The sequence below is a fragment of the Sapajus apella genome, unplaced genomic scaffold, assembly GCF_009761245.1.
Source record: "Sapajus apella isolate SASKATOON/1434 unplaced genomic scaffold, GSC_monkey_1.0 scaffold151, whole genome shotgun sequence".
NCBI classification, from domain to species: Eukaryota; Metazoa; Chordata; class Mammalia; order Primates; family Cebidae; genus Sapajus; species Sapajus apella.
In genome coordinates, this window is record NW_022437091.1 from 223,105 (window position 1) to 286,242 (window position 63,138).

General features: G+C 37.4%; 1 long non-coding RNA gene and 4 gene segments (V, D, J or C); all 5 read left to right on the top strand.

Moving 5' to 3' along the window:
- The first annotated feature begins 6,012 nt into the window (after window positions 1-6,012).
- Window positions 6,013-8,826, top strand: LOC116541472. The segment is given in 2 exon segments: window positions 6,013-7,918; window positions 8,073-8,826. Coding segments are annotated over 2 exon segments (384 nt in total).
- A 2,382-nt stretch (window positions 8,827-11,208) lies between these two features.
- Window positions 11,209-11,833, top strand: LOC116541474. The segment is given in 2 exon segments: window positions 11,209-11,285; window positions 11,511-11,833. Coding segments are annotated over 2 exon segments (363 nt in total).
- A 12,117-nt stretch (window positions 11,834-23,950) lies between these two features.
- LOC116541466 lies at window positions 23,951-25,817 on the top strand. The segment is given in 2 exon segments: window positions 23,951-24,667; window positions 24,794-25,817. Coding segments are annotated over 2 exon segments (396 nt in total).
- A 2,320-nt stretch (window positions 25,818-28,137) lies between these two features.
- On the top strand, window positions 28,138-38,544 carry LOC116541481. 3 transcript variants are annotated; one of them, XR_004264825.1, is made up of 4 exons: window positions 28,138-28,227; window positions 30,379-30,425; window positions 32,877-32,975; window positions 35,435-38,544. It is a non-coding gene; the product is annotated as an uncharacterized LOC116541481 (long non-coding RNA). The 3 variants fall into 3 exon arrangements; XR_004264826.1 differs by having other exon boundaries at window positions 28,188-28,269; XR_004264827.1 differs by lacking the exon at window positions 28,138-28,227 and adding an exon at window positions 28,602-28,691.
- Window positions 38,545-43,895: 5,351 nt separating this feature from the next.
- LOC116541473 lies at window positions 43,896-45,191 on the top strand. The segment is given in 2 exon segments: window positions 43,896-44,085; window positions 44,252-45,191. Coding segments are annotated over 2 exon segments (375 nt in total).
- Window positions 45,192-63,138: the final 17,947 nt, after the last annotated feature.

Genomic DNA, 63,138 nt, shown 5'->3' on the forward strand with positions numbered 1-63,138 from the left:
ATATCTTAAATTCTGCAAATCCACATTATAAATCTTCAAAACTGGTGAAATAGTAACTTTTGCCAATTCTGCCAAATGATGTTGTTACTTTATTTTTTTTTAACTCTTATTCCAGTTTCATATGGTTTAACAGTTGGAATATTAGAAATGAATTTTTATCTGTTTGACATTGCTATAATTATGTACAAGATTTATCAATGTCTGGCCCCTGAAGATATTCTAATTAAGTATGGTAATGAGAATAAAAAGGTGAAGGGCATGTGATAGATGTATGACTTCCCATGGCTAGGAAGAAAAAAATACACAAACACTTTTTAATTTTCTTAATTGAAGCCTTCAAGGTTAATAATGACTTGAAGAAAGGTAAAGAGAAGGAGGAGGAGGAGCAGGGTTGGGCTTTTTTGTTGTGTACCCCCTGATGCTGTCATGAGTAAGAGGAATAGGAATTTGAAGATACAGATAATAATAGCGGATTATTTCCAATGATTTACCTAAGCAAAGGGGATGCCATTAGGGATCAACATTATTTTTTCAAGTTATATTGATATGGCCATTTGTGGTATATACATTTGGAGGATTTCTGGAAGTGAAGTAAGATATATAAAATTATTTATAAGAAATATATACTTATTTAATGTCTTGTTCTTCAGGTTATATTCTGTACTGTCTCTGAGAGGCTGATGATCTTTGTGAGACTTAAAAACACAACGCAGTCCTGTGTTCCAGAATGACTGCAGTAGGTACTTTATACACTACATATGAGAGTGAGAAATGGTAATGTCTTTCAATTCCAGACTGTAACATGGTACCGAGGAAATGTAACTGCTGGCACCGAGAACCCCAAGCACCTAGAAATGCATTTTCCATTCTCACACCAACAACCCTGTCTGAGATGTCAGAGTAGTTTTATTTATATGATTTTATAAATGTAAATAACTTTATATAATACATATATATATAAAGTAGAAACCAGAAATATTTAATTTCTAACATAATTATATTTGCCATATAAGCAGATTGTAACATTTTAAAACAATATTATATTATTTCTATCTCTTGATATTAATAAATACACATAAATGTAAAGTTTCAAATTTTAAAAAATAAATAAAACATTACAAATAAAATTGCCATCTCTCTTATTTTTCTCCTCAATTTTAATACCTTCATCCCTCTCTCAAACCCATTATGAACTTTTTCTCAAGTCCATGTTTTTTTTATTTCTAACACATAGATATTTTTAAACAATGTGTGGTGCCATGTTTTGTGTTTTTAAAATTATATGAATGCAATCCAATTGTATGTGTAATGGTGAAACTTGATTTCTTTTCTAAGATATTTTTGAGATATAGAAAAATTTATACATGTAGATATATTTCATTGCTTTTAGCTGATATACAGTACTCCATTTCATGAATATATTATATGTCCCTTTTCATGCATATTGGATTGTGCAATGCCATCAGCTGTGATAGACTTAGGCTCAGTTAGACAATCAAGTTTACAAAGCTCAATAGGCCACATAGGTATTGGTTTCCTTCACACCCTAAGTGTTTTCAAGAGGAGTCCTTTCAGCTGTCTATACAGTTCACAGATTATTCTTTTTGCAATGCCTCCCTCCCCTCCTCCCACATCAAGAGCTAAGGTGTGAGGGAATAAGACCGAGCAGGTCATCCAGACTTAGAAATCCCATGTCCCAAATGGAAACCAGTATCTCCTGTAACAATTATAAAAGTCACTGCTCCAAAACTATGACATCTTAAAAAGTATTCACAGTCCATTTACAGTCCAGATGCAGTTTATCAATCAGGATAATTTTTACCATAACAGTCTTACTTGGTAATATAGCTGACATTTTACTTTTATTGGATTTCCAGAGAGACAGAGATTAAAAAGTTAATCTTTTTTTTTATGTTTTTTATGTAGAAAGAGAAAGGATTTTGTTAATCCTTTATTCAATGAATGTTTCTAATTTTTATTATAAAATTCTACACGGAATACGATTATGTTTCCTTATATATAGATATAGAATGTTTTATGTTATACACCTGGAAGTGATTCACATCTTAAAAAATTTACTTGCAATTGTCAAATTGCTCTTGAAATATTCTTACCAATTTTTGCTCTCAGTAGCAGGGTAGAGGAACTCCTGTTTCTTCACACCCTTGCAAACACTTGCATTTCTTATATAACATCCTGCCTTCTCTATCTGCATTTCCTGCATTTCCCAAATAAATTACTTATAATCATTTTTTCAAGATTTGGTTCTGGAAGAACCCAGTGTAAGAGATTTGGTACAGAAGTAGTCATAGAGAGCAAATACATAGAAAGAGATTTTGGAATTAAGTTATTCATGGCCAGAAGGGAACAAGGATCCCATTATTAGAAGTAGGTGTGGTAGTGATAAGTACAGAAAGATCATAGCATCAAAATTATTAATTACTTGTGGTGAATTGGCAGGGGGTTCATGTGTAAGTTGTTGCAGTAGCTTATGCAATATGCTTAGCATTTGAGAACTACTGTGATAATGGTAATTTTATGTGCTGTGGAGCTGGTTATTTATTGTCAGGTGCCATCAGGGAAGAACAAAATGGAACCAGCCAAGACCACCGTGTCTTTCACCATCTCTAATCAATGGTGATCTCTGAAGATAATGGCTGCTGCTTCCCATCTGCCTTTCAAATCTTGTGCAGATGCACTTTTGTATTCAGAATCACACACACACAAAAGGGCACTGTATTTTCCAGTGTAGCCACATCAACAATAGAATAATCCAGCATAGGAAACCAAGAGCCAAGTTCACTGGTGTGCTGCTTAGTTCACCGGAGTGCTGTGTTATACATTGTCAACTGGGCTCCTTTCTTTTGCCCTTTAATATACTCCCTTGTTTTGCTAGGGAAGAAACCCAAACAACAATTCACACAATTCTTTTCATTTATTTAGTTTTAATTCTACAAATGAGAGGCATTTGGGAATAATATTGGGCAAGTAGAAAAGAAAGAGAAACGATTCTTCTTCTGTACGGGCTGTGTGCAGGCAGCTCAGATTACCAGCTGTGAGGACTTTGACTTCTGGGTTTCTTCCTAAGAATCACTCATTTTGGTGTCAGAGGCAGTTGGATGATGCATCATACCTTAAAATTTCCTGTGATCAGTCTTTCTGATCTTTGCTTCATTAGCCCTTTCAGTGGTTGTATGTCTAATTTCCTGTATTAAATCTTACTTTTAAAAAGAGTTTTAAAAATAACTTTTATTTTAAAAAGTTAATATGTACATTATAGAAAGCTGAAAAACACAAGAAGCAAAGAATAAAGTCATTCACAATTACAAGCAGCTTATAGTTTGATGTGTTCTTTTGGGTCCTGTGTATGTATACAGACAACACCCAGTTTTATGTGTGATTGAGATCATACAGTATGTATGATGCTTTTTTATACATCATGAGTATTTACCAATTCAAAATCCCAAAGAAAGACAAGATAGGCCAGGCACTTTAGAACACCAAGGAAGACAAAATAGACAGGGTGGCTCACAGTTGTAATCCAGCGCTTTGGGAGGCCAAGGTGGGCAGATCACCTGTGATCAGGAGTTCGAGATCAGCCTGGCCAACATGGTGAAACCCTGTCTCTACTAAAATTACAAAAAAATTAGCTGGGTGTGATGGCAGGCGCCTGTAATTCCAGTTACTCGGGAGGCTGCGGTAGGAGAATTGCTTGAACCTGGGAGACAGAGGTTGCAGGGAGCTGAGATGGCACCATTGCACTCCAGCCTGGGCGACAAGAGCGAGACTCCATCTCAATAAATAAATAAATAAATAAAATAAAATAAAAAGAAAGGGAAGATATTTCAAAAAAATTGTCAGCATTGTCAACAATATATACATAGTAGGGAAGAATGAAATGCACACATAAAACAGTGGTTATAATATGAAAATGTCTCCTAATGTAACGAGTCTTGAAGGGAACCTTCTTCTCATTCTCACTGCTTTCTGCTCCATGGCCTCTAACCCACTGAATGAACATGAAGGTGTGTTGCTCCTGGGGTCACTTTTAGAGCTGGTCTAACAACTTTCGTTTCAAAGGGTCATTTTCAGAAGGTGTTTCTATGATTTTTTTTAAACAACAAATGGGCATATATAAGATGCGTGATTTTCTAACTGTATTATACATCAGTAACCTCTTTAAATCTAGAAGGGCTAGGTGGAGCAAAATTTTCTTTTAAAAGGTTGAGGGAAAAGTCAAAAGTAGCTTTTTCATATTATTTACATGGGCCTTCTATAAAGATTGGCAAATCCTCCCAAAGGGTGGTAGGCATTTCCAATCCACCAAATGTGGCATGCGATTTCTCTCTTTGGATATCAAAGTTGGTAGAACAAACAGCAACCACCCAATGGCCTGATAACCACTTCACCTGTCCTTGCAGGGGCTCTGCTCACCATTCAGGTTCATTAAGGCCTTTGTCCATCATTTCTGGTGTTTTTGGGAGGAGGTAAGGTCTTGTCTAACTGGGACAAAGTGGTCAGCCTGGGACCTGCATCTGTGCAACTCCATGGCATAATGAAGTTCCTGAGCTTGTTTCTCTAGACCCACCTTCTTGGGTTCACCAAACTACTGCAGCCCTAAGCGCCTTCTGGCAGCTGCCATTTTTCTCCCCCTGCAACATCCATTTCCTCCCAAAGGCACAGTGTCCTTCGCAGCTCAGTGAGGGCTATGCAGAGGTTAGCAGGATTTCTAGATATTCTAAACTGCTTCATAGCCCAGTGAGGTCTGGGCTCAGAGATGCTGCTGCCCATCAGCTCACTGAGGTGGGGAGGGAAAGAGGTTCCCAATGCCCCAGCTTACCTGCCCCGCAGTGTGCTGCTTCTCACCACATTGTCTGCCTGAACTCTAAATGTCTTTCTACTGAAAATTTTTGGATTTGTTTTATGAGGACAGCAAAGATCACCTGGTGGCCATCAAGCAGACCATCCAGAGGCAAAAATCCTTATCTGAGAAATTCAGAAGTAATTATTAATCAACATCCCCATTATCAAATGCAGGCATGTGGTACCAGGCTTCTTTCTCCAAAATGTATAAGTAACCAGAATTTCTATATATGTTTGGAATGCATGTATGTTGAAACTTACTGTGCAGCCCTTGCTGACATCAAGGCACCAAAATGTCTACAGATGTAACCATTTATCACTACCCTGGTGGCTAATATGGTCCAAATTACCCTTAAACTCTTGTTCATAAATGGCCCTAAGGAAAAATCCACCGTGGCTTGCTCAGTCCCCTCTTGCCGAAGCACCCCGCTGCACTCCTCTACAGCATTGTTTCTAATAAAACTTTCTTTTCAAACCCATACTGTTATGGATAAATTCTTCTTATTACTTTAACCCAATCACTTCCTGTTGTTGTGGCTCTGACACCTCGCCCAGCATTTCTGTTTGCCAGACTGACTCTTGACTGACAACACATCTGTATAAATTCAAGTACCTGAAGCAGAGCTTCTGAGGCTTGAAGTCAGACCATTCAAATAAATCTATTATTAGTCGGGAATTAGCTTACGCATTTTCTTTTTCACTGATTACACAGTTTTACTGTATTTCACTCAAATCTGCTACAGTTCCTCTATTACATTCATCTCCTTATGAAATCATGGTGATATGGCTTGGGCCTGTGTCCCCACCCAAATTTCATGTTCAACTGTAATCCCCAGTGTTGGCGGTGGGGCCTGGTGGGAGGTGGTTGGGTCACTGAGGTGGATCTTTCATGAATGGTTTAGCATCATTCTCTCGCTACTGTTCTTGAAATAGTGAGTTCTTGCGAGATCTGGTAGTTTAAAAGTATGTGGCACTTTCCCACCCTCTCTTTATTGCTCCTGTTTCTGCCATGTAAGATGCCATGCTTCAGCTTTGCCTTTCACAATGATTGGAAGCTTCCTGAGGCTCCCAGAAGCAGAAGTCCCTATGCTTCCTATACAGCCTGCAGCACAGTGAGCCAATTAAACCTCCTTTCTTTATAAATTACCCAGTTTCAGGTATCTCTTCATAGCAATGCAAGAATGAACTAATACACATGGTGCGGAAAATAGATTTCCTCAAAAGAATGGAGGGTTGTTACAATACGAAGGAAAAGGCTTGCTTGGAAAAAGTAAAGAAAGTTAGGGACAGTGAAACTGCTCACTGCATATTTCTTCTTAGACTTCAGGTAGAGTCGATTAGATGAATGGGCCAAAAGAACCAGGAAAAGGAAGAAGACACAGCTTGATCCCTGAGATTTGACACAGGATAAGAGGGAAAAGGAGGAAAGCCTTTGTATAGACCCAAATAATGTCCAGATCAGAATTTTCTTCCCAAGTTTAGAGTTTGTTAATATTTACACCTTGCTGCAGCACCATGTAGCTGGTGTCTCTGAATTCATGGGGAGTGAATGCTTCAGGGAGCACAATGGAAGGCTTCCACAGTCAAAGATAAATGTTAGTGGGGCTGACAGAAAAACAGCATCCTTCTCACCAAGTTTGCCCTGAGAACATCGAGAGATTTTTATTATAAGTTGAATGAACAAGAATAGTGAGAGTAAACAGCATTTGTTTTAGCTGCTGTGACTTCAGTACTACCACGAAAGGAGAATCTGTGAGGATTGGAGGTTTTTCTCATGTGGATCCCAGAAGCGCTTCACCGATATCTTGTCTGTCTGCTTAGGTCAGTGTTCCCAAAGATTATTTTGTAAATTTGAATAACAATGGCTACATCTCCAAATCCATATTTTTAAGATGATCACCAACTAACTCTGACATGCAGAGGAGTGATATTCTTGCTATGGTTTTATCCATCAGCAGACATGTCTGTGCCAATCCTAGAAGCTGAGATTGAGCTTATTCTCTGGTCTTTTGAGGCAAATCCAAACGATTTAAGTATCTTATCCTGTGGTAAATATAACTATAGGTCAATAGTATTGGTGGATGAACTTATCTAGAGGGTTTATAATGAAGGGTAAATTTCCATTAAAAGTTTAATATCACAATATTTTGCCTGATGCACATAGGCCAGTCACATTATCTGGGAATCATTTCTTCTCTTACAGGAGAAGAAAGTGATGCCAGATAATTTTATAAGGATTCAATGACTTTAATTACTGTATTTTTTCATTACTAAGAGTTATATATTCTTTACTTTTTAATAATATACATAATAAAATTTCCCTTTTTCTTTGAAACAAATTATTAATTGCATTTCTGTTATTGATGTCTTAAATGTGAAGCAATATGATATTTCAAGTAGTAGCAATTCCTCAACCAAAGGCCATTCATTTATTTATGCATTTGTGTGTTTAAGAAGTGTTTTCTAACCACCTGCCGAGTGTCTGATATTGTACTAGGTATGGGAATACAGCAGTGAAAAAAGCTTAAGTCTCTGCCATCTCAAATAATCTACTAATGATTAAACATGTGTTACTGACATTCCTTTAGTTTTATTCTAAAAACTTGCTTATATGATATTTTAGTGGATCATGGGATGGGCCAAGATAGATAAATTAGAAAAAGTAAAATGAATTATTCTCAGAAATGTCATGGCATGAAAAGAGCTTTCAAGTCAGACAGTTTGCTGTAAAAAAAATAGGGTTATAAAAAAGACCAACTATTCTTTAGATATGCAAGGAACCATTAGACAGCTAACAGGTGTCTTAGAAAAAAAAAAGCCAGAAGTGAAAATACAGGATTGACTTTTGGGAGAACAGATCAACAGTCCTCTGAATTTAGTATCTTGCCCACAAGGGGGTGCATTTTCCTAACACGTTGACATTTCCTGCTCACACTCATCCCTTCGGTGTGAGCTTAACCTTTCCTCACACTAAGAAGTCAACACCCAAGGACACCAGGGGGTCTAAAAATGAACTCTTCTCCAGGACCAGCGCTTGCACTGTTCTTAATGTTTGGTAAGTAAAATGGTGCTTACAACTTAGAATCTTTTGTTCCATTGTGTTGATTTAATCTTTAATCACAGTTTTCTCTGAGGGGTAGAGCTCAGATCACATCTAAGGTAACTTGGTATAAGTTACCTTATATCAAGTTTTTTTTTTTTTTTTTCAGGGGGAATCAATGGAGATTCAGTGGTCCAGACAGAAGGTGAAGTGCTCCTCTCTGAAGGGGATTCCCTGACTGTGAACTGCTCCTATGAATCCACAGGGTACCCTTCCCTTTTCTGGTATGTCCAATATCCTGGAAAAGGTCCAGAGCTCCTCCTGAAAGCCACGAAGGGCAATGACAAGGGAAGAAGCAACAAAGATTTTGAAGCCATGTACCGTACAGAAACCACTTCTTTCCACTTGGAGAAAGGCTCAGTTCGAGAATCAGACTCAGCTGTGTACTTCTGTGCTCTGAGTGACACAGTGACAGGGACTGCAGGGGGAGCTGAGCACAAACTCTAAGCAGCACAAGGGGCCTGGCTGCTGAGTGTCAGCTGCTGTGATCCACTCTGATTAGGGACCTGGAACTACTCTACTGTTGTTGTTCATCACTCACCCCAGGCACTCTGAGTGTGAAAGCCATCCAAATAAACTCTAAAACACGATAGAAGAACATGCCTTACACCAGATGCTTTAACAATAAGAGTGAAAACAGAATGTCTCCATAGTTCCTCAACCTTGCTTGACATTTGTGATTTTAAAAGTATAAAACCTCGAGATAAATGAAATGGTTTAGCTGTTCATTCCTGCATAAAATCTAGACAATCCTGGCCTTGTCTCAGGTCATCCAAGGAAATAGTATGTTTACAGACACAGTTGTGACAGATGAGGTTGCAAATGCTTAATGTATACCTGATGAGCTGGGGCAAGATGGGAGGATTTCTTAGGAATGCTTCTGCCCAAGAAATAATGGGTTCTTAAAGGAAACAAGAATTGTAGGGCAGGTGTGGTGGCACATGCCTGTAATCCCAGCACTTTGGGAGGCCAAGGACAGTGAACCATGAGGTCAAGAGATAGAGACCATTCTGGCCAATACGGTGAAATCCTGTCTCTACCAAAAATACAAAAATTAGTTGGGCATGGTGGTGGGCATCTGTAATCCCTGCTACATGAAAGGCTGAGGCAGGAGAATCACTTGCAGCCGGGAGGCGGAGGTTGCAGTGAGCCAAGATCATGCCACTGCATTCCAGCTTGGGTGACAGAGTAAGACTCCATCTCAAAAAAAAAAAAAAAAAAAAAAAAAAAAAAGAAAAAAGGAATTATAATATGAAGAAGTCAAATTTTCTGTATTTGCAGATGATATGATTTTATATTTGGAAAATCCTAAAGACTCCACACAAAAAACCTTAGGACTATAACTTCAGTAAAGTTGCAGGATAAAAAATCAACATACAGAAACCAGTAACATTTCCATATGTCAACAATAAACAATCTGAAAAAGAAATAAAAAAGTAATTCCATTTATAATAGCCATGAATAAAATTAAGTGCCTAGGGGTTAGTTTAACCAAAGAAGTGGAAGATCTCTATAATGAAAAGTATAAAATGCTGATGAAAGAAATTGAAGAGAACACACACAAAAAAAGAAAAGAAAAGAAAAACAACTCCATGTTCATGGATTGTAAGAAACAATATTGATAAAATATCCATACTACCCAAAGCAATATACAGATTCAGTACAATCTCTATCAAAATACCAATGCCATTCTTCACAGGAATAGAAAAAAATTCCTAAAATATATATGGAACCACAAAAGACCCAAAATAGCCAAAGCTATTCAAAAAGAATAGCTATTCAAAGCTAACAAAAAGAACAAAACTTGAAGAATTACATTACCTGACTTTAAATTATACTACAGAGCTATAGCAACCAAAACAGCATGGGACTGGCATAAAATTAGATAAATAGACCAATGGAACAGAATAGAGAACCTAGAAACAAATTCACACATCTAACGATGAGCCCATTTTTTGACAAAGGTGCCAAGGCTGGGGAAAAGACAGTCCCTTCTATAAATGGTGCTGAGAAAACTGGATATCCATGTGCAGAAGGATGAAACTAGACCCCTATCTCTCACCATATACAAAAATAAAATCAAAATGGATTGAAGACCTAAATTTAAGATCACAAACTCTAAAACTACTACAAGAAAACACTAGGGAAAATCTCTAGGACATTGGTCTGGGCAAAAATTTCTTGAGCAATAGCCCACAAGCACAGGCAACCAAAGTAAAAAGGACAAATGGGATTACATCAAGTTAAAACACTTCCGCACAGCAAAAAATACAATCAACAAAGTGAAAAGACAGTGCACAGAGTGGTGAAACATATTTGCAAACTACCGATTTGACAAGGGATTAATAACCAGAGTATATGAGGAGCTCAAACAACGCTATAGGAAGAAATGGAATAATCTGATTAAAAAATAGGCAAAAGATTTGCATAGACATTTCTCAAAAGAAGATGTACAAATGGTAAACAGGCATATGAAAATGTTCAACACTTACCAATCACTTGCATCTATGCTCAAATACTCTGTCTTTCCTCTCGTTAGAATGAAATCCCATGAGTGCAGGTACTTTACTTATTCTCAGCACTTACCATCATACTTGAAAAGTCAGGCATTTAAAAAAAATTGTTGAATTAAAATGAATAATAAAAATACCTCTGTCATTACCAGAACAAAACTACCGTTTATTCATTCAGTCAATAAAAATTCACTGTATGCCTATTTATTGACAGGCCATATTCTAGAAACTGACAATATAGCAGTGAATAGAACAGATAAAACTCCCTTATATTTTGGTTGAAGGTTAAGTTCATGTTAGCCATTACAATAAGCCTTTACATGAATCATCTCTTTTCAATTTTTCAAAAATTGTTAGGTAAGTGTTACCATACTTAGTTTCAGATGAGAAAGCTAAGGCTTAACTCTCCTATGTAATATCACATAGAGCCAGCATGCAGAATTTCAAACATATGTCCTAATTGCTAATCCATTGTGCTCACATAGACATGAAGGAGTTTATCATCTATATCATGTTGCAAACTGTAAGGAGGAAAAAAGCTGAATCAAAGTTTCTGAGCAATTGTAGCTCTGATCCCAAGATGGCAGTATTTGCATTTGCCCCGCCTGCAGTTCTGAATGTGTGGTATGTGTAAGATAGCGAAGCCTGGTCTCTAATTGGCTAGGCGTACTCTCTGAGGAACCCTTTGTTTAGTGTTAAAAACAGACAAGATTTTGAATACACAAATCAACTTCTGGGAGCAGATCTCTGCAGAATAAAAATGAAGTATCTGAGGACCTGCTTGGTGATTTTGTGGCTTTATTTTTATAGTAAGTTGGTGGACAGTTTTACCAACGTTAACATAGTAAGTCAAGGGAATATTTTCTTAGGATTTAGGGTAAAGGTATAGTCCATTGGGATAGGAGGAAGGGAGAAAACAGGATCATTTTCTATTTCACTTGGGATTCACTGTGGAGAGTAAGGAAGGGATGCAAATTGGACAGTATTAATACTGGATGACGGATATCTTGAATCTCACTTTGCTTTCTGAATAGGAGGGAATGGCAAAAACCAAGTGGAGCAGAGTCCTCAGTCCCTGGTCATCCTGGAGGGAAAGAACTGCACTCTTCAATGCAATTATACAGTGACTCCCTTCAACAACTTAAGGTGGTATAAGCAAGATGCTGGGAAAGGTCCTGTTACCCTGATAATCATGACTTTCAGTGAGAACACAAAGTCAAATGGAAGGTACACAGCAACTCTGGATGCAAACACCAAGCAAAGCTCTCTGCACATCACAGCCTCCCAGATCAGCGATTCAGCCTCCTACATCTGTGTGGTGAGCACACTGTGCTCCCCAGGCACTTGAAGCCAGTACCCAAACCTGTACCTGGAGGTTATAGGAGTTGGAGTAGAACATTATTTTTGATGCAGAATATAATTTCACAAGAGAGCGAATAGTTATCTCTCAGACATGATTTGAGTTGAGCTTGAGCCTAGAGTTCTGCATAGGCTCAAGTAGGATACATTATCCTCAAGTGAGGATAAAGACATTCTCACTCAACACACAAAGCTAACTGCTACATCTGGTTGTTCTCAAGGGCAAAACAGTCATGCTGTGTTACTCCTGCTGTGTTACTGTTACTGACAGTGTTGGTTTGAAGGGAGAGACTAGCTTGGTTTGCGGTCTGCAGACCTACCAGCAGAATGTTGACTAAATGAAACAGCAAGTTGATGTGGCTAATGGCAGTATATCGAGAAGTTTCCTTCTCCTGAAAGACATTTAGTTGTCATTTCATGGCTATTCAAGTTCTCAGAAAGCATCCTGTGAGAAGAAATCTGCTCTGCCATTTAGCTATGCTCCAGATCAAGGCATCTGTTCAGGTGCTGCACCAACTATCACCTTCCACCACTGCTCTTTTAGAGGACACTGGAAGGCCAGGGGACCCTGGCAGGCACACTCACTCTCAGGCAGCAGAACAACTGTCCCAGGCTTTTCAACTATCATTGTTTCAGAAAAGAGATTTAGGGACAGAATGCCTACCTGCCATTGTGAATTCCGGTTTGTACAACTTAGCTGTGAAGTTCTTTTTGGGACATTTAGAGAAATCTATATATAATTTGAGAATTAGATGAGAAAAGTATTTATTTAAAAGGCAGATATCAACTGTAAAAAATGGAAGGATATATACTAAGATATAAAAAATGTTAATCCCTTGGTGGTGGGAATATAATGTTTTTATTTTTTAATCTTTCCTTGTCTTCTGTGCTTTTAATTTTCTACAGTTCCTGGGTTTTTCTTCTATCAAAATAAATGTTATTAAAAATAACAAATGTCTTAAAATTTAAAGGAATGCATCTGATGTGTCATTATCAACTCACAGGAATTGATATTTAGAGATGATCACACATTCCAGAATATTGTTGAATAAGATTAATTTGATATCTTTATAAGCCCTACAAGTAAGTTCATTTCCAAGCTTAGTGAATTGATAATTTGTGAATAAATGAAGCCAGGACCTGGACTGTTCTTTGTAACTAGTCTGGAGATTGCTCAGGTGTCAAGACTTCAAAATACCTTGAATTCCAGAGCAAAAAGTAAACCTAGAAATATTCAGTAATCAGATATTTTTTTCCTGTTCTGTACCTCCTTTAAGTCTTTAGAGTGAAGAAATTAAAGTTTAGATTGCTACTACAGCAGACTGGCGTAAGTAATTATAAATTAATTAAAGAAAAGGATAAAATGCATGAAAATGGAATCAATAGGTAAAATTCCAAGTATGTGGACAAATAAGTTTTAAAGGTATTCTCAGGAGGAGATCACTGTGGCACAGAAAAGATAAATTATCATGGGGAGTAGCAAATTTAGTTAGGTCTTGAAGGACAGACACACATTGAATTTGTTCATTAAACAAATAATAGGACCAGATGTGGTGGCTCACACTTGTAATCCCAGTACTTTGGGAGGCCAAGGTGGGTAAATCACTTGAGGTTAGGCATTCGAGACCACTCTGGCCAATGTGAGGATACCCTGTCTCTACTAAAAATACAAAAATTAGCCAGGCATGGTAGCGTGTGCCTAAAATCCCAGCTACTAGGGAGGCTGAGGCAGGAGAATAGCTTGAAACTGGGAGGTGGAGGTTGCAGTGAGCCGAGACTGCACAACTGCATTCTAGCCTGGGTGACAGAATGAGAGTCCATTTCAAACAAAACAAAACAAAAATAACAAGTGACAGGTGTTTTCGTAGGTAGAAGGAGTAGGATAATAAACAAAATGGATAAATGCAGACACAAAAAACCTTCCCTCACGAGGCTTGAGTCTGTATTTGTGTATAGTGTTCACTTTCTTTTACAGGAATATCTTGGGAAGTTTGTATTCCAATAAAGGCATTTTCCTTGCTTGCTTTAGTTTAGTTTGCAAAGGTTTCATATGGTGATTAAAAGGCATAGGTATTGAAACGCTGTATCTATCACTTTCTAAATTACATTACCCTGGACAAAATTAATTAACCTCAGAGCACCTACATATCATCAATGATAATTATACATACATCACATGGTCATAAGAATTGAATTAAGTTAAATGAATTTAATTAAATGATTAAATTGCATTGGTAGAAAATAATTTTTCAGCTGATGGTAGTTATTCTTGGGTATAAATGATACAACAAAGGTAATTTAAAATAAGACAGTAAGAAAATTTGAGTATAGATTAAGGTTTACTTTTCCGCTCTCCTTCTGTTATGTTATTTTACTATGGTTATGGCCAAGATTCACATTGGCCTTATTCCATCCAATTATTTGAATTGACAGAATTGGCTTTCTTGTCTGTGTCTTTTTTTGTCTCATAGGTGTTCTGCACAGAAAATAAAGCCTTCTTGCTCTGGTATAACTTAGTGTAAATTCTATGATGAATCCACATGAGCTTTATGGAGCAGGACTCAGATATAACACCATTTTACTGACCTACAGTGCCAATAACTAGATCTATACCCGGGAGCTCATTTAACAGAGCTCTGCATTGGAAAGGAGAGAAATAACCTTTCTAGGTTTTCCTTGGGGGAGAAATCCTTTTTAGTTATTCAGTTTATAACTTGTACATACATGGTAGATGCTCAGGAAGTATTATAGAAGAAGAAAGGAAAGAGAAACCTCTAGGGGACAAATGCTAGATGCAGCTGACTGACAATTGGCACCTGGTCCTGCCAGGGTCCTTTTCCAAGTTACCTCTTCAGAGGTCAGGAAGAGCTGTGTAACCTGTGCGTGGGGGAGTAAATCTTGTTCGTGGCTGGATGGGGAGAGTCTCAGCTTCCTGCAACAAAGAACTATGAATATTCACTCAGAGAAACAAGAGATTTGGCTTGGTAGTGTTTGAGGGCTCCAAGACCCTAACCAGAGACCTCACTGAGTCTGAGGGATAAAAGTGGAGAAAGCCTTGGGAGTTTCATTTTTGATTTTCTCCTGGCAGCTGTGCCGTGAGTTTTGGGGCTCTGGAAATATCATTAAAAAGAGTAGATTGCAGTATCTTCTTTAAAAGTCTGGAAGTTATAGAAGGGTGGTTAGGGCCTCAATGCTCACCTGTGGGGGCTGTGAAAGAGAGTATATCTTCCAAATGAATGAATGTTCCTGAATGAATGTCCTCTATCTGTGCTCCTGTTTAAACAGGGTGAACAGCCTACATATGCCAGAGCAGAGACCTTTAATCCTGACTATCCAGGAGGAAACACACGCCATTCCTAATTGTGCTTATCAGAAGAGAACACTCTTCAACTTCCGCTGGTTCTGGCAGGATCCTGGGAAAGGACTCGTGTCTTTGGCTTTAATTCAATCAAGCCAGAAGGAGCAGGGAGACAAACATTTTAAAGAACTGCTTGGAAAAGAGAAGTTTTACAGTGTTTGGAATATCCCGGCCTCCCATCCTGGAGATTCAGCCACCTCTTCTGTGCTTTGCAGCACAGTGTCTCCCCAGCACCTGCAGCCGGTACCACAGCCTGCAGCTGGGACCCTTGACACAGGCCTAGCCTTGCAGGTGGGAGTGAAGGTTTTTTTTTTTAAATGTGTAGAAGGAATTTACTTTATAACTTCTGTCTCCAAACAGAAGTGAAGGATAATGCATCTTTCTTATGTAATAAATCTGAATTTATATTAAATTAAATTTCCTTTTGTTATTATTGAAATTTCATTCCTGAATGCAGATTGTTTGCCCACAGATTCTTTCCATTGCTTTACTCTTTAAGAGGGCAGGCCCCTTTGTGGTGCAGGCTCTGAGTCTATGAAGCAAGTTTTCTGCAGGCTGTACCCTCATCAACAACACTTTACCCGTTTGATCATATATTCATGATGTTTTTGGTATCTGTGTACCATACATACCATTATTTACTTAATATTAAGTTGATGTTTATGTTAAATAGACTTTAAAAATAACTATGTAAAAATTGTCTTCATTTTACCAGATGCCATCTGTGAAATCATGTATATGATATAAATCATATATTTAAAGTGCTGGTTATATTTTTCTGAATACAAATTAAAATAGCACCATGTGTGTAACAACTGGAAATGTTGATAAAGGGACTCAAAAGCAGGTAGGAGAAAGAATCCGAAATGTGAAGCTAGGCCAATTGAAATTATTTAGTCTAAGAAGCAGAAGGGAAAAGATTGAAGAGAGCTTAAGAGACCTGCAAAACATTGTAAAAAGTACAGCCATAGGTACAACAGGATTCCCAGAGTAAGAGGAAAGGAAAAAGCAGGTAGACTATTTGTGAAAATAATGACTCCAAAATTCTCAAATTTGTTGGAAGGCATGAATCTATACAACCAAGAAGCTCAATGAGGATCAGGTAGAAAAAAGGCAAAAAATAAAAAAATAATAAAAATAAATCACATTGAGATACATTATAATCTAACAAACTGTTTAAAGAAAAAGACAATTTGAGAATCTTGAAAGCTGCAAGAGATAAGTGACTAATCACATGGAAGGAATCTTTCAAAAGATTGGCAGTCAATTGTTCATCAGAAACCATAGAAGCCAGAAGGAAGTGGATGGCATATTTAAAGTGTTTAAATTAAAAAAAAAAATTGTCAATCAACAATTTTATATCAGGCAAAACTACTGTTCTAAAACAAAGAAGAAATTAAGACAGTCCCAGATAAATAAAAACCCAGAATATACATCACTTGTAGACCTACTCTACAAGAAAACCTAAATGGAATCTTTCAGACAGAAAAGAAATAGCACTAGACAGTAACTTGGAGTCATGCAAAAATAGTGAACAATGGTAAAGGTAGTTAGATAGATAAAAATAAAGCCAATTTTTTTGTAGTTTTTGTTTGTAACTCCCATTTTTCCTAAATTAACAAACTAATATATAAACAATAATTATAATTATATTGTATATAATTATACTCAATAATCTCATTGTGTATAATGAGAACACAATGAGTAAAAAGGTGTTTTTCCCTGTGTATAAAAATTTCCTTTGTTGTTGTTTTTTTTTTTAATAGTACAACTTACATATTTCAAATAGACACAAAATTAGTAGCATTTACAGTAGTATCTTAAGATACATTGACTTTGAATAAGACCTTGCTTTCAATACTTTGAGGTTCACAAGACATATCTAGAAAATTTCATGCTATGGAAAATGAAGACTGTTTAATCTAATGGGGAAGGGGACTATGATTTCTCTTTGACTAATTGCCATAACATTGCCCTTAAGGCATGTGAAGGAGTTTCATGTTATTTAGAAGTTAGTAGTCACAGAAGCTTTTGCAGTACAACTTTGATGTATAAATTCTGTCATTTTGCTAGCACTGATATTGCTCATGGGTCCACCACAACATTTATCTATTGGCCCATACTATTTTTTGTTACAAATATCAAAAAGGTGATTTCTTCCTGAAAATACTGTGTTTCAAGTCCCCATTCAATTTTAGATGTTATATTTGTTTTTTATGAATTTTCCAAGACTGTAGTGGCTGCATTCTTGGGTTGCTATCACTCTTCCTTTGGTTTTTACACTTACTGAGAAGTGGCTGTTGTAATTTCTGTCATGTGCAATGTATTCTTGGAGAAAGAGATTTCAATATTAGCATATTCTCCTTCATTCTATGTCCTATGCAGTAGTTGGTGGGAATGGGAAGGGCCTGCCCAGGCCATCATTGATGAATACTGACTAAATGACTCTTGAGCAGAAAAGAGCCTGCATCATTGCTAGCCTATAGCTGCCAGCTTCTGCAAGGACACAAAACAGATTATGAACAAGAGGAGTTGTGCTTGTTTCTCTGTAGACTCAGTTAAGTTTCTTGTATAGTTAACCCTCCAGAGATCTGGTTTGCTTTTTAGGTTAGAATGAAAAGGCAAAGAGAAAGACCAGTTTCATAAATTTTGGATTCATTCCTAAACTTAAAACCAGAAAAGAAATAAGGGGAATTAGACAAATGAACAGGCACATAAAAGTCCAGGTAGTGAAGGTAAGTCAATCTCATTTGCAACAGGCCAAATAAGTACTGTTTTGACATGCATGTGTCATCGGTGTAAGACAGAATGACGAATTCCAAGCTCTAGTCCTGGCTTTGTTGAAAATTGTTGCCTAGGCTGTGAGGTGGAACCATGTTTGTTCAGTTAGATTTTAGGCCATTCTATTTTGAAAGAATTCTTTTGAATTACAGGAAATTTCTTTAAAAATTAGAGATAACAGAAGGGTAAGGGGATGTGTGGCATGACATGGAGAAGAGCTATGCAATGTGAAGTGCTCCTTGAATTGCAGGAATCTCACTCAAAGTTTTGTAATAGATTGCTTCATGACTGATTGTTCAGTGTAGGAAAGTGGCTATTAGAAACAACTGCTCTTATACAAGAGTTGCCATATGATACCAACACATACACACATAAACATCCCCTACAGACACTGACTTCGAGGTTTTGCTTCTCAAAATTTTAATTAACGAATGTGTCAGAGTTTTATATTCACCCGTTCACTTAATACAGGCCTACATTTTGAGTACATCTTTGATTACCATGATTCCACAAGATGGCAGTGTGTTCTTAGGGACCCTGAGGACAGCTCTCAGGTGCTCGTGTGTGTGTGTGTGTGTGTGTGTGTGTGTGTGTGTGTGTGTGTGTATGAAGGAGAGAGAGAAGGGGACAGGGGATAAGAGGAGGGGTTAGTGATGTGCCAGGGGTTGTGAAAAGAACCTCTTTTTTCTAATTGGTAGGACAGATTCTTTTTATGATTCCTAAAGTGAAAGAAATAAAATATTTGTGCTAGGTTCATTTTTTTTAAATTTAAAGTTGGAATCTTCAGTGAACCAGAGCAGAAAAGAATGATGAAATCCTTGGGAGTTTTACTGGTGATCCTGTGGCTTCAGTTAAGCTGTGAGTTTGGGCATCTCTACAGGAACATAATGTACAATATTTGGAGATAATGTCTATCCTAGGCCGGTGGCTAGAAGCCTGAATTTTTTTTTCCCTCTAGTTAAGAGAGTGTAGAAGGCCCGTAAAAAGATTATTAGAATTCTGGGGAGTAAGTGTTTACCTCCTAATTTGTCTTCTCTGTCTGACCACTGTCTTTTTCACAGGGGTTTGGAGCCAACAGAAGGAGGTGGAGCAGGATCCTGGACCCTTCAATGTTCCAGAGAGAACCACTGTTGCTTTCAACTGCACTTATAGCAACAGTGCTTCTCGGTCTTTCTTCTGGTACAGACAGGATCCCAGGAAAGGACCTAAGTTGCTGATGTCCGTATACTCCAGTGGAAATGAAGATGGAAGGTTTACAGCACAGCTCAGTAGAGCCAGCCGGTATCTTTCCCTGCTCATCAGAGACTCCCAGCTCAGTGACTCAGCCACCTACCTCTGTGCAGTGAGCACAGAGTGCTCCCCAGACACCTGCAGTCTGTACCCAAACCTGCTCGGCCCAGGAATGCCTGAGGTAGAGCTTAGACTGCAGGGCAGTAAAGTTCTCTTTGCTCTCTAGATTCAAGTGGAAATTAAGATTACTAGTATGGAGGACTGATTGATTAGGGAAGTATTAATATAATTCTGAAAATAATTGAGACCCTCAAGGAAAATGAAAGATACAGTCTTGATCTGGTTAAAATATTTTCCAGTATTCCCTTCCTACTTTAGTATATACATATATGTATATATTTTGAGACAAAGTCTCTCTCTGTTACCCAGGCTGGAGTGCAGTGGTGTGATCTCAGCTCACTCCGCCTCCTAGGTTCAAGTGATTTGCCTTCCTCAGCCTCCCATGTATCTGGGATTACAGGCACGTGCCATCACACCTGGCTAATTTTTTCTTAATTTTTAGTAGAGACGGGGCTTCACTATGTTAGCCAGGATGGTCTTGATCTCCTGACCTCATGATCCACCCGCCTCAACCTACCAAAGTGTTGGGATTACAGGCATGAGCCACTGCTCCTGGCAGTTTTAAAATATTTTTATCTTTCTTCTGGAGAGATTAAAAAAATGTTTTTTATTGAGATAACTGACAAACCAAAAGGAGCACATACTTATTTCATACGTACCCATTACAGTCTATGCCATAAGCATATCCATCATCTCTAAAAGTTTACTTCCTCCTTTTTAAAAATTTAGGTATGATTGATATATGGCAAGGTACATATATTATATAATGTATACATTTTAATGCCCACACTAGTTTTATGCCACATCTTTGCTTTATGAGATTGTTTTTATGACCCTTTTTGTTTTTATCAGGAAAAGATTTTCATACAATAACAGATATTCTGTCAGTCTATAGGACATCTTATTATTTCCCTGTTTAGTTGCCCAAGAAGTTTGAAAGTCATTGCTTTAGGAATGCAACAGAAAAACACAAATACAAAATTAAAAAAATCAGCAAACTACTGTGAAAATCCTGTAAGTCATAAATTATTTTAGTTATAGAAAACTCACCCCATCTCCAGCCTCAGCTGCAGCGCCACTCATGATTTATATAAGGGCACATTTGATGAGTAGATGGAAGAACTAGAGGGGAGAGGGTGAGAACTGGTTAAAAAAAAAGCCTAGGTAGTTGCAGAGATGAAAGATAGAGAGAAAGTCTATGTTGCAATTTTTGGGTAAAGTCTGAATTGAACTCAAAACCTTGTGGAAGAGTATATTGATTCCTTTGTAATTGAGTGTGGCATTAGCCTTACCCACAGCATGCCACATACTCACAGCCCCTGCTGGAATGACTTAAAATTCATTGAGAAGGATCTCCAAGTATCTAAAAGAAGTCTAGACACCAAGGCGCTTTGTTATTATGAGCAAAGACCTGTATAAATCACTTACCAGAGACCATATGGTATTGAGCATGTTTCAGCAAATGTTGGAGGAGAGTGGGAAACACTGAAGAGCATATAAACGCTTCCCTCCTCTGACTACCTGGCACCACAGATTTTCCCTGCAATGTATACTAAGATAACGCAAAATATTTGTGCCTGATGAAAATAAGGCTTTTTAGTAGATATTAAGTTGAATTTCAGGAAAAAACTTTGAACGTCACTTTATTATAAAAGTGAAGTTGTAGCCTGTTGGGCATGATATTGTTTATGTAGTCCCCAAAGTGGGAAAGGTTAGAAATGGAGAATTAAGACTTCTGTCCAGGGTTGTTCCCATAGTCACTGATGAAAAGGATGCAACTCAGTCAAATTTGCTCCAAATTATTAATCTGAAGAACAAAAGACTGAAAAAATCTTTCCACGTCTTAGAAGAAAGATTTGAAAGGCAGTAAGGAAGAGCAGAAAGTTGCACCAGAATCAAGATACTTAAATTTTAGTTCCATATTTATTGTATCACTTCTGGTTTCCTGGCATTCTGGAAAGAATCTGTGTTGTGTTTTTTGTTTGACTATTTATGTTACTAATGGGCCATCTATTAGGCTACATATTATATATATTTTAGGATTCGTTTCAGTATTAAATGAGATAACATACAGCCTTGGGATGAGTTCCTTAAAAGCAAAGGCTGCACTTGGAATTCTTTCTCCATAATTGATTGAAGAAACCAGGTTGAGACGGGGGAAAGGCTAAGCATGGACACAGTCCAGCGGGCGTCTTGATCCAGCCTGACCTCACAGGGAGCTCTGGAGCGTGAACTACATCACAGGGTTGATCCCTCCTACCCTGAGGCAAAGGGACCAGACTGCTCTGACATACTGTGGGTAAGAATAGGTCCTCATTGGCTGTGGTGTTTCTTGGGGTAGCGGTAAATGCTGCTGGGAAATGGTGACTCTCATTGGCTGAGGTCAACTAGGAAAAGGGGCAACTGTGAGTCGAGAGTAGCCAACACTCACAGTAGCAGGGGATGGCTACACTGTCCTGGGAAAGGGGATTGAGGCTGAGGACAGCAGTGTTCATTATTAACATGGAACTTGCCTGGGATGTGGGCAGCATTCAAGAAATAACAAACTTTAATTGTATTCTGAATTTTAATTTATTTCTCTATTCGAGGGGGTTTACACAGGTGGCCTTACCAATTTTGAAGAGTTGAAATAATGTTAAAACACTTGTTAACAGAAACCATCTAAATAAATATAAAAAATAAATATAAGGAAATATTTTTTCAAAGCTAAAATTCAGGAATTTTAAAAAAAATGGTGACCAAAGAACCACTCTACTATCTCGGTTGCTTTTGGGAATTTTGAGATGACATTCTGTTCAGCACTCACTTTCCTGGTTGCAATGATTCTCATGATTTACAGTTCATAACTCGGGGCTTCCATGTGTAGAGAGAACAACAGAGATACCATCTATATTTATACATGACTAATGCTATTTTGTTATTAATTTGTATTTAAGAACAGAGGACTGGGTAGCAGGATGGCATCTTCATGTCATTGTGCCCATGTTCCCCACAAGGTTTCTTCTTGAATGGGGTGCCTGGCCAGTAGTGTGGGTATGTGGGCCCATCATGTGAATTGACAGGCTTCTTTATAGGATGAATGAGGAGAGGGAACTGATAATTAAGTTGCTTCTTTTTGTTCCCTGCACCTAATATCATTGAAAATGGCCTAATTCTGTCAACTACTCATAATAAAAACTGAAACCGCCCCACATGGTTCATGTAAACTCTCATAAAGAGTAAATGCCCCAGGTTGGCTTCATATACTTCTCAAACACAAATACAGAAGCAGGATGGTGCAAACAGAGAGAGGCTAGTGCAGCTATTCCATATGTGGGCTTTCACTATGTTCTCTTGTGTTCTGTTCCTCTCACCCTTTATCACCTACTCTCTTTCTCAACCCAGAACCTCTCCAGGGTCCCACCCAGTAGGTTCCCTTCACTCACATTTCCACTATAATCTTCTCATAGTTCATTCTGGCCTGAACTTTTTCCCTCTCCGTTTTATCCATCAGTGTGCTTGTATCCACTTTTCATCTACCTCATGGGAATTGTGATATCTTTCATCTTTTTATTACTTTTACTATTAATGGATTCAGGTCATTCTGTTTATGCTTTTAGATTTCATTTCAGTGGGAATTTTAGAGAGTTAAGAGGACAGCACATACGTTTAGTTAGAAGTTTTGTATCAGAAGCCCTCCCTAGTAACATTTAACTTTTCAAACTGACTGTATAATTTTGTCTTACATTTGGTAAAAAATTTATAGGCAGAATCAAGGAATAGATCAGAAGTCCAAGAGAAAACTGATTTCGGGTTGGTACAAGTCAATGGAGTATTCAGAAAGCAGTTTTTGTTCTGACCTTTTAAAATTGCATTTTACCTGAGATTTTTCTCCTTATTTGGTTATTTCATTTTCAGGATCCAATGATCTCTATGCTACAATAAGTTGGGTGCGGAAGGTTTTTTGCTCAAAAGCTTCACTTTGTTATTGGGGGACATAACAGTCTGTTCTTGTTAGATATGCCTTGTCTCCCACCCACAGGGCACTGCTGCTTGCTTAGCTCTGTTGAGCGTCGCTGTCAGTACCTCTCACGATTTCCACACCTCTCACAGGTTCCTCTTGTTCTGGTCTGCTGGTTGCACTCCTTTCAACTGTATTGAGTTCATGTAGGTTTACTTTTAAAAAAATTTCTTTAACTACTTTGATAATCACTTAGTTATATGTTATATTTTCTTCCACTTATCATTCTGTTCAAGTTTCTTCATAGACTTCATAGATGGAGGAATTTAATTGTGGAGATAGAGAAACTGCATTAGTTATTTTTTTTTTTTTTTTAGTGTCAGATTCAAATAATTTGGCACATTATGTCAGTCTATTCTGAACACTGACAGCTGGAACAGGACTCTCACTTTCTCTTCTTAAATATAAGTTATCTAAGTTATTTTCTCCTAGGTTCACAAATATTAAACTTGTTGACCTGAAATTAGGAAGTCTTTCCCACACTTCTACTTGAGAAAGAAAATTCTTGCTTTTAATTGTTTGCTTTGTTTAAGTAATTAATGACATATGGTCCAGGCTGATTTTAAGTATGAGTCTCTGTTTTTTTTTTTTTTTTTTTTTTTTTTCAGAATCAAATAAAGGAATAATATCTTACACCTACTGTAATGCTCACATCTAGCTGCACAGGCCCATATGAAGCTCAGCCCCGACTGAGCCAACTGATCACCTCCCCTCTCCCTGATGAATGGCTTTACTAATACAGTGTCTCTATGGTTTTCCAAAGTCTAGAACGTTGTCTTCTGTGACTAATTTCTCAGTGAAGTAAATTACCCTTCTATTTTTACATAACTCTCACTTCTCATGTATGTAAAATTAAAACCATATACTCTACGGAAGGTGACGTCATCACAGACTCGGGAAGAAGGAAACACTTTCTGTTGGTTTTGATATCACATCTCTCAAATGAGAAGGAAACAGTTCACTTCCTTGGATCTGGGGTTCCGCCTGTGGCCTCCAGGGGGCGACGTTGCTCTAAGGAGGCATCTGTTTTCGTCCCAGACCATCCTCATTTCACTGAGCCTCCCCCCTGCAGCTGGCTGATGCAGCTCACCGATGTCTGTGCAGAGAGTTGTGACGAGAACAAGAGGGCAGAACACATCCAGACTCCTTAAGGGAAGCCTTCTTTCTGTTTTTGAAACTTTTCAAAGTCAGGGACTTGTCCAGTCCAACCTCCCCACCGCTCCTAGCTCCCGAGGCTCAGTGCTCTTGGCTTCTGTCTGCCCTGCTGAGGGTCCTGCATTGTTGCCACTGCTCAGCCATGCTCCTGCTGCTCGTCCCAGTGCTCGCGGTGATTTTTGTCCTGGGTGAGTAGCATTCCATTCCTTTTCCTCCTTTTGTAAATGTGACTATGTTGTAATTGCCTCTAAACAGACACATCTTTTCTTAGAGAAGTCTGTGCTGCTTTTGCTTACACAGTATTGGTGTTGCAGGAGGAACCAGAGCCCAGTCTGTGACCCAGCTTGACGGCCAGGTCACTGTCTCTGAAGGAGCCCCTGTGCTGCTGAAGTGCAACTACTCGTCGTCTGTTTCAGCGGTGTATCTCTTCTGGTACGTGCGACACCCCAACCAAGGACTCCAGTTTCTCCTGAAGTATGTATCAGGATCCACCCTGGTTAAAGGCATCAAAGGTTTTGAGGCTGAAATTAAGAAGAGTGAAAGCTCTTTCCACCTGAAGAAATCTTCAGCCCATGTGAGCGATGCAGCTGAGTACTTCTGTGCTGTGAGTGACACAGTGCCTGAGACTGCAGGGGAGCTGAACACAAACCATCTGAGAGGCTGAGACTTTCTGTCACTCAAGAACTCAACCTTGAAGTCTGTTTTATAATGTTAAATAGCCATTCAAAGTTTCTGATGCTTACTGGTGTATGCTATATTTTTTTCCATCTGTTTATTTTTAAACTATGACTTTAAATTTAAAGTGTGTTGCCTTTAGGTAGCTGAATATAGGGTCTTCCTTTCTATCCACTAGGTCAATCTCTGGTTTTGCAATGGGAAGTTTAGATAATTGTAATATAATATGTATTAATGAAATTGAATTTTAGTATACTATGTTATTATTGTGTTTCTGTTTCACCCTTATTTATTTTTATTTATTTATTTTTTTAAACTGACTTTTTTGGGATTATTTGAATATTTTAAACACTACGTTATCTATGGACTGCTTTGGTTATATTTCCATATTTTTTCAGTGGTTGCTCTGGAGATTATAATACATACGACTAACTATCCAGGGTCTTCTGTGATATTGTTCCTTTTTATGTAAAATGCAGAAATTTATACACAATATGTCTCTTTATCCATCAACACTGAAGTTTGTTGTAGTAGTTCATGTATATTAAAGCCACATATATTGGAAACCTCACCATATAGTGATACAATTTTTGTTTTAAATAATTGTATGGACTGTATAAAACTTACTAGGAATAATAATAAATATGTCATGTTTAATATCTATTTACCAACTCTGGAGTCCTTGCTTTGTTTCTAAAGTAAGTTTTCCTCTGATACCAGGAGATGTGTTTGAAATGATGTCGTTCCCTTCAAACTTGAAAAACTCCCTTTAATATTTTTTTCTAGAGTAGGAGTGCTGGTAATTGTATTTTTTAATCATATGTTATCTGAAGAGGTCTTTATTCTTAATTTGCCCGTTATTTGTGGAAGATATTTTTACTGGATCTGTAATTCTGTGCCAACCATCCCCCCTCCTTTCATTGTCTGTTGGTCTCCAGGTTTTCTGGTTAGAAATCTATGGTTATTCAAGTAATTGTTCCCAAATGATATTAATATGTTGTTTTTCTCTAGCTGCTTCATAGATATGCCATTTGTACACACACATACATGCAGGTAAAATCATATCGACTTTTGTTGTCCTCAGTTTAATTTTGATGTTTACATGTGGTTCCCTTTCATTTTATCCTGTTTGGGACTTGAATTCATAGGTTTGTCTTTCTTTGAATTTGGTATGTTTTCTGGCCCAATCTCTTTCTCTTCTCCTTCGAGGACTCCGATTAGTTACAGCTTAGAATTTAGAACATTGTCCCACTAGGTCTCCTTGGCTCTATTTTTTTTTCTTTCATTTTTTTTTCTTGATTTTAAGGTCTGCCTCTACTCACTAGATGCTTGTAGATTACATACCCAAGTTGTGACAACCAAATTCATATTTAGATTTGTCAAGTGTCTCCTGAGGGGAGCAAAGTCAAAATTAATTAGGTTAGATAATCTATACTGATCTATTTTCAAGTTTGTTATTCTTTTCGCTATCATCTTCATTTTGCTATTGAGCCCTTACTGTGACATTTTGATTTTGGGTATTATATTTTTCACTTCCAAAATTTCCATTTTTAAACTTTGTGGTATATAATCAAAAGAGCTACTTTAACATCGTTTTCTGTTACTTCTAGCATTTTAGTCATCTTGACCTTTCATCTGTTGATCTTTTACTTAAATATTAACCCACTTTTCTGATCCTTTGTATGTCCAATCATTTTGAAATGCATCTTAAACATTTTAAATATTATGTGTATAGACTCTGTTTTCTTCTTCTTCTCATTCTTCCTTAAAAAGCATTCCTCTGAAGAATTTTGTTGTTTTTGCTTCAGCAGGAAATCAAACTAGTTTGGTTCATACCGTAAGTTTTCTCTCCCCTTTTGTGGACTTTGGTAGCTCAAAATTTCAGTTCAGTTCTCTAATCATTTGCAATGTTGGTTTGGGTCAAGTGTAGTTCAGGGATTAGTGTGAAACCTGCTTGGGTGGCACAAATCTCAGGTCAGCCCTGAACCCTCTGCTACATTGGTTTTAGTTTGTCCTGCGTTGGTGCCACTCAAGAGGTAGTCTGAGATGGAAATGATGGTTAAATAACCTAAACTTCGTTGATCTGGTTTGAGTCAGTCCCAGGGACATGGAGCTTTGGGATTAGCCTGAGACATGAGCTGTTTTCCATCTCTTCCTTAGAGTCTCCCTTTTCTAGCCTGGCCCACAGAGGCAGAAAGATTGTGCCTCTTTCAGAGTTTTGGTCTCCTGTAACATTGTTATTGCCACCCTGCCATACACCAGAGGCTTTTCTAAGTGCAAAGCCAAGAGAGAAAAAAAAATGAAATTCACATTTGCACAAGTTGCTTCTCTAACGTTTGACTCCCCTACACATTTTGCCTGCTTTGAGTAATTTCAGAGTCCTCAGATAGTTATATTTTGTGTGTTTTATTCAGTTTTCTCTTGTAACCAATGGGAGAGATGGGCTGTAGGTGTCCTAAGGCTATCTCCTATTCTACTACGTTCCTGATAAACTCTGGTTCTGCACCTGGCCTCCAGAGGGTGATGCTGTGCAAACTGGAGCTCTTGTTTCTGTTGAAGATCAATCCACTGCTCAGTTCCTCCTCCGTGCAACTGGTTGAGTTCTTTCCAGACAGAGACAAGTGACAAGAATCAAGGGTTTAAAAGCAAAGAGATTCATCTCAGCAGTTTTTGCAGTTTTATATAAGCAAGGAGCGTGTACAGCAAACCTTCCTCACACTTCTTGGTCTTGGTCTCTGCAGCCACTTTCCTTCCTGTTCTTGGGAGATCTTGCAGAAAAGAGCTTGCAGTGTCTCCCTCGCTCAGCCATGCTCCTGGTGCTCATCCCACTGCTGGGGATACATTTTGCCTTGAGTGAGTAAAATTTCTTTATGGTCTCTAGTTCCACGGGTTCTGACTAGAAATGCTTACTTTTTATACTGAGTCTGCACTGCTTTCATTGATAGTACTGTTTTCCAGGAGATGCCAGAGCCCAGTCAGTGACCCAGCCTGACCTCTACATCACTGTCTCTGAAGGAGCCTCACTGGAGTTGAGATGCAACTATTCCTATGGGGCAACTGCCTATTTATTCTGGTATGTCCAGTCCCCTGGCCAAGGCCTCCAGCTGCTCCTCAGGTACTTTTCAGGAGACACTCTAGTTCAAGGCATTAAAGGCTTTAAAGCTGAATTTAAGAGGAGTCAATCTTCCTTCAACCTGAGAAAATCCTCTGTGCATTGGAGTGATGCTGCTGAGTACTTCTGTGCTGTGAGTGCCACAGTGCCTGGGTCTGCAGGGGGAGCTGAACACAAACTGTCTATGCTAGAGGAGTTTTCAGAGACTCAATATCTCTTCCTGTGGCATTTTCAAAGATCTCTTTTTATGATGGTGAATGAGGCAAAGAGGGCTGAGCCGACTCAGGCATTTCTACATAATTCTGCAGTTCCTGTTATGCTCCATGTCTGATAAATTTTGTTTCAGAAGCTTTTTCTCATTGTAGAAACTACATAATGGGAAATACTATTCTAGAATGGTGGAAGAGATAGTGTCCTTACAACAGGTACTCCATGGCTTACCTTGATGTTGTCTGCATTAGGGTGTTGACTATGTGAGCTGTGACACGGCTTAGGAGAAACTTGGTTCTTGTTGATCATTTCATCTCTCATCTAATCTGGAAAACAGAAGATGATTTTCTCATGTTCTTATCTTGAAAATTTGTTTTCTTTTCAAGTTGGTCATTCATAGGCTTTCTTTTTTTTTTTTTTAGAGTTTCTTTTTCTGCCTCTAACTGTGGTATTCATGTGTCTAAATATTTTGTCTGAGTTTATCCTTATTTAGAAAGAACTATGAGAAATTATTAGTCAATAATAAAAGAGTGATTAGAATCATAAGGGACTTGGAAAAATGTTAGGTGATGTTAGTTCTGGCAACTATGTAAGAATAGTGCAGAAGAAAAATGAAGATGAAAAATTCACCCGTGTTTCTCCAAATACTTTTTCACAGTTAGAAAAGTAGTTTCCTATTCTTTTGGTGTCAGAAATGGTGCAAATCTGTATCAGAAATTTGTGGATATAATCCCTTCATTTTTCTTCTAGCTACTGGCATTGGCATTTCTATTCATTGCTTTCACCCCATTGTTATATGATTTCAGCTACTGCAATATTAAAGATTGATTCTTATAACATTTTGATAATCAATCATGTGATAAGTTTAGCAATGCCAAACTGTGCTGGAAGCACTGATAAAAATTATGATCCATAGTAGAGGGTCACTGGACCCAGAATAAATTTATGACTTTTTTTTTTGTGTAGTTTGGAAATAACTGTTTAAGAAGCTTTTATACTTCTTGTTTGCTTGAAGTCTTGGAGGATAGCAAGTAGTCTGGAGAAAAAGGAGAAGGAGAAGGAAGGTTTCTAGCTGTTATTTGGCTGACATTAGAATGTATAAGAGGGTAAGTACATAGGAATCCTCAAATATAAAGCGAATAAGTGAATTGTGGCCTATGGTACACCTTAGCCAAATGAACTAGCAGATCAGCAGTATTTTTTAGGACCTAGTGAGATGATTATATGTGACAGATGTGTTTCAGTGATTCCTGGATGGGTATAAGGAAGGTAAATGGAACATTAGAGATGTAAAATTATGAATAAGGAATCTACTCATGTAATGTCCCCTGACTTAGTCCCTCCATTCTTTTCTATTTTTAAAGCACACTGTCTTCTATCTTTGATAAGATGGCTAACTTCAGATGACTCACTGTTATCAGCTCAGCCACATTGCCCAAAGGGAGTATTATTGGCACTTTATGCAGAATCTCGAAGGAGGTAGAAATATAGAATTGTTTTGTTGTTGTATGTATTTCAAATGTGTGTAGAAAGTTATATATAGAAGTTGAGTAGTCCAAGGGGTGGATTGATTTATTGACTCTCAGCTTCAAATTCACCCCTTGCTTCTTCTGTGAATGTGGATCTGTACCCTTCAACCATGTTCCTTGCCAATTGTCACAGTATTATACTCTGTCAGTAGAGGATCAGGAAGAAGAGGTTTTGCTTTTTGCTTTCTGTGTTCCCATGCGACAGGTTCCTGCAGCGTGGGAGGCTTCTCCAGTGTCCAGTTCTTGCGGTGCACCCATACCAGGTTTCTGCGCTGTATAGTGGCCAGGAGAGTCCTCCAGCACTTCCATTTTTGGGTGATATTGTAGAAGAGAGCCTGCAGTGAGACATCTCCCTTTGTCCAGCTTTCCCCAGATTCAACCCTAGATTTGTGAATTGACACCCTAGATTATGGTTTTCTGGTGAGTACGAGAGGATGGATTTCTCTAAAGTTCACAGCACCATAGTGACTTCTCTGTCATCTAGTAAGCCACAGTTGTGCCTTTCCCAATAAGAGCTGAATCTCAGCCCTGGGGTGTGGGGGTGGGGGGTCTCTTCTTGGGGTGTTATACCCAGCCCTAGGAGTAGAGACTGCACCTTATATCTGCTATTCCTACAGGAATAGGAATAACAGTTTTCCTTTATTTGTATTACCTATTTTCTTGTTACTCTAACCCCATTATAATTAATAATATTTTATGTTAATATTAAACTTTTACTACAATTACAAAAAGCATTTCCTGTTCAAATTATTATACGATCTCTCTTTCCTTATAGGACCAGACTTATACATGGACCAAGGGTCTCAAGCCGCTCCACCTACCCACTCACTCCTGCCTGACAAGTCAAGTTGCTTGCTTGTTTTATTTATTGCTCATTTGTTGCATTTATTTATGGTTTTATTATTTTACTTATTTATTGTTGATTATGAGAAACTTTACGCAATAAAGAATTACATTAAGAATTTGGAAATGTTGTGTTTTTATATTAATGAAATTAATTTTATTTTTAACATTTTGTGCATGTTTGACACAAAATTCTATTTTACCATTGAAGCAAATTGTAATCCCTTTTAAATGTATTTTAACTTCTGATACAAATAGTCTTTCATTCACCAATGAGACAGTGTCTGAAGATGTTAAATTCCAAGTCATTTTTCATTCATCCAACTCTCTTAATTATCCTTATTTTTGATTTCTTTAAAATGAAGGGAAAAGACCATGATAATTTTAAAACAATCTGCAGATAGAATATTTCTATCATCCAGGACGTTTTTGAGTGTGGCTTTCTAGTCAACCCACCTTCTGGAGGCAACAGATACCCTCTGACAATTTTAGAGCTTCAAATCAATGGGATTGTTAGGTAGGTACTCTCTCGTGCCTGGTTTCTTTCACTTATCATGTTCTGGAGGTTAATCTATGTTCATTACTGTAATTGTGGGAAGTTTCCTATTATATGAATAAAGAACAATTTATTTATTCATTTGGCTGTGCACACCATTGGCTGATTACAGAGTCTTTTAGGGATTAAAGCTTTGTTTCCATTCTTTTTTTTTTTTTTTTTTTTAAATTAGATTCAGAGGTTACATGAGCAAGTTTGTTATGTGCGTACATTGCGTGATGCTGAGGTTTGGGCTTCCAATGATCTTGTAGTGAACATAGTACCCTATAGAGAGTTTTTCAACACTTCCCTTTTCTCTCTCTCCCCACATTTGGAATCCCCAGTGGTTATTGTTCTCATCTTTGTGTCCATGTGTACTCAATGTTTAATTCCCACTTATAAGTGAGACCATTCCGTATTTGGCTTTCTGTTTCTATGTTAATTGACTTAGGATAATGGCCTCCAGCCTCATCCATGTTGCTGCAAAGGACATAATCTCATTCTTTTTATGGCTGTGTAGTATTCTGTGGTGTACATTTTCTTCATCCAGACTGGTGGGAATTTGGTAGCATTCTTAAGGGTGCAAGGTACAGGCTGTTCTAGATTTTTATATGCTGTTCATGTAAGAGTAGGGTTAAAGTTCTATAGTTCAAATCTGTATCTTAAATGCTTTTATTTGAAAACCCATTTCTAAAATTCATTATGCTATTTAACCTACCACTAATTTTTCTAACAAAAGCCCAATATTTGAAATTTCCTGTGCTACTTATAAAAGCTTCAGGTGTCATTCATGCTGTGGATAACTGAACTGTAATTTTCTCTGTTGTGATCTCACATATTAAAAACAATGTAGTTGACTGCCTTGGGGTTTGCTTTCTTGACTAAGTCAGTTGACTCTCTTTAGAGTTGAGACTTAAGTTAACTAGTTCACTTTTGATATTCTGTGGTTTCTGTTAACAAGATTTCACGTAAATTATATATTCTAGCACTTCAGTGTATTTATTTTTACTTCGTAACTGATATATAGATATTATGGATAATATTTACGTAATTGTTCCTGCAAATCCTGAATATCTATAAGTCATGTAATTATAATCCTTGCTCAACAGTCATTCCAGAGAACTTAGTATTTAGAGACATTTTGCTATATACAGTACATATTAAAATATTTTAAAGCTTATTGGGTAACTTATGAAGAAAATTTTCACTGTTATTTAATATGAAATATGCAGCACATCCAATACAAATTTCCAATTGTTTAAGCACATTAACAAAGTTGTCAAGATAATTAGACCTCTATCCAGAATTCTATGGGGATGTCTAAGACAAGGGAGCACTTTTGTTTAGGAAACAAATGCACCAAAACATGAGTATAAAAGGTAGAATGTTAAGATATTGTAATTTTATATGTATATTTATGACTTCAAATTGCTCTGTGTGATATGTTTCATATAATTGGATATTAAAAGTTTGCCTTCATATTAATTTTCTAGAGCTGCTGTGACAAATACCTCAGACGGGATGGCATGAACAACAGAATCTGTTTTCTCTCAATTCTGGAGGTAGAAATCCAAGATCAAGGTGTTGGCAGGGTGAGTTGTCTTGAGGCTTGCAGATGGTTGCCTTCTCACTGTGCCCTCAGGTGGTCTCTCCTCTCATGGTGCACATATCTGTGTCCAGATTTCCTTTCTTATAAGAACACCAATTATATTGAATTAGAGCCCAGCTATGTGATCTCATTTTACCTGTTTAAAATCCCTGTTTTCAAACACAGTTTCATTCTGATGTACTGGGGATAAACATGTAAATTTTACATCAACATGTTAAGTTTCAGCTGAGTCACGGTTTAGTCCATGGCAACCCTCCAGGGAAGTAAATGATAAATTCATGAAGAAGATCATTAAAGCTTCCCTTGACACAACACTTTGCTAATTGCTTGTGCACACAATGATCACACATAATTTTGATAATGACATTTCCCTGCTTTCTTTTGTGTTTCTATAGCAAACAGAAATGTGCAATAACAGATACAGGTAGTTTCTAAATATTTTAAATTGTAAAAGGAAGTAGAGAGACCAATGATAAAAATGTAAAAGCTATCATTTGGACTTGTCTTCTTTCTCTATGCTTCATTGGGATATGGAATTTTCTCATGTTTACGTTTGTCATTTTCTGCAGCTAAATCGTAATTTCGTTTTGGTTTTTCATCTTTTTTCATCTCAGTTTTCCTTTCTTTCTCTACTCTCTTTTCTGTCTGAATGTTGAATTTTTTTAACCTGTCTTTTTTTCCCTCTCTCTTGTCTTAGATTTCAACTATGCCAGAGCTAATTTAGCTAACTTGCTATTCTTGTATTGCACTGCTCCTTTACTACCTAATCAGCAGAATTGACATTAAAAAAAGAAAAGAAAAGAATTGACATTCTTTGGGAAGTTGTTTATGGCAGGTGCAGTGGGTTAAGTGGAAGAGGGAGGGGGCTACAGTCCTTGAACACAGGGGCAGCAGGAAGAATTTCATCCTATATGTTCAGCTTTCTTGGGGGTTGTTGTCTGTTTCTTCAAGCAGCATGTAGCAAGATTTTAAAATTTGTTTGAATCATAGTCTTTGATAAAAATGTGTCGATTACTAATGTGTTTGGATTCATTTTTAACATTTTGGCTTTGCTCAGCATGCTCCTGATCTGTTCTTTCCTCTTTTAGTCTGTCTTCTGTTGCACTGATAAAGTTTTCTTTTCTTTTTCTATTGTTTTAAAGTGTAAATTGTAGTTTTGTTCCTAAAAATATCCTTAAGTTATATATACATGTATACACATATATAATTTTTTTTTTTTTATTTGAGACGGAGTTTCACTCATGTTACCCAGGCTGGAGTGCAATGGCGCGATCTTGGCTCACTGCAACCTCCGCCTCCTGGGTTCAGACAATTCTTCTACTTCAGTCTCCTGAGTAGCTGGGATTACAGGCACGCGCCACCATGCCCAGCTGATTTTTTTGTATTTTTAGTAGAGACAGGGTTTCACCATGTTGACCAGGATGGTCTCGATCTCTTGACCTTGTGATCCACCCGCCTCGGCCTCCCAAAGTGCTGGGATTACAAGCGTAAGCCACCGCGCCCAGCCCCACATATATAATTTTTAAATGTCCAGTGTTATTTTTTTCTTTGCCTGAAGTTATTCTATAACGTTTTTTTCCTTGTATGTCCCCCTCCTTCTTCTTGGGTGTGTTTTATCTCCTTTGACTTTAGAATTACTTTAGAATTACTTCTGTGGCTGATTGGAAGAAACTACACACCAGCTATATATATCAAGATGGTAATTTTAGAGTTTATCAAATTAGCCAATAAACTATAGCTCCAATGCACACTAAGAAAAGTAATAAGAAAGAAAACCATTCAACACAATAATTGGAACATTAATTCATTCCCTTCTTCCTCAGAGGCTTTGCCTGATCTTCCCTCTGCCTGGAGTGCTTTTCACTGCTGGCCACATTGATGGTTCTTTCACTAGCGCCTAGTCTGTACTCCTGGAGCAACATGAGCACATGTGAATAAAAAGAGGGATTCTTTAGAAGCTTTATTGGCAATAAATTTTATGGTTACAAAATAACATCTTAGGAGAAAGGCTGTATAAACGGAAGTATATCCCTAATGTGATGCAGTATAGCAGGAGGATCCATATGTGTTAATGCAATAACACCTAAAGATTTATTTTTGAGTTTATAAAGTGAGTTACAAAAAGGTGTGCACAAGATGTATCACTTCTATTACATTTTAAAACTATAAATGAAACACTATATATTTCAGCTGTTTCATATATTTTGTATATGTATGCAGATAGCATCAACTTCAAATTGATTAGATGAAAGAATACAGGTAATAAGGAATGGAAGCACTAGAACTGGGAGTCGTGGTCAGAGGAGATTTTAGTTTATCTGGAATGCTGTATTACTTTAAATAATTTCATATATTTGTGAATTCTTCCTAGTATTAAACCAATAAAAAATCATAAAAGCCATCACAAAGATTTATCCACATTCTTTTCTATTCTTCTCATAGAAAAAAGGAAAAAAGAGAAAATGACCACCTTCTTCATTAGGTTTTGTTCAACTTTCCTAAGTATTTTTCCTGCCTCTGGGATCATATAGCTTGTAGTTTACACTCCTCTTAGGGTCCTACTATGTGATTTATATTATGGATATGTGTTTTTGTCCACTCCAGTAGACTATAAACTAATGTCACATCTGCTTTTAAGTATCCTTAAAACCTAATAAATAATTCACTTGTAGTAAAACTTCAATACGTGTTTTGGACTTATTTTGAACTAATAGAAGGAATTAAGTGAAGAGTACAAGATGACAATTGCCAAATTGAGATACTAATTTCCAAGAAATGACATTTTTAAAGTGGCAGTTGGTTCATTCTTAACCTCCATTTAATCTAGGCAGTTATATGGTTTTCTGACCATCTCCGTTTTCTTCATAGGAAACATGAAGTGAATGGGGCTGGGTGTGTGACTACTGAAAAGTTAGTTGGTCCAAAGTGGTCTCTGTTGATGATTTCAGTCCACTAGGGAGCCCCTCTAAGATTTCCAGAAACGAAGACTTTTTCTGATGGTCTCAAAGGGTGGAACCGAGGATACAAGAGGGCATGTGTGTCAGTCAAATCACAGATAACATGGGACTGCAGTGGGGTGGGGGACAGTGTGTGTGTAAAGTTCACCTTAGGTTTTCAGCTCTGACTTTCTATATAAAATCTCAGGAAGCTGGAGTTCATAGGTCTATAAATCCATTGTTAGAATGATTCTCTAAGCAGAGGTGAGGGATTTAGAGTTTTACTGGGAATCAAGAGAATGGACACTCAATAGAAAACATCTCTATTACATATTTTTGGTTTTAAAATTTTTATGACTAAAATTCCTGAAATTCACTGACATGGAAATTATTCCAAAATACCCCTGATATCTGATTTCTTCATATATCTTCTCTGAGGCTAAAAGGACAAGAAAGGAGAATAGGAAGAAAATAAGGACCAAAACCAGAAAGAGAATAGAGAGGCAATATTTAATTGACCAGCAATATGTGTCTGATGGTAACAGCTGTGTGGGCCTGCAGGGTGTGTGGGGAAACGGCTGGACAGAGTGGGAGAGGTAGAAATTAAGTCAGGGTGGATATCATACACACATCCTATTTTTCTTTTAACTAACCAAACTCTAGTCGGAAACATTTTCTATGCAGACAATCTCCTGATTTCAAGAAATTGTATTTATTTCTAAATTCACAATACATGCTATCAAGAAGTTTTCCTTTATTAAAATTTTCATATAATTGAATTCTGCAATTTTCTGTCAAGCTGTGTAATATGGGCTTCCCATGATTCTTCAAAGCTCTGCTTTCCCCAGCTGAGACATGAATTCCTCTGAGGTGTATCATCCTCTTTCTTCACACACTATCCTACAAATTTCTCTCATATAATGTACTTTAAGGGGAAAAAACATCCTATCTTCACACATTGGAAATATTGCTTCTTCCTCCCTTGCACTATTCACATCCACAATTTTGGAGAGATTACTGTGCAGTCTCAAGGGTCACAGCTGGTGGAGTTTCCTGTTCAGATGAATGACAGAACTCAGGTGTGATTGGTGCTCAGGGTGTATGTGCAAACCATTGACTGGAAGAACAAGTTTGTTTGGACTCAAGCCTTGACCCCATTCCAGAGCAGGGGTGAAGGCACCCCAGCAACCAGGCAAGGAACCATAGAGAGGAGACTGGGAGTTCTGCTGGGCCTTTTGTAGGTCCTGGTTTGCAGTGAGTCAGACTGTCCTAGATGAGGGCTGTGGGCAGTTCCTCTACCGACAGGGAAAGGGAGGGAAGGAAGAGCTGACACAAAGCTCCTGGACTGTCCTACATCCTCATGAGTATTTCTAGGGATACTTCACAGGTTTGGAAACTGCATCAGTGATTCCCTAGTGACATAATACATATTTGCGTTTCTCTTTCCAAGCAGGAGTGAGGGGAGTGAAGGTGGAGCAGAGTCCTTCAGCCCCAAGTTTCCAGGAGAGAACCAGCTCTACTTTGAGGTGCAGTTTTTCTACCTCTGTGAACAACGTGCAGTGGTTCTGACAGAGACCTGGGGTGGCCTCATCAATCTGTTTTTCATGGCTTCAGGGATGAAGCACAGTGGGAAGTTATGGTCAAAAAGGAATTCTAAGGAGCTCTGTAGTACCCTACACATCATAGCCTCCCAACTGAAAGACTTAGGCACGTAATTCTGTGCAGTGGAGGCACAGTTCTCGCAGGAAATCTGCAGCCTGGACCCAAATTGCAGCCGGGCCTGCAGCCCCAACCCTTTCCAGGAGAGACATGTTGCCCCCACAGTATCATTTGCACAGCTTTGAGTTTTCTGATTGACGTTGCACTTTTACCTCTGCTAAAATTAGACACTTCAGGATTGTCATTTAACTTTTTTGTTCTACCCTTTTACTCTCAGAAATCTCTTTGGGGGAAAAAGCTTTGATATGGAACCATTGGAGCAACTTATAAAGATATGAGGACCCAATGTACTGTTAAAACAGATCCTCTAGCAGAGAGCATATAAATTACTGTGAGAAAAAAGTTTTGAAAAAATGTATACTGGTCAACAAATAGAAAAGAGGTGACTCCGTGTTTCATCTAAATGCAGATTTTTCACTTTTCTAGTAAAAGAGAAGAGAGTATATATGATGCATGTTATATATATATTTTAATATTGGTATTCATATTTTTCACTCCTGGAACCAGTAAAAGATAAAATTTTAAAGCACGTAATGTCGTTGTCAGACATTCTCTGAATTTACATATGTTATCTAGGTGCTGACAATACCTCTTTACTTTACACATGAATAAACTGAGGATTATAGGGCACACAAGTCTTGCCTGAGCTCGTATGGTTACTAAACTAGCAATGAGCCTGGGCTGGGACTCCCACTCTCGATGTCTGACAGCAGGTTGTGTACTCTAAGCTACACACTACAGGAGACTCTTTAAAATCACGAAATAAAAGTTATTTCAACAGATAAATTTGTGCAATGTCCTCACACACATCACTGGCAAATATTTCCATTTGGATAATTTCTAAATTGCACCTAGTAAGAAAGAGTTCATTAAACCTTTCATTTTGTTACATTAAAATCCATTTGTCTTGCATTACTCATGATTCTGTAACGTCATTCAAGGTCTGGAAAAGAGAGCAGAAATTTCTAGGGTTGCCCCCCAAAAACGTACCTGCTGTAGCACAGTTCAAGACTTCTGAGAAGCAAACCCAAAATTTAAACTTAAATGTGGATCAGTTGCAACACATGTAGAATTTCAACCTTACAAAGTCTGTTATGTGGATGTGAGTGAATGGACTAGGAAGGATTGGGGCTCTGAGAACCAAAATGAAGACAAACTGGCAGACTCTGGTGAAGCTGGGAACAGGGTCAGCTTCCTGGGTATGTGACCTGTGCAACCCACAGGACCCCGGTTAATGCTCTGCTATCACTGCCTTGACATTTTAAATAGTTTTGTTTATAAACTTGTGTGAGTAACAGCATGTGGGTGAGCAGAGGAGATACACAGGGCAGCAGAACACAGGACAGAAACATATGCAGGCTCAGGTTCATGGGCACAGTGGGCAGTGTGTGAGTTGAGCAGTTGGATGGGCTACTTTGAATGCATGAGCACACAGGGCTCTCTGGTGTTCTGCAGCTATCCAAAGTGAGTGACAGTAAACTTTTCAGTAAACTATTACACAATAAAAGCATATACATGGACAGGCGTTAAGTTATATTGGAGAGTTATCAGAATCCTTAAAAAAGTTCAGAGACTGGTTTTGAAAGTTGATAATAACAGTACAATTTGAATATTTGCAGGTTTAGAAATAGAAATTACATGTAAGGATAGCAGCTTAATGGAAAAGAACGGCATTTTCTTACTTTTCAATGCTATATATTTTTTTTTCTTAACATCTTTTTTTTCAACTTTTATTTTAGAATTGGGGGTTCATTTGTAGATTTGTTATAATGGTATATTATGTGATGCTCAAGTTTGGAGTTAGAATGAATCCATTACCCAGGTAGTGAGCAAAGGACTGAAAAGGTGATTTTTTTCAACCCTTAATCCTCTCCCTCTGTCCCTTCTCTTGTATTCCCTAGGGTCTATTGCTCTCAGTTTTACGAACATGTATACCTAATGTTTAGCTCCTACTTATAAGTGAGAACATGTCATATTTGGCTTTATGTTTCTTGGCTAGTTCACTTAGGATAATGGTTTCCAGCCACATTCACAGCTGCATAGTATTCCAGGTGTATATGGACCATGTTTTCCTTATCAAATCCACTGTTGATGGGCACCTGGGTTAATTCCATGCCTTTGCTATTGTGACTAGTGCTGCGATGAACATGGGTACATATGTGTTTTGGTAGGATGATTTATTTTCCTTTGGGTGTATACCCAGTAGTGGGATTGCTGGGTGGAATGGTAGTTGAACCCTCAGTTCTTTGAGAAATCTCCAAACTGCTCTCTACAGTTGCTGAACTGATTTACATTCCCACCAACAGTGTGTAAGTGTTCCCTTTTCTTCACAGCTTCATCAACATCTGCTATTTTTTGGCTTTTTAACAAAAGTGAAACATGGTGGTTTTAGTTTGCATTTTTCTGATGATTAGTGATGAATATTTTTTTCATGATTGTTGGCCTCTTGTATTTTTTTTTTTTTGAGAAGCGGCTGAAGAACATTATTTTCGTGTGAAGTTTTAAACAGACATGTTTTAACATAGAGGATAATTTTGAAATTAATTTTTTAATAATTGAAGATACAGTGATAAAATGAATAAACAAGCATTGCGAATTATATCTATATCATTAAGCCACTTCCAGTTTCTTATACAACTTCTACAAGTTATTAAAATTTCAGCAGAAACATTAAAATAGCACTGTATAAATTTACATTGAAAACTGAGTTCAGATATACATAAAACTGATTTGTGGTAAGAGATAAATTGTTTTAGGAAAATTGTTTCACAGGAACCATCAACCATTAATTCACTAAAATTTATATTTCAATTAATCCATTAAACAATTACGGCAATGTTGTCACAGTATATAAAATACTCTTAAGAGCTCCAGTGTCAGTTACATCAGCAGAAATATCCTTCTTGCAGTTGGAAATGAAAAATTCTAGTTAAGATCTTGCATTTAATAAGAGCACTTGACATTGCTTTCATTTATATGCTTGAAAATGAAGTTGCTCCAGGCATGAATTTTGCTAACCTCATAAATTAATTTGCAGAAAAGTGAGCCATAAAATTTTATTAATCAAGATACAATATTAAAGTATTATTATATTAATTTATGACACCAAAATTTTAAACCAATTTTAAGTTTTTCTTAAGTATCATTATAACCCTATTGCGTTTCATAAGTAATAAAATATTTTAAGAAAAAAACCTTTACATTTTATTACGTAATGGCACATTTTTTTCCTGTCTTTTGAATAAGAAATCCTAAATTTTCATTTTGCACTGAGTCCCACAAATTGTACAACCAGCCCAGCTGGAAATCTTGAATCCCCAAGCTAAATTTTGAAGGGAAGATTTCGAAGGCAGAAAGCAATCAGAGTGTTTGAGAAAGTGCCTTTTGCTTTATATATTAGTAAACTCTTATACTTCTTCCATGTTCTCCAAGTTGCTGAGGAGTGTGTGTGTGTGTTTTCTTCAAGACAGATATGATACGTTGTAAAGATAAGAAATAGATCTCCAGAAGGGAGAATCCTGCCTCCTGATAGCCCAGCCATGGTGTCCACTCTCATAGCACTGCTTGTGATAGTCTTTGTACTTAGAGAGTGAAGTCTCATTTTATTTCATTTTACTATGGATTTAGGCTCCCCTTGATCTATCTAGCACTGATGTTATATGAAGAATGAAAACTCACATAGAAACTCATCTGAAGGACCCTGTCTTTGTTTCTAAAGGGGCCAAGGATTGATTAGGGTAACCTCAGATCCACTACATTGCGTATAGACGTGAAAATGGTTTTGGGGTTCCATGAAGCAAGACAATTTCTCCATGCACTACCATACTTTACACTGCACACAACTAGTCCTCAATAAATATTTGCTCTGTTAAATAGAATAAAATAATTTTACAGCTAGAAAAGCACTTAGAAATCCTCTAGTCCAATTTTATTTTACAAAGACAGAAACTATATTCAAGATACCAGTATAAAACCATTAGATAGTAAATGAGCGGGGAATAGAAAGAAACTGGATTTCTCCCCTTCCTCCTTAGAATTGCTTCTCCTGCCTCCTTCTTGCAGGACCATGTTGCCCAGCAAAGAAAAACTGATGCAAATCTAGCCACTTTGATCTCTGCAGTTTGGTTCTGGGAAAGATTTGGTCCAATCAGTTTGACCATGAGAATGGAGAGTTCCAATTTGTGTAAACATTTGCCACTTTGGGCAAGAAAGATACTCAGGCCGAACCACTGTTATTCTACTAGCAAATCAGTCCATGACTCACCGGCTTCTGAAGGAGTGAGCCAAAAGTGATGGTGCCATCCTCAACCCCTGAGTGTATTTCTAAGAATTTTCCAAAAAATAGCAAGGTATATACCTTATGCTGGGTGGATATTCCTTGAAAGAAGGATGTGAGCATAATAAGCATCATTTTACATTGTTTAGATATGTTCACTAAATTGGGAAGCTAAGGGGAACGTTGCCCTTCTGTAGCTGACAGTTCATGAAGGTGCTGGAAAAGCTTTTCCGGGCCAACACTTTGATAATGAGTCTACAAAATTCAACGAAATAATCACCAGGCTGGGAATTTTGTGCAGGGCATGGCTGTTCCCCAGATAGGGTTAATATACAAATGCTGTGCTCCACGTGAGTGGTCATATTCAGAACATTACATTCAGTTCTGAATGCCATAACTCAAAAGGACAGATATTAACCTATGTATCTATCTCCAAAAAGAAAGTAATTTGCTCAGTGAAGGATCTGATAATTGTATTGTATGAGGAATGGGTGAGGTAACTGAAGATCCTTAGAGTGGAGAAATTTCACGTATGCAAAAACACACATTTCATATATACATACATATTTATGTATTGAGTTGAGATTCCTAATTATAGCTGTCTGTAAATATTTAAAGGTGTGAGATGTGAATAAATTATTAGATTTAGCCTCTATAACTCCAGGGGACTAGTGAGTGCAAATCACAGGAAAGGGGCTTACCTCCTGGAAATGAGATAGTCTTCGTTTCCTAGGTACTATTTTGCATGATCAGTATTTTACTGTCAGTTTTCTATTTGTACACAGGAAATATTTAGGCTTCCATTAATTTATTCTTATGGAAGTAATTGGAAAATATCAAAAATTAAAGTAGATGAGAAATATTTTTTGGCAGAAAGAAGAAAACCGGGAAACATCCAGGACTGAAGGCGTTTCTCATATCTTGGAGAAAAACATTATGGTGGGGTTTGGGAGAAAAATGATAGACATGGAATCTGTACCAGCAATGGCTGAGGCAACAGCAGTTCATGCCAGAAGAGTTGGCCCATACTTTAGAGGAAATTCCACTAAGGATATGAGGCAGTCACTGTATTTAAGGACATATCATATTGATATCAAAAAATTAAATCATCTTAATAATAAAGTTACATATAGTTACATTTTTTGAATCTGCAGCCTGATATTTTCTGAGAATTTCTTCTTGTTCTTTCAACACTTTGCAGAAAACAAGACATATAGCAATAGGAAAAGACTTCTTAAAACATGCCAGATTTCTCCTTGCAAACTGGCCCAAACTATGGGTCAAACTATTCCTATTGTTGGAGTATTAATAACTCATGGAACTTGTCCCCCTCCTCCTTTATCATTTTTACTTTTTTTTACCTTTTATTAAAGCTGTTTTTATTCAATAAATATTCCACATTTTGATTGTTGGTACTGTCAGTTTTCTGGGACTAGCAAGGTCACATGCAAGACCAGGCTTGAAGAAGCAGAACCTCCAGTAATATGTGCTTGAAATATTGAGGGGTCCTCTCTCTCTTACTCTGATCTTTGGCTGACATATTCCTTAAAGAAAGAGTTTTCCTTCATAACAAACAAGTCAAGATGGTAGACTTGAACTAAACGGAAGACATTATTTTTTCTTTGTTTATGAGAGTGAATTATGGTATTTTCCTAATTTCAAACATACAAACTCAGCCCCTTATTAACTAAACATCAACAGCATCTACTTCTTTCCAGTTTACAAATAATGGCTCAGTAGAGTGCATAACTACAGAGTTAGATATCTACATTCTTACTGGGCATTTAATCTCTAATTGAACACCCAATTTGTTTGACTCACTGCTGCTTTTGTGCACCTGAGTGGCTCATAGGGTTAGCGAAACACATTCAACCAGCAAGTTCAGTAGTTAGGGATGTGACCACAAGATGGTAGTGTTCCTCTGCAGAGGCAGAATAGAGGGTTCAGAATAGAGGGTTATGGTAGAAGCAGAGCCTTTTTCTTATTGGTTGGGTACACAATGTGAGCAACTGCTATGGTTGTTAGAGGAGATAAGGGACAACCTGGTGATAGAAGTGACTCTTGTAACTGGAGGTTGCAGGTGTATGACTAATCTCAATTGGGAAGAACAATGATGACATCCATTTGCGCTGTATTTATATTCTTGTGGCTGCACCTGGATTGTGAGTTGAGGGTTTTGGGGTAACAGTAAATTAGTGGATATTCTTTAGAAGTTCAAAGAGGAGACTTGCTTTATTTGGGTTTCCTCTTGTTAGTATGAAAAATAATTCTAGAGAGGAATGACCTAATAACCCCTCTTATATCTCTGATATTTTTCTTTCTGCATAGTGGTGAATGGAGAGAATGTGGAGCAGCGTCCTTCTACTCTGAGTGTCCAGGTGGGAGACAGCTCTGTTATCAACTGTACTTATTCAGACAGTGCCTCAAACTACTTCCCTTGGTATAAGCAAGAACTTGGAAAAGGACCTCGGCTCATTATAGACATTCGTTCAAATGCGGACAAAAGGAAAGACGGAAGAATGACTGTTTTATTGAATAAGGCAGCCAAACATTTCTCCCTGCACATCACAGACACCCAACCTGGAGACTCAGCTCTCTACTTCTGCGCAGCTGGTGCACATTGCTTCCCAGGCACCTGCTACCCGTACTGAAACCTGAGACTGGAGCTGAAGCTGCAATCCCTTTCCTTTGTCATAAACCTTCAAGTATAGCATTTGTCATACTGTTTGTTTGCAAGTGAAACTAACATATTGACATTAAAAGCATATAAAAAAAGGTTAGTTAGGTTCAAGGTAACCTGGAAAGGCTTAGAACATTTCGTTGACTGTTGCTTAACGAATTCTTTTTTCTAACATTTATATTATTGTATATGTTTAAGGTATGCAACATGATGTTTTGACATACATATACATAGTAAAAAATGAACAGCCAGATGAAGAGATGCATATGGCAAGGTGTAGGGGAGGGAATCCCGAGCTTCCATGTCTTCTGTGGCTGTGCCTCCTCCCAGGCACCTCTATGTGCTCATTCAGTGATCAGGAGGCTCTGCTCAGTAGATTCTTAAAAGGAATTATTTTAAAATCTAGGCTTTAAAGATGAGTTTACATTTTCCTATAAATTTGGACTCCTCTGCTATAAATAACCCCTTAATATCAATATCATAATCCCTGTTATGAATGTGCTTTTCACTCTTGTCATTTGAAAATTGTATTTTTTTTCTGATTGTAAAACATTATATGCCAAATACAGAAAATATGTAAAAGGCCGGGCACTGTGGCTGACGGCTGTAATCCCAGCACTTTGGGAGGGCAAGGCCGGTGGATCACAAGGTCAGGAGTTCAAGACGAGCCTATCTAAGATGGTGAAACCCCGTCTGTACTAAATATACAAAAATTAAACTGGGCGTGGTGGCTCATGCCTGTAATCCCAGGACTTTGGGAGGCTGAGGCGGGAAGATCACGAGGTCAGGAGTTCAAGAGCAGCCTGGCCAGCATGGTGAAACCCTGTCTCTACTAAAAATACAAAAATTTAGCAGGGCATGGTAGTGTGCGCCTATAATCCCAGCTACTTGGGAGGCTGAGGCAGGAGAATTGCTTGAACCTAGCAGGCAGAGGTTGCAGTGAGCCGAGATCCAGCCACTGCACTCCAGCCTGGGTGAGAGAGCAAGACTCCATCTAAAAAAAAAAAAAATACAGAAAATGTGAAATTCATAATCCTATACCCCAGATATTGTTTTGCTAATATTTGGTTAGAGTCTTCATATATTTTTATTATAATTAAAATCATGATTTTTTTACTTACTATTATTATATTGTGAATTGAGCATTCTTCATTTTATTATGTCCTCTCCTCAAATACTTCTTTTTTAATAGCTCTGTGAGAAATTTTTATAAGTCACAGCAATTTTTATTTTCTTCTTCTCTATACTTGTGGTAAAATATGGCATCTTTTTCTTCCTGTTGTTTTTTGTTAAGAAAATGTGACTGGGGTTTTCCTTTAGAGTCCAGTGATTATACATATTGTTTGTGTGTTTGAGGGAAATTAAGATAGGAAGTTATATGAGAATGTGAGCTTCAGAATAGACTTGCCAATCGATTATTTTCAACTCTTATTAGTATGCTAGCCTTTACTCTCTCATAGAATTTAGAAAAGAGAGATGTGTGTTTTAATAGCTGCTATATCTGCAAAGGCCAGAACAATCTTTTTCACAAAGTTAATAGTCAATAAATGTTTGTTAAAAAAAAGAAGAAAGAAGTTAATTATGCTATAGTATAGTCAAAATTTTAATTTAGGCTTTGTGGTTAAAGTTAAAAATTGATTTTTGAAGTATAAAACATCTTAAAACGTATGCTTGAATACCTGATTATTCAAGAACATAGTCTTTCTTTTCATTTTCCTATGTCTTTCTCCATGAAGCTTTATTGTTTTCAGATAAATTTATTCCCACACATTTAATTTTTTTGCCACCTTTATCTTTCTTTCTATGGCACATAGGAATGTTTTCTACATACATTTTCCAGTTATCCTACTCATTTTCTTTTCTTTTCTTTTTTTTTTTTTTTTTGAGACGGAGTATCACTCTGTCGCCCAGGCTGGAGTGCAGTGGTGCAATCCCAGCTCACTGCAAACTCTGCCTCCTGGGTTCAAGTGATTCTCCTGCCTCAGCCTCCCGAGTAGCTGGGATTACAGGTGCCTGCCACCACACCCGGCTAATTTTTGTATTTTTAGTAGAGAGGGGGTTTCAATATGTTAGCCAGGCTGGTCTCGAACTCCTGATCTCAAGTGATCCGCCTGCCTTGGTCTCCCAAACTGCTGGGAATACAGACGTGAGCCACAATGCCTGGCCCTATATTACTCAATTCTTATTAGTGGATTACAACAGGCCTTTGGACCAATGGTTAATTTACAGACAGCTTGCTACAAATCTCCCTACCTCATTTTCATGTTTGACTGAATTAAACATTACTACCACCATTTCCTTTAAATGAGTTGTATGTTTCAGTGTTGTAGATAAATCAGTGGAAATAAAGAAGGTGCATAAATAATTAATTCCCTATTTCTCCCAACTGTGGTCAAGGGTAGGCTAATTTTAAGATCTCTTATATTATTCCCAAGGATGGCTCTAATAGGCAGTTGGCATGGGGAGAAAAATTCCACCTGGCTGAGTTACAGCTGTTAGTTATGGTTTGTTCTTAAACGGAAAATAATTAGATTAAATTAGGGTTAAAACAGCTGGATAAGAAAGGTCAGCTGTTCCTTGCCTCTTCCAGCTCTGATGGCTGCCTCTATTTCTTGGCTCGTGGCTCCATTACTCTGATCTCTGCCTCTATGGTTGCATTGCTTCTCTTCTTTTATCATCTCCCTCTGCCTCCCTATTAAAAGTACACATGTGATTACATTTAAGGCCCATCTAATACAGGATAACCTCTCATCCCAGGATCCTTAATCATATCTGCAATATCTTTTTCCCCTTGGCTACATAAGATAACTTTCATGGATTCCAGGGACTGGGGCCTAAATTTTAGAGCCCTTATTTTGCCTACCACAGTTGGCATGCCTGGTGCTATCCTTTTCACAAGTTGAGAAAGAAAATCAGAGTTCCAGATAGGAAAATGGAAACCACATCAATTGCTTTATTTTCTTAGTTTTTACAATGTTCAGTTTTTAAATTACCACGTTAAAAAGGAACACATTTTGATATGCAATTCACTGTGTGAAATTTGAATTTTGCTTTATTTATGGTTTCACAATTATGTATGATATGATTACCATTACACAATTATGATACAAAACAGATTGCTTACCCCAAAAACTCCCTAGTGCTATCCGTGTGAAATCACATCCTCTCCATCTCAAACTTCTTGCAAACCTTGGTCTGTTCTTTTATATTTTTATCTTTTTCAGGATGTCACATGAATGGAATGATGCAATATGCAATCTTTTGAAATGTCCAAATCTTGGTTAGAGAAAGCACACAACATTGGGCACGTGCATGATCATCATCTCTGCTACCACTCTGTTTTTTCTATACCTGAGTGTTTTAAACTTTTGTCGTGTGATAGGAATAATTCAAGATTTCAAATACTTGAATTTCTTTGGAGGTTTAATTTATAGTTTAAAGAAACACTATAGCAAGTATAGTGTTTAAGCAAACAGTATGGCAATTGATAATGGAGAGGTTCAGTTGAGGATTGAACCAACCCCTATAATCAGAGTTAATCACATCAAGTTTAGTTGTACCAACTCTACCCTAAATTTTTATCAATAGATATTTTTCTGATATTTTAAGACTAAGTTTATTGATCAAAATTTATTTTAATCATATTTATTGGGTATGGTTAATACTTGGATTTTCCCAGGATTTAGCATAGAATGACATATCTCACAATTATTTAATTTTTTTGCACTAGCTATGGCTTTGTAGAGGTGAAAAGTGTTAGGATGGCTATTGCCTCAAGTCTATACCTAAGCAAATTGTTTCATTAGCAAAAGAATAAAGTAGAAAAAATTACAAATCTATGCAACATTGTGCCATTAAATTTGAAAAATACCACTGAAAGGATGAAAAACAAAAGAATGCAAAGATAGTAAAACAACCAGTGGTTCCAGTAATCTAGATAATACTCTTCCAATCTCCTTGGTTGGAGCTGTCTACTTTATTCACTAATACATGTGTTTCAAGGATCTTAGGTCTGCATTCATTTTCTGAAAAGGTCTAAAGAGTCTCTGAAGAACCTCAGTTTAAGATCTGTAATGTGAATAACTTCTCAATTCTTGTCATCTAAGGTCAGATGATGTCAAACTAATTGGTAAAAAGTAACCACAGACCAATTCCTTTATCTGTTGAACTGGTAATAAACAGTACCTAATAAGGTCATTTTCACAAGGTTGAAAGGCAGTCTTTATCTGGAATTTTTTCTATATACCAATGCATCCAGGCTTAGGTCATGTAAAGGCTGATTAAATGAAAGGTTAGGAAAGAAAACTGTAACTGTTGGTATAAGGACTGCGTATAATGGGTTCATTTATCTAGTTAAGTTTGTGAAAGAATGAATTAAATATGATTCCAGACATTAGGAGTAATATGGACCTACGAGTCACCAGTTGATAGTAAAAGAACCTATGATGTTAGGGGAAAGAATTCAAGGCCATGAGAGCGAAGGGTAATAAAATGCATTATCTCATAGAAGCTCAAGGATATCTGATACCATAATTAATTTTAGTTTTAATATTTCCCATGTGTTGTTTCTCCGTTTTTAGATAAGGAGGTGATAAGAAAAGAGAAGTTTCTGAGTGAAGGCAAAATGTTATATAAGTGCCCCAGAAAAATATGTTCCCCTATGTGTAGATAATTTGAAATGTCACAGGTAGGAAAACAAATTTAAATTGATGTTCAGCCATTGTTAGTGCTGTATTTCTCACAAGAAAGTGGTTCAACCCATGCAGAAAATAAAACAACTCTTACTAGTGCATATTCATAACTCTCTAGGGAACATAATTGTTTAAAACCCCTTTGGAGATATTCAGCTGTTTCCTTAGGACAGTATTCCAGTTCATATTCCATTTTTATAGTTTTCATGAATCCTTACAGGTTTCAAAAAGGCATAAACTGGTCATATTCTGTGTTATCCTAGAAAAGTTTTTCCCCAACTATTTGTATAATATTGCAGCCAATATATCCCTACTATGATGGGCTGTTTCTGGAAGGTTGCTAAAACAAGTAATCACTGGAGATCATTTGGTTCCACCAGGTAGCCTTTCTGGCTGATGAAACAAATCCATAATTGATCTCAGATGTAGTTACTAAAATTTTCCATAGATTTTTTTTCGTGTTCTATAGGAGGTACTTGCATGAGGACATTAGTCAGAAAGCCATATTTAGTATAATTTTCTGCTCATGGATTTTTTTTCTAGCTTCTCTAGTGTCTTTCAAACTTTGGAACTCTGTCTTTTCTTGAGTAGTATCAAGACATCAAATAATTTTTGTATTTGGTATCCATTTTTTATAGGAATACATGAGATGTATGAAAAGTTTAAGAAAAGGTTAAGAAGGTTAAGAAACCTCATCATCTCCATAGTATTTGAGAGTTGTGAACTATGTTAAAACATGTAGACTATCACTGTATATAATTTGCATAACAGGACATGGCAGTTTTCATAACTGGACATGGTTCTTTGCTTTCTCCTTCAGAATCTGGTTTTGCTGAGAAGTACCTCAAATTAAACCAGCTATATTGGTGCAGGAGAAGGAGGCTGTGACTCTGGACTGCAATTATGACACCAGTGCTGGAAGTTATGGTCTGTTCTGGTACAAGCAGCCCAGGAGTAGGGAGATGATTTTCCTTATTTATCAGGACTCACGATCAGCAATATGCAACAGATCATTACTCATTGAATTTGCAGAAGGTAAGGAAAACCATCAACTTGTCATCTCTACTTCACAACTGGAGAACTGTGATGTGTTTCTGTGCACTGAAAGAGGCTACAGTGAGAGGACTGTTGGAGGGAGGTACACAAAAATCCCTAAGGGTCTGCTTGAGACATCCACCTGCTGGGGAGACCAAAGAAAGGATTCCCCGTCACAGACAGGAAATGATTATGGTTGTGACAGCACAGGTGTAGCATCGGAGAAAAACACTCACTCTAAGAAAATACCTCTCTAGGCTCATAGACCATTTCCAGAGTTATAATTCAACAAAAAAATCTGAATCCCTGAGTCTTTGGTGTGAAGTTAGACATACAAAATTTTTAACAAAGATTGAAGAGAAAGAACTGCCACAATAAACAATTTGCCATCTGGCCACTAGATTGAGCTAGAAGAATTGGCTAATGAAAGATGAGTAAAAATAAATTCAACACTCTTTGTGAATTGTTGGATTTTCAGATCAGTTTATTCAATAAATACTAGATGTTTTCAAAAAGTTCATGGAAAAAGGAAATTGCATATTATGAAAACTATGCATATATTTCAATTTTTTTTGTGCCAAAATAAACTTATACTAAGTGTTATAACGTATCTGAACAGGATTTAGTTTGAGGCACTAAGAAGGATAAGACCTCAGTTGAAAACAGTCCCTATCAAAGCAACATGAATTCTGTTAAACAAACATCAAATTTACGGTGAAACTTGGGTGGAAGAATAGTGAAATCATTGATGCTTTATGAAAAATTTATAGGGTCAATTCCCCAATAAAATCAGCCATTCTCTTTTCTGTCCATTCCTAAACAAAATGAGTAATTTGTTTAAGAATGAACAAGAAGATGTTGATAAAGCCCACAGTGGCAGACATTCCACAACAATTTGTGAAGAAAAAATTAATCATATGTGCCCTAATCAAATACAACTGACAATTAACAGTAGAAACAATAGCCAACACTATAAATGTCTCAACTGGTTTAGCTCACACAATTCTGACTGCAAAATTCAAGTTGAGCAAACTTTGTACTTGATGGGTGCCAAAACCATTATGCTCAGATCAGCTCCAGATAAAAGCGGATCTTTCAATGAAATTTTGAATAAGTGGGATAATGATCCGGAACCATTTCTTCAAATAATTGGAAAAGGAGGTTAAACATGGCTTTATCCTTGTCATTCTGAAGAAAAGCACAATCAAATCAATGACTGTCAAGAGGTGGAGGTGGTCCAGTCAAGAGCAAAAGTCATGGCAACAGTTTTTTGCGATGCTGAAGGCATTTTGTTTATTGAATTTCTGGAGGGCCAAAGAATGATAGTATCTGCTTATTATAAGAATGTTTTGAGAAAGTTAGCCAGAGTTTTAGCAGAAAAATGCCTGGGAAATCTTCACCAGAGAATCCTTTTCCACCATGAAGATGCTCCAGCTCATTCCTCTTATCAACCGAGGACGGTTTTATACAAGTTTTTATGGGAAATCATTAGGCATCCACCTCACAGTGCTGATTTGGCTCCTTCTGGCTTCTTTTTGTTTCTTAATCTTAAGAACATCTCTAAAGGGCACCACTTTTCTTCAATTAATAATGTAAAAAAGACCGCATTGACATGGTTAAATTGGTGACTAATCATCTAGTAAGTAAGCATGAAGAATACATATTCACTGAGAATAAATATGAAGCCCCTATGTGTACAATGTACTGTATTAGGATCTTTGACTATGCTGATAGTAGTATAAAATATTACTCTTAAGCAGAATGAGTAAGATTAACCTGAATAATCTTACAAATTAATTGAGGAATGAGATGAAATGCATGAAAACTTAATCAACAGATAAAATTTCAAGTATGTGGGCAATTAAGTTTTAAGGATATTTTCAGGAGAACACTGGAGCAAGACAGACAAAAGTAAGCTTCATGGAGAAATAGAAAACTTAATTAGGCAAGAAAGGGCAGACACACATTGAATTCATTCATTATACAGTTATTTATTAAACACATAATAAATAACAGTTGTTTTTGTAGGTATGAAGAGTAGAATAATGAACAAAACAGACACATGCAGACACCAAAAGACCTTCCCTCATGAGGTTTAGCTCTAAAATTGTCTATAGTGTTCACTTTCTTTCACTGGAATATCCAATGTGGGCATTTCCAATATATATGTTTCAATATAGGCATTTCTGTTGCCTACTCTAGTGATTGGCAGGTTCCATGTGATGATTAAAAGGCACAGTCATTGAAGCACTATTAACATATCTGTCTTTTACTAAATTATTTGACCATGGACAAATTACTTAAACTCAGGCCCCTTAGACATCATCAATTATAATGACAATAACAGTCACCTCTCCAAATGGTTGTAAGGATTGAATTAAATTACATGAATTTAATTAAATGATTGAATTGTAGTAGTAGGGAATAATTTTTCCACCAATGGTAGTTATCCTGGGATACAAACGAGATGTTGCAACAAAGATAACTTGAGATAAATAACAAGAAAATTTATGTATAGATAAGGCTTAACCCTCTGCTCTCCTGCTATTGATTATGTTATTATATTTTACTATATTTAGGGCTGAGAGTCACTCTTTATTCACATTGGCCTGATTTCATCCAAATATTTGAACTAGTTCTTTATCTCATAGGTTTTAAGAGCAGAAAATGAAGCTTTCTTGCTTCAGGTATAACTTAGTGTAAATTCTATGATGGATCCACATGAGCTTTATGAAGCAGGGCTCAGACATAACACCATTTTATACTGAGCTTCAGTGCCAATAACTAGATCCATATGTGGGAGTTCATTTAATAGAGCTTTGCATTGGAATAGGGAGAAAATAAACTTTCTACGTTTTCCTTGGGGGAGGAATCCTTTTTAGTTATTCAATTTATAACTTGTACATACATGGTAGATGCCCAGGAAGTATTATAGATGAACAAAGGAAAGAGAATAATCCCAGAGACAAATGCTAGATACAGCTGACTGAGATTCAGCACCTGGTCCAGTCAGGGTCCTGCCAGAAACAAGATTTACTACCCGTGCATAGATCGCACAGCTTTCTCTGATCTCTGAGTGATCCCATTTTACCTCTTCAGAGATCAGAGAGAGCTGTGTGATCTGTGCTTGGGGGAGTAAATCTTGCTTCTGGTTGGCTGGGGAGACTCTCAGCTTCCTGCAACAAAAAACTATGAATATTCACTCAGAGAAACAAGCTATTTGGCTCGGTAGTGTCTGAGGGCTCTCAGACCCCAACCAGAGTTTGCAGAGAGTCTGAGGGATAAAAATGAAGAAGGCTTTGGGAGTTTCATTTTTGATTTTCTCTTGGCGGCTGTATTGTGAGTTGCTGGGCTCTGGCAATAACATTAAAAAGAGCAGATCATTTTTAAAAGTCTGGAAGTTATAGAAGGGTGGTCAGAGCCTCAGTGTTCCCCTGTGGGGGCTGTGAAAAGAGAGTGTATCTTCCAAAAGTAGTCAGCCATGAATGAATGTCCTCTGTCTGTGGTTCTCTGTTTAAAGAGGGGTGAACAGCTTACATATGCTGTAGCAGAGTCCTTCAATCCTGAGTATCCAGGAGGGAACACACGCCATTCTTAATTGTACTTATCAGGAGAGAACGTTCTTCAGCTTCCACTGGTTCCGGCAGGATCCTGGGAAAGGACTTGTGTCTTTGACCTTAATTCAATCAAGCCAGAAAGAGCAAAGAGACGAACATTTTAAAGAACTGCTTGGAAAAGAGAAGTTTTACCGTGTTTTGAATATCTCGACCTCTCATCCTGGAGATTCAGCCACCTACTTCTGTGCTTTGTGGCACAGTCTCCCCAGCACCTGCAGCCTGTACCACAACCTGCAGCTGGGAATCTTGATGCAGGCCTAGCTCTGCAGGTGGGAGTGAAATTGTTTTCTTTATGTGTAGGAGGAAATTTCTCCAAACAGAAGTGAAGGATAATGCACCATCTCTCTTATGTAATGAAGCTGAATTTATATGGAATTATGCCTCCTTTGGTCATTATTGAAATTTCATTCCCCAGTGTAAACTAGACAGATCCTGGGCCTGCTTGCCCACAGAGTCCTTCCACTTCTTTATTGTTTGCTCTAAGAGGGTGCAGGCTCTGAATCCATGGGGCATATTTTCTCCTGGTTGTACGCTTATCAGCAGCATTTTACCTGTTTTTTCATAATACTCCAATGATGTTTTCTGTATCTGTGTACCATCTATTTGTAATTTACTTAATTTAACATTAAATTGACTTCTATATGAAATAGATGCCCAAAATATGTAAAATATTGCCCTTATTTTAATAGATGCTATCAGTGGAACCATATATATGTTACAAACTGTGTATGTGATATGCAAGATATTTTTTTCCTAATACAAATTAAAATAATGTTACATATATAACAATCAAAAAGACCATCTGTGTTCTGCCTAATATGACCTCCTATATCAATCACACTTTAGAAAATACATTTCCAACTCATTCCCCTCATTTGATACATGAGAAAAAGCAGGCTCCACAGGCATGGCATCACTCTACCCAAAGCATGTGTTACAGCGAAATGGAAGCCAGGAGTAGAACCCAGGTATTCTGGCCCCTTGTCAGTTGCTTTTTCCATGAAAGATGTAAAGTGGGATGCGGTGTTTGAAAGAAGGAGTTGTATGTTGTAATTTTCAACTAAATTACATTTTTATTACTTACACATATATATAAAGACATAAAAGGATATATCAAGATATAAAGAGATATATAAAGATATAAAACACCTAGAAAAAATAGAACACGTTTATAATTTCATAACCAAGAAATTATAACTATTATCATGTAAGCATTTTTGGTATACATATGCAGCTATATTTTTCTACTTAAGTGGTTTGTATTATGTCCAGTATTTATTACCATGCTTGTTTTTCTCAACATTATATTTAGGTGTTTTCATCCCAGGAAGCATAAATTGAGGGCATAGTTTTCTTTTCTTTTCTTTTATATTCAACCTTTATTTTAGATTCAGGGGTAGTACATGTGCAGGTTTGTTACCTGAGCTTATTGCTTGATGCTGAGGTTTGGGGTATGAATCATCCCGTCACTCAGGTACCGAGCATAACACCAGTAGTTATTTTCTCAACCTTGCCCCTTCTTTCCTTTCCCCTCTAGTAGTGCTCAGTGTCTATATGTAGCCTTTATGTCCATGTGTACTCAAGGTTTAGCTCCCACATACCAATGAGAACGTATGGTATTTGGCTTTCTGTGTATGCATTAATTTGCTTAGGAAAATGACCTCTAGCTTTATCTATGTTCCTTCAAAGAACATGATGTCATTCTTTTTTATGGCTGCAAAGTATTCCATGGTATTTATGTATCACATTTTCTTTATCCAATCCACTTTTGATGGGCACCCAGAGGGCATAATTTTAAGTGATTGACTAGTTTCCATTACATAGATAAGTTTTAAAAAATCAATCACTTTTGGTATTGCTTCCTCTTATACAGTGTTATAGATAATGCTTCTTAAAAACATAATTATATTTGTAGTTTTAATGGAAATGGAATTGCTTGAATAACAGAAAACATATAACACTAAATGCCTAATATTCCTGAGATACATTTCACCAAAGTGTAATTTCAACAGCAGCATGTGATGATGCTGATTTTTCAATACTTTATGAGTTTTGACCATTATTATCTTAAAGTAGCTTCCATTTTATTAAATAAATACTTTCACAATGTTTTAATTTTCTTTTAACGTGTAAATTTATATATATTATTAAAAAGATGATAAAAACAGAGTCCATCATGTAGAAAAATATTTTTTCATACAATAAGATATTTTTTAAAGGTTTGAAAAACACTGTTCTGGCCCATATTACCTTCTATTAGGCTGGGGTAATTAGGCTGGTGCAAAAGTAATTGCGGTTTTGCCATTACTTTCAATGGCAAAAACCGCGATTATTTTTGCACTAACCTAATAACTGTTCTCTTTTTTCTCAAAGCAATCTATTCTCCATGTTTTTGCCACTCGAAGTGTGGGCCAGCCCTGTCTGGGCTTGTGCTGATTCTCAGGCTCCACCCAAGGCTGACTGAATTTGAATCTGCTTTTCATTAAGATTCCCAGGTGATTCTATCACTTCAAAGTTTGAGAAAGACCCATCTGATGGTAAAGAGATGTCTCTAATTGCCAAACATGCTTCAATAGCTTTCTATTGCTCCTGGAATAAAATGCAAATTTAGGCTGTGGGATACAAAGATCTGTATCATTCAAACCTCCCCTGTCCCTTCAGCTCTAAATTCTCTTTTCCTGGCTTTCTATGCAGCAAAAACACTGACCTCCTTTCATTTTCTGAACTTCCTATGTCCTTTTCCACATTTAGTCTAACTCTCTCAACCATCTGAAATGCTCGTCCCCCAAATCTTGGTGATTCTGACTCATTTTCACTCCTCAGGTCTCAGCTCAAATACCACTACTATAGAGAAAACCTGCTGACTTCTGCTGATCTTCCTGATTAATGCAGCCATCCATGGCCCTTCCCTTAACTCTGTTATAACACCCTAGTTATTTCCATTATGGTAATAATCAAACTGTGGAGTTATATTGTTGGTCTATGTGTTTATTGTCAATGTGTTTGTTATCTATATCTCCACCAAGGATACAAGCTTTATGAGGTCCAGGGGTATTGCTTGTTTAATTGACAGCTTTATTCTTAGTGCTTAGAGAAATGACTGGCCTATAGTAGTTATTAAAAAAAAAATACTAAATGACGAATGGATGAATGTTGTTTGGCCCTCCTCTTTCTCTTTTTCCTTCCTCTCATTCTCACCCTAGCAACTTTGACCTTGTTGTGTGTTCTCTCTGCTTCATTATGTGGGGCAGCTCAGTTCTTTCTCACCCTTGCTCCCAGACTCAAAACCTAGCTTTTCTTGCTCAGTGAATGTTGGTAAAATAGTTAGATCCATTCAGGGTCTCAGCCTTTCCTCACAGAATTGATCTCACTTTATCAGATGTAATCTGAAGCACTTAGTTAACTCTTAAGACTAGTAACACATAATGAAATATCTAAATGAAAAAAAAAACACATACTTAAAACATGTTGGAAAGTATGAAAGTAACTTCTCAAGTCCAACAATTATGAGCTCAAGTCAAACTACTGCAAGAGAAAAAGCTCCTCGGGAAACAAATTCAAATAAATAGCCTTGGTAGACTATAGGGTCCAGCCCTATAGGGTTCTGTGAGCCCCTCCCTGCTGGTGCAGAGATGAGAAACTGTAGAAATAAAAGACACAGACACAGAGATAGAGAAAAGAGAGTTTGGGCTCAGGCGTCCACTGCCAACCAAAGCACGGAGACCTGCAGTGGCACCGAGTGTCTGGACACTCCGACTTTTATTGAGTACAAAGCAGGGGGTAGGGAAGGTAGGGTGAGGTAATGGTGGTCGCTGATAGGGTCAGGTAAATCATGTGTCTTGAAGATAGGAGGCCCAAGACTTTCAAATTGCTGAGGTGAGGAGAAAACCTAATGCATCAGCACTCTTCGCATATTTGTTAGAAATGTCAAGGACATTAATTCTTATCTTCTGAGAAAAAGAGAAACCAGGTGCAGAGCAGGGTGTGAGAGTAGACATGGAATGTGACCACTGAAGCACATCATGACATAGAGATGGTTAAGCCCCCGATGTTTGCTGGCTTGCCTTGCCACAAGAGCTTGGAGAGGCGGAGTTTTCTCCTAACTTCCCCAGGAAGGAGACATTTTGGACATCTCCTTCCCTTGCTTGCTAAACAGCAGGCGCTTTCCCAGGGCTGGCACTGCCATAGAGCCGAGGCGCCCTCCAGCAGCCCTAATGCGGGCATCACAGAGGGTTTAGGGCATCTTACCTTAGGATCACTTTGTTCACAATGTCACCTCAGTTTCATGCTTCATAAAGGTTATATTGAGTATATATCTTTATGATTATAAGTAACTATAAGATTATATAAAGTGATAACTATGTGCCTGCATGTCTAATTCTTTTCTAAATCAATATTTATATGGGAACAGGCTGAGGCTTCAGACCCTTGCCACTGCATTTTCGGGGTTTTCTCCCTACAGTAGACATGTTGTAGATTAGATTTTTAAAAGATCTGGTTTACAGATCATTATGTTCAAAGGACTGGTTCATAATTACCCTGCTTTTGATTATCTGTGTAGTGGCTATTAGACTTCTCACAAGATTAATAGTCATTTCAGTTGGTAACACTAATTTCCCAGAAGGAGTCATTTCATTAAAGTATATTAGAAAATTGCTCAAGCATTTTATTGGAAGTGATGGTTAATTACCTATGGGTCTGTATACATGACAGTCTTCAAAAAAGGTCTGTTTCAGACTAGTTTGGAGAAACTTATCTTTCTTACATGTAGCTCAAGCCTTTACTATAGTAGAGAAGGGGGTAATCAGCGCTTGGATTTTTTCCCTCTTCCTGAAAGCTAATAAGCATGTTGTTTCATTGAGGTTGTCAGTACAGACATGAGACTCCTTAGTCAGAGACAAACGTTTTATTACTTACGGCACAGCAAACAGCCTAAACATTAGTATGTTCACTTTAGTTTCTCTTTCCCTTAAGTCCCCAGACAATGATATAGTGAGTGCTGATGAATACTTTGCATGCAGTGGTGCTGTATCATAGCTGAGGAACTCTGAGCTTGGGAAATTTTTAGCAACAGTAAACGGTAAGCCAGTTTTCTCTTTGTCATACAGGGAGGCATTACCTCATCCCTTAAGGCTGCTTGCTGCAAGCATAACTCTGAAAAGTGGTCCAGGTAGAGTGGTCATGGCCTTACAGTATTGGCATACCCAGCAGGTCATATAGGGGTACAAGAGACTCATGGTGGACTCTTGCACCCCTACAAGAGAATCTTATCCCTTAGTGGATATTCAACAATATCCACTCCATGGTTCTATATCATGTTAGCGGCTAGAAATTTTTCTTATGACTATCCAACTCCATCAGTCATTCTGATTAATTTGACTGAAAGAGGCAGAGACTAAAGGCACTGAAGTCTCACACAACATTTAATTATGGCTACTGTCATTAGAACTCTAAGCACGAGGAGGAGGCCAAATCTGCAATAGCAACCTCAATCATGCCTCATAGCATCCTCGATTCTGCCAGCTGTGAATAAGTGGGAAAGTACAGACAGCTAGGATATAGTATATTATTTAATATGACCCACACATGGAAATTTGGACTAACATGCTGATCTTTGTTTTAATTGCCAAAAAGTAACTACTATTCCCAACATAGAGATCTCCTATGGTCCTATTCTCAGACATAAACATAACCAAAGGTGCTAGATTAATCCAGTTTGAAATTTATTGCTAAACTTTATTTGGATCAACATTAGTTCACTTTGGTTAAGCTATATGAACAGTTTCAGGGATTATTTGCAACCTCTGTAGCCATTCATGGTATAACCCAAGACACCAGGGGAAAAATACACATTTGTTTGAGTCAGATTGAGAAAATGTGCTGATTCCTGTGTTTTCATACTTAAGAGGATGGGGAATCTGTATTGGGAGGCTGCCATTAATGCTGCAGAAATGTTCAGGAGAAGCCATATTCACAGGAGTTTTCTGTTTTCATGGAATAGTGGAAGATGACAAACCAATAAACAACCAAACTGTACGGTTGCCTTGCTAGGCTGTGTGCTTCATCTAGCATACAAGGAGAGCATTAATCCTCACCCCCTCCACCTTCAATGGTCCAGGGTTTTCCCTTACTAGGTGCCAGTGTTGTTGCTTTTTTCCACACTCACAAAATTTGTTGATCCCATTCTGGTGGCTAAAGCTCTGTCTTTTTTTGTGATCAGTTCCTAGTCATACTCAAACCTTTTGTCTAGTACAATAAATAGAGGAAAAATATATTTTCATGACATTTATACTTTATTCATCACCTTGGCCCTTGTGGACCATTGTTCAAGAATTCATGGAGCAGAACACTCAAATTAATGATAGTTAATTTCGTAATATAGGACCATGCTTGTCCAACAAAAGAATCCAGGTAGCTGAGCCAGAATTCAGTTTTAATACCATTATGACCATGTTGCTACCAGGAGAGTACACCTCCCAGGTTGTTCTAAGGTTGCTGTTAAGAGAAAAAAGAAGCACCATGCTTTCCACTTCTAGAAAGTTAGAGAAGGTGTACTTTTTCCCATTCATCTTGTTACATACAGCTAATGATTCTGGATAGTACAGATGTTCCTTGACTTACAATGGGATTGCGTCCCCATAAATGCATTATAAGTTGAAAATACTGTAAGTAAAAAATACATTAAATACATCCAATATGCTGAACAACATAACTTAGCCTAGCCAATATTAGATGTGCTCAGAACACTTACATTAGGCTAAGGTTGGGCAAAATCATTCCTAACAAAGCCTATTTTATAATGAAGTGTTGAATATCTCATGTAATTTATTGAATACTGTACCTAAAGGGATAAACAGAATAGTTGTTTAGGTATACAAAGTACAGTTTCTACTGATTGTGTACTGCTTTCACACCATTGAAAAGTTGTAATTCAAACCACCGTTATCTGTGCATAAAAAAATTAAAAGATTCTAAAAAGTGGGGACAAAAAGCCCAACTGGTTAAGAAATTTAGGACTTGAGCAATGCTAGAGCAGTGAGTTTTATGAGTTTCCCTTTGCCTCATACAACCAGGACTAGCCACTGACCTGGAAATGTTAGTGGATATGTACAAAAAAGCCCAAAGAGCAGGCTTTTGCTTTCCTTAGCCAAAAGACCAGGAAAATGGCGGACTGTCAAGACACAAAACTGTAAGGTCATAACCAGTTTACTCCAGCCAAATACCACAGAAAGATTTACAGCTACCAAACACATATTTAGTTAATAAAAAAGTAATTTCAACCTGGTAGAATAATTTTGTGTTATTTTTAACTTACCTTTGCTCCATCTTCTCATCACTGGCTTTAAGACAGTCTTTAAATGACATCCTGTACTCCAAGTGTGGGTTCCTAACGCTGGAAGAAGCAGAGTGGACTTTGTTATCAATGAATAGTGCTTGACTACTTTGACCTCTCAGGTGGCTCATTGAAGGACTAATTCAAAGGGCTTCTCTGTGTTTCAACACAACTCAGAATCCCCTCAGGATAGAGAATTGGCTACAGAGAGAAGTTTTTGCTAAAGGGACATAACAGCAGGTAGGAGAAAGAATCTACAAATGTGAAGATAAACCAAATAAAATTCTTTAGTCTAAGAAGCAGAAGGAAAAAAGAATGAAAAAAATGTATATAAGAGCTTAGATGACCTGCGGGACATTAACAATAGCACAGGCATAAGTATAACAGAATTCCCAGAATGGGAGGAGAGACAGAAAGATTCAGGAAATGTATTTGTGACATCATGACCCCAAACTCCCCAAATTTGATAGAAGATGTGAATCTACACACCCAAGACATTCAACAAGCACTAAGTAGAATAAAGGCAAAAAAAAAAAAAAATTCACAGTGAGACACATTGTGATCAAACTGTTTAAAGAAAAAGGCAAATTGAGAATCTTGGAAGCTGCAAGAAAGAAGTGGCTAGCTACATGTAAGAGATCCTTAATAAGATTAGCAGTCAGTTGTTAATTAGAAACCATGGAAGCCAGAAGACAGTAGGATGGCATAAAGTGTTTAAAAAATTATCAACCAACAATTTATATCTGGTAAAACTGTTGTTCTAAAACAAAGGAGAAATTAAGGCAGTCCCAGATAAACATAAACTGAGATTATTCATCACTTATAGACTTGCTCTGCAAGAAAATCTAAAGGGAACCTTTCAGGGAGAAAAGAAATGACACTAGACAATAACTTGGAGCCATACAAAAATAATGAACAATGATGAAGGTAGTTACATAAATAAGAATAATGCCAATATTTTTGTAGTTTTCATATAACTGCCATTTCCCCCTAAATTATTTAACAGACTAATGGTAAACAATAACTTTAGATATATATTAATGCGAACACAATGGGTAAAGATGCTTGTGTTTTTGCATGCGTATAAAAATCTCTTTTGTTGTTTTAATAGTACAACTTACATATTTCAAATTGACACAAAATGAGTAGCATTTGCAGTAGTATCTTAAAATAAGTTGCCTTTGAATAAGATCTTGCTTTTCAGTACTTTGAAGTCCACAAGACATTTCTAGAAAATTTCATGCTGTGGAAAATGAAGACCACTTAATCCACTGGGGAAGGGGTCTGTGATTTCTCTTTGATTGACTGTCATAACAGTGTCCTTAAGGCATATGAAGGAGAGTTTTTTATATGTTATCTAGACATTACTAGGCACAGAAGCTTTTGTAGTACAACTTTGAGGTAGTATAAATTCTATCATTTTGCTAGCACTGATGTCACTCTTGGGTACAACATTAGAACTATTGACCCATATTATTTTTGTTACAAATATTCAAAGAATCTTGCCGAAATTTTTATAATAGAATACTTCGTGACTGTTATTTCAGTGTAGGAAAGTGATTGTTAGAAACAACTGCCCGTACTCATACAACAGTTGCCATTTGATATCAAACACATACAAACATAAACATCCCCACAGACATGGATTTGGAACATTTGCTTCTCAAATTTTTAATTTAACTAATACGTCAGATTTTTAAATTCACCTGTTCACATAATAAGGCTCTTCATTTCAGGTACACCTTTGATCATTATTATGATTCCACAAGATGGCAGTGTATTCTTAGGACCTTGAGGAAAGCTCTCAAGTGCTCGTGTGTGTGTGTGTGTGTGTGTGTGTGTGTGTGTGTGTGTGTGTG